The sequence below is a fragment of the Jaculus jaculus genome, chromosome 17, assembly GCF_020740685.1.
Source record: "Jaculus jaculus isolate mJacJac1 chromosome 17, mJacJac1.mat.Y.cur, whole genome shotgun sequence".
NCBI lineage: Eukaryota > Metazoa > Chordata > Mammalia > Rodentia > Dipodidae > Jaculus > Jaculus jaculus.
Window position 1 is genome coordinate 33,119,604 of NC_059118.1, and position 60,948 is coordinate 33,180,551.

Below are 60,948 nucleotides of genomic sequence, written 5' to 3' on the forward strand. Positions count from 1 at the left end.
GAAGCCTAAGGACCCTGGTTCGAGGCTCGGTTCCCCAGGTCCCACGTTAGCCAGATGCACAAGGGGGCACACGCGTCTGGAGTTCATTTGCAGAGGCTGGAAGCCCTGGCGCGCCCATTCTCTCTCTCTTCCTCTATCTGTCTTTCTCTCTGTGTCTGTCGCTCTCAAATAAATAAATAAAAAATTAAAAAAATTATTTGAGAAAGAGTGGAAGGGAGAGAGAAAGAGAATGGGTGCACTAGGGCCTTTAGCTACTGAAACAAGTTGCAGACACATGTACCCCCTTTGTGCATCTGGCTTACGTGGGTACTGGGGTAGTGAACCTGGGTCCTTGGACTTCACAGTCAAGTGCCTTAAGTGCTAAGTTCTCTCTCTTGCCCTCATATACTTTTTTTCTTCAACCTCCACCTTGACTTCCATCAGCTCTAGTCATTATTTTTATATTGTCAAAGCTCATAACATTTATATTTTGTTCTATGGCTGGTGCTCCAGTTGACCAATTAGTATATACTAATTTTATTATGTAAAGCTTATTAACCCAGGGAAAAAGTCTACCAATTAGAATAGGAAAGACCAGTTTCTATCAGAACCTAAGCCACCAGAACAAGGATACTTCAAGCATCAGGGTCAAATAATTATGTTTTTAGATGCTTCATTAGTTACTCCAAGCAACTCAGTTGCTGTATATTGGGAACATAGTTTTCTACTATTACTGCTCTCCTTTTCTCCTTAATGAAAGAAGCATATACCTCAACGCTTGCCTAAATTTAACCATATCTTAATCTTCTCTGGCATAAGCCCACTTTCTGCTTGAAGAGCCTCTTCTCTGCTGGAAACCAGCTGCTCCCTGGCCTGTTATTCAGCTGTCAGGCGAGGTCTGCCCTCATTGGACTCTTGGGTCCCGAGTTTTCCCCATTCTTGGATCTCTCTTTTTACTGGTCCACCCTTAATTGATTTCCAGAATGATCTGTGAGAAGTGGACGTCTGAGTTCTGGTGTGTGTACCCTCACAGCAGGGTACAGTGCTGCCTGAGGTGGTATTCCGAGCCTTAAATCTCTGACAGCGCTCTATTGTCCCCTAGCCCTGAGAGCTGGTGATGGGAAGACTGATGTCAATCAGGCTTTTACTTATTCTATTGTGGTTGGTTGGTTGTTCTCCGGAAGCTTTTTTTTTTTTTTTTTTTTTTTTTGGCTTTTTGTGGTAGGGTCTCACTGTGGTCCAGGCTGACCTGGAATTAACTCTGTAGTCTCGGGGTGGCCTTGAACTCACGGTGATCCTCCTACCTCTGCCTCTCGAGTGCTGGGATTAAAGGCATGCGCCACCACGCCCGGCTCCGGAAGCTTTTAAAATCTTCTCTTCAGGGCCGGGCGTGGTGGCGCACAGCTTTAATCCCAACACTTGGGAGGCAGAAGTAGGAGAATCGCGGTGAGTTCAAGGCCTCCCTGAGACTACATAGTGTCAGTAGGAATGAGACCCTATCTCAAAAAAAAAAACCCACTTCTCTTCAGTGTGGAGAAATGGCGTAGTGGTTAAAGCACTTGCCTGCAAAGCTAATGGACCCAGGTTTGATTCCCCAGAACCCATGTAAGCCAGATGTACAAGGGGGTGCATGCGTCTCCTTCTGCTTCTCCTTTCATACCCACCTTCAGTCTCGAAACACCTGTCCATTCCCTAACGCTAGGAAATTTTCTTGTGTAATTTTTATCCTGCATTTTCCTTTTCTAAAAATTATTTTATTTGACAGAGACCGAAAAAGTGGCAGAGAGAGAAAGAGAATGGGCACACCAGGGCCTCTAGCCACTGCAAATGAACTCTAGACACATGTGCCACTTTTTGCAACTGGCTTATGTGGGTACTGAGGAATCAAACCTGTGTCCTTAGGCTTCACAGGCAAGCACCTTAACAGCTAAGCCATCTCTTCAGCCCTGCATTTTCCTCCCTCTCCCCACAATAATAGCCATTTTTATTTGTAAAAATACAGATATAAATGTAGCCTTTTAGTTTTTCCAGGCTTTTTTTTTTCCTAATAAAAACTAAAAGGAGCTGGACATGGTGGCTCATACCTTTAGTCCTAGCACAGGGAGGCAAAGGTAGAGGGATAGTGTGAGTTTGAGGCCAGCCTAAGATTACATAGTGAATATACATAGAGAGAGGGGGGCAGACACAGAGAGAAATTATGGTATGCCAGGGCCTCCTGCCACTGCAAACAAATTCCAGACACATATGCCGCTTTGTGCGTCTGGCTTTATGTGAACACTGGAGAGTCGAACCCAGTTTGTCAGGCTTTGCAATCAAGTACTTGTAACTGCTGAGCAATCTCTCCAACTTGTTTTTTTTGATGTTGTTGTTTATTTTTATTTACATTATTTGAGAGCAACAGACAGAGAGAGAAAGAGGGAGAGAGAGAGAAAGAGAGAATGGGCGCATCAGGGCCTCCAGCCACTGCAAACGAACTCCAGACGTGTGCGCCCCCTTGTGCATCTGGCTTACATGGGTCCTGGGAATTGAATCTCAAACCAGGGTCCTTAGGCTTCACAGGCAAGCACTTAACCACTAAGCCATTTCTCCAGCCCCCCAACTCTGTTTTTTTTTTCCAAGGTAGGGTCTCTCATTCTAGTCCAGGCTGACCTAAAATTCATTCTGTAGCCCCAGGCTGGCCTCAAACTCCTGGCAATCCTACCACCTCTGCCTCCTGAATACTGGGATTAAAAGCCTATGCCACACCTGGCTTAAAAGGAGCTTTAAAAACATTTTCATTTATTTATTTGCATGTGTGAGGTAGAGGGTAACACACTGGGGCTTCTTGCCACTGCAAACAACCAGACACATGCACCAATTTTTGCATCTGGCTTTATAGGTGCTGGATCAACAGGATTTGCAAGCAAAGGCCTATAACTGCTGAGACATTTCTCCAGCCCACCCAGAGGAATTTTTATATTAAAAAAAATATATATGGCCAGGTGTGGTGGTGCATGCCTTTAATCCCAGCACTTGGGAGGCAGAGGTAGGAGGATCACTGTGAGTTCAAAGCCACTCTGAGTCTACAGAGTGAATTCCAGACCAGCCTGGGCTACAACAAGACCCTACTTCAAAAAACAATATATGAAATATTTATTTGCAAGGAGAGAAAAAGGAAGAATAGACACAGCAGGGCCTCTCATCACTGCAAATGAACTCCAGATGCATGTGCCCCCTTATGCATCTAGCTTTACGTGGACACTGGGGAATTGGACCCAGGTCATTAGACTTTGCAGGCAAGCACCTTCACTGCTGAGCATCTCTCCAACCTTAAATAAAAATATACTTATTTATTAGTGCATGGACAGTGTGAGAGATTGTGTGTGTGTGTGTGTGTGTGTGTGTGTGTGTGCAGAGGTATGCCAGGGCCTCTTGCTGCTACAAACAAATACCAGATACTTCTATAATAGACTTTTTGCATCTGACATACATGGATGGTTTGGGACTTGAACCTGGGCTGACAAGCTTTGCAAGCAAGTGCCTTTAACCATTAAGTCAAAGAAAAACATTATTTTATGTTTCCAGAATCATTTGCTTTTTATGAGGTTAGTTTTTTCCTTTTTTGAGGCAGAGTCACCTGTAGCCCAGGCTAACCTCACTATGTAGCTACATAGTAGGTACTATATACCTCACTATGTAGCTGAGGATGATTTTGAATTTCTTTCTCTTCCTCCTCCTCCTTCTTCTTTTTAAGTTTTTTTTCAAGGTAGGGTCTCACTCTAGCCAAGGCTGACCTGGAATTTCCTATGTAGTCTCAGGGTAGCCTTGAACTCATATCAATCCTCCTACCTCTGCCTCCAGAGTGTTGGGAAGGTATGCACCACCATGCCTGGTAGGGAGACAGAGAATGGACACACCAGGGCCTCTAGCCACTGCAAATAAACTCCAGATGCATGTGCCTCTTTGTATATCTGGCTTTATGTGGGTACTGGGGAATTGAACCCAGGTGTGGTATCTCCTATAAACTAGGTGTTCTGAATGATAGGTTCCCAGCTGATGGAGATTTGGGATTTAACTTAGTCTCTTGGAGGGAGTGAATTGTTTGGAGTGGGCTTATGAGTATTATAGCCAATTTCCCCTTAACAGTATTTGGCACACTCTCCTATTGCTGTTGTCCACCTGATGGTGGCCAGGAGGTGATGTCCACCCTCTGCTCATGTCGTCGTTTCCCCCTGCCATGATGCAGCTTCAACTCAAGTCTGTAAGCCAAAATAAACCCTTTCCCACAAGCTGCTCTTGGTCAGGAGATTTCTGCCAGCAATGCAAACCTGACTGCAACAGTAAAGTTGGTACCTAGGAGTGCTATAATTACTGCTAGAAAACTAACTGTGTGGCTTTGGCCTTTTGGAACTGATTTATAAGTGGAGTATGGGTGAATTTGAAACCGTGGCCTAAGAGATGCCTTGTACTGCTGTAAGTACAGCTTGATGGACTGTTCTGGTCAGAGTTGAAAGACCTGAATGTGATAAGAACTAAGGACTGTGAGGTCTGGCTTATGAGGGTGAAAAGAGCTTTGCCTGGACTGGGCTAGAAGCAGTTTGTGTGCAAAGCTTGCTGTCGTGCCTCTGTCCTGAGAACTTGTTTAAGGTTGCATTCCATAGAGATGGACTTGTGTGAGCAAAGGTATATGGCAAAGAAATAAAATCTTTGGGCCACAAATGCTGCCTGCTCTGCTGCAATTGTGTGATTACAACCACTGAGATTGGGCCAGCTGACCTGCATTGGGACAATAGAAAGAATGCAGTCTTTTGGAGGGGTCTGAATGCTGGAGGAATGTCCTGTTCTTCAAAGTTTGCTTTATTCTCCCCTGGATAAACAAATTAGCATCCCACCTGGTATTATGAAGTATAAGAAATGCATAAAAGAGAAGGTCATTGAATTTGCAACACAGTCTTGTGTTTTGGAAATGGCCTTAGGCAGTGTGAAGCAAGTTTGCTGGATGCCTGTAGGGAGACCTGATGGAGCCATGAGGATGGACCGTGGGTTGCAGTGGAGACCCAGTGGAGATGTTGAGACCACAAGATGGCTGCTAAGGATTGCTGCCAGTTCCAGATGAAGTTTTCTAGGGCTGTGAGTCGCCTAGTTGGAGGGGCAAAATTGTAACTCCAGAGACTTGCTGCTGTTTAGAATTATCTGACTTGGAGATTTGTCACTGACTGGTGTTGTTGGACTTGGAGCTACAGAGTTTGATGTTTGCCCTTGTTGTTTTAAATCTTGTATTGGTTGAATATTTCTTTGCTATGCCCAATGCCATCTTTTATAGTATGAATGTTTATTCTGTGCCCTTATGGATTTTGGGGGGATTATTTTGATATTATGGCTCAGTTAAAAGATCTTGGACTATGGGAATATTTGAACATCATCAGGATTGATAAAAACTATGGGGACGTTTAAAATTAGACTGTAAAATTGCATTTTACATCATGGATGGTTATCAGTTTATGGGGGCCAGAGGCAGAATGTGGTGGTTTGATTCAGGTGTTTCCCATAAGCTTAGGTGTTCTGAATGCTAGGTTCCCAGCTGATAGAGATTTGGGGATTTGTGCCTCTTGGATGGAGTGTATTGTTGGGGGTGGGCTTATGGGCATTTTAGTCAGTTTCCTCTTGCAACACTAGGTCATTAAGCTTTGCAAGCAATTGCCTTAAGCTCTGAACCATCTCTCCAGCCCCCTGAATTTTTTTTTTGTTTGTTTGTTTTGTTTTTGTTTTTTCGAGGTAGGGTCTCTCTCTAGCCCAGGCTGACCTGGAATTCACTCTGTAGTCTCAGGGTGGCCTTGAACTCAAGGCAATCCTCCTACCTCTGCCTTCCCAAGTGCTAGGATTAAAGGCATGCGCCACCATACCCAGCCTGAATTTGTTTTTTAACAAATATTTTTATTTATTTGCAAGGAGGGAAAGAGAGAGAATAAGAGAGAGAGAAGGAGCTGGGTGTGGTGGCGCATGCCTTTAATCCCAGCACTCAAGAGGCAGAGATAGGTGTATCATCATGAGTTCTAGGCCACAGTGAGACTACATAGTGAATTTCAGGTCAGCCTGGGCTAGAGTGAGACACTACCTCGAAAACCCAAAGGAAAAAGAGAGAGCGAGAGAGAGGAATGAACACACTAGTGCATCTTGCCACTGCTGTTCACTGCTGCATTCACCAGGCCAGCTGGTCCATGAGCTTCCCAGAAAATCTCCTGTTAGAAGCCCGCCACAGCTTCCAGTTTTAACAGGGGGTCAGCATATCTGCATTTGGGTTGTTGGGCTTGCATGGCAAGTGCTTTATCCTTTGAGTCTTCTCCTCAGCCCTCCCCTTTTTAGTTATTAAGTTTATGCCTTCATCTGGTCATTTTTCAACTAAGTGTATCAGAAAAATGGCTTATTGTGGTGATTCGAATCAGACGTGCCCTATAGACTCATGTATTTGAATGTCTGGACCCTACCTGGTGGCAGTTTGGGAGGCAGAGCCTTCCTGGAGGAAGTGTGCTGTGGGGGGCAGGCTTAAGAGTGTTACATACAGCTCCTCATTGCTGGAGCTCAGCTCACTCTTTCTGCCAGAGGCTGACAAGAAGTAATGTCCAGCCTCTGCTCTATCATTTACCTGCCATGCTAAAACTTTCCCTCAAGACTTATAAGGTAAGATAAACCCTTTCTTCCCATCACCTGTCTTTGGTCAGGTGTTTTGTCCCAGCCACCAGAAGGTAATTAAACTAGGAAATTGGACAGATGGCTTAGTGGTTAAGGCACTTGCCTGAGAAGTCTAAGAATGCATGTTCTAATCTCTGGTCTCACATAGCCAGATGTACAAGGAGGCAATTGTGCAATGTTGCACATGCACACAAGGGGGTACACACATCTGGAGTTGGTTCACCGTGGCTAGAAGACCCTGGTGTACCCGTCTCTGTTTCTTTTTGCCTCTTTCTGTCTCTGTCTCTCAAAAAATAAAATAATAATAGCCAGGCATGGTGGCACACACCTTTAATCCCAGTATTTAGGAAGCAGAGGTTGGAGGATTGGCCATGAGTTCGAGGCCACTCTGAGACTCCAGAGTGAATTCCAGGTCCGCCTGTGCTACAGTGAGACCCTACCTCAAAAAAAAAAAAATAATAATAATAAAAGAAAATTGGTGAGGAAAGGCTAAGTGTAGTGGCACATGCCTTTAATCCCAGCACTAGGGACAGAAGTAGGAGGACAGCCTTAAGTTCAAGGCCAGCCTGGGGCTACATAGCAAATCTTAGGGTAAGAGTGAGGTCCCATCTTAAAAAGACAAAAAGAAAATTTGTACTGAGTGGGGTCAATGCTGCTAGAAACCTGACCATGTGGCTTTTAGTCTTTTGGACCTGATTTGTGGCAAGACTATAGAGGGATTCCAAATGCTGAACTAAAAGACTCCTTGTAGTAGTTTAAGCAGAGCTTCGTGGACCATTCTTGTCAGAGTGTGAAAGACCTTTAAATTTAGAAAGAACTGTGGTTTGTGGAGGTGTTGCTTATGAGGGAAAAAAAAAAAAAATACTTTGTCAGGACTGAGCTAGAAGCAGTTTGTGTGAGAGGCTGGGTGTGCTCTTCCTGTGTTCTGAGAACCCGAGCAAAGTTAAATTTAAGAGTAATAGACAGGTGTGTTTGATGGGGAAAGCAACAGAGGATATGGCATAGAAAGAAATGAAAGTTTTGGGCCAGAGACTATAGCCTGCTTCAGCTGCAAGTGGGAGTTTGCCACCACTGACATTGGGCCAGCTGTTCTGCATTGGGACAATAGGAGGAGTAACTATTCTCTCCCTCTCTCTCTCTCTCTCTCTCTCTCTCTCTCTCTCTCTTTTTTTTTAAGGTAGGGTCTCACTCTAGCCCAGGCTGACCTGGAATTCACTATGTAGTCTCAGGCTGGCCTTGAGCTCATGGCAATCCTCCTACCTCTGCCTCCTGAGTACTGGGATTAAAGGCATGCACCACCATGGCCAGCTTCTCTCTCTTTTTAAAAAAAATAAATTAATTTTAAAACTTTTTATTGATTCTCTTTTGAAAGAAGAGGGGCTGATGTTTTCCTGTTCTCCAAAGTTGGCTTTATTCCCCCTCTGAATTAAAAATTTTGGCAGACTTGCTTGTTATGGGAAACTCAGTCACACAGAGATAAGAGTGGAAAATCAGAAACTTTATTCATGTTGACATCTATGAAGAGAAATAACTTCCAAAGCTTGAGTACCGAGCTATGATGGTTCAGAGTTTTGTCTTTGTTTATTCCTCAGAGGTTTTATAGACTGTATGGCAGGCAGTTTGATACCATCTTGAGTTCTTTATACTATTGGTGGGTTACAGGTTTCTAAGGTTACATGATTTTGGGGCATAAGCAAGTAATTCCTTAGCAATAAGTCAGTGATAAGAAAGTACAAAAGTAGAACAAAAAGCTGTTTGTTTGGAGCTGGGTGTGGTAGCACACGCCTTTAATCCCAGCACTCGGGAGGCAGAGGTAGGAAGATCACCATGAGTTCGAGAGCACCCTGAGACTCCATAGTGAATTCCAGGTCAGCCTGGACCAGAGTGATATCATACTTAGGAAAAAAGAAAAAGGAAAAGAAAAGAAAAAGCTGTCTGTTCGGGGGTGTTTGTGTTCATGGCTGCACTAGCCAAATAGCAAACAAACAGTGCAGTTGCATAGTTAGGGAGGAAACTCAGGGTCATATTCTGTCCCTGGTAAAGGGTTGTACAATAGAAACCTGTTTTAGTGTATCATCTTGGTCTGGCTTCTTTGTTAAATTTCTTTCTTTCTTTTTTTTTTTTTTTTTTTTTTTTTGGTTTTTCGAGGTAGGTTCTCACTTTAGCCCAGGCTGACCTGGAATTCACTATGGTGTCTCAGGGTGGCCTCGAACTCACGGCGATCCTCCTACCTCTGCCTCCCAAGTGCTCGGATTAAAGGCATGCGCCACCACGCCCGGCTTGTTAAATTTCTTTTACCACACACTCACCTGGTATTGGATTTGAAAGTATGACAAGGAAAGACAGGGTCACTGGATTTGTCATGTGGTTATTTGGAGCTGGCTCCTAGGCAATGTGGAGCAAGATCATAGTCCTTGAATAGCAGCCATGAGGAAAACATGACATGGAGCAGTGAAAATGAACCATGGGTTGCAGTGGAGACCACAGAAGTTTGGAGATGCCAAGTCTATGGGATGGGTGCCAGAGAAAACGGCATGATCTGGCTCAGGCGGATCTGCCTAGAAAGTAAGCATCTCAGCTGGAGGGGCACTGTTTGGACCCAAGAGTTTGTCACAAGTCCCAGGGCTGGACATGCAGGTGAATTATTTGATGGATTGTCCTACTTGTTTGCAGTCTTGCATTAGTCTAATCTTTCCTTGCTGTGCTTGGTGCCTTCTTTTGCAACAGAAATGTTTACTATGTATCATTATATGTATTTAACTTGCGTTTTGATTTTATAGGCTTATAGTTAAGAGACTGTCTTGAGTCTCACTTGAAACTTTGAACTGTCAAACTGTGTTGTGATTAGTGAAGACTATGGGTACTTAAAAAAAATTATTTATTTGCAAACCAAGAGAGATAGAGAGAAGACAGACAGACAGGATGGGTGCACCAGGGCCTCCAGCCACTGAAAATGAACTCTAGATGTATGTGACACTTTGTAAGTGGATGGCTTTATGTAGGTACTGTGGAATCAAACCTGGGTTGTTAGGCCTCACAGCAAGTGCCTTGACCACTCAGCCATCTCTCCAGGCCCCCTGCTTTTTTATTTATTTGCAAGCAGACAGAGATAAGGAAAAGAGAGACAGATAGAATGGGCACACCAGGGCCTCCAGCCACTACAAATGAACTCCAGATGCACGTGCCACTTTGTACATCTGGCTTTATTTGGGTACTGGGGAATTGAACCAGAGTCTTCAGGCTTTGCAGGTAAGTGTTTTAACTATTGAGCCGCCTCTTCATCCCAAGACTATAGGACTAAATGTATTTTGCATCATGCGATGGTTGTGAGTCTATGGGAGCCAGGGACTGAATATGGTGGTTTGAATCATATGTGCCAGATAGACTCAGAGTTTTAAATGCTTGATCCCCAACTGAAGGCAATTTGGGAGGTACAGTCTTGCTGGAGGGGTATGTTGCTAGGGCAGGTATAGGGGTGCTATGTCCAGCTCCCCCTTGCCAGAGCTTAGCTCATTCTTACTGCTTTCTACAAACTGCTGTGGCAAGATGTGATATCCACCTCTGCCCTACCATCCTTTCTCTGCCATGGTGGCATTTCCTCTTAAGACTGAAAGCTGACATAAGTCCTTTCCTCCATCACCTGCTTTTGGTTCTGTGTTTTGTCCCAGCAATGAGAAAGTAACTGCAACCCCTATCCTTTGCCTCACTATTGTTTTCAGAAGTGGGATCAGTCCCAGAGCCCGATGTCTCCAGTTTTTTAAAATATTTTATTTTTATGTATTTATTTGAGAGACAGAGAGAGAGAGATTGGGCACACCAGGGCCTCCAGCCACTGCAAACAAACTCCAGATTCATGTACCCCCTTGTGCATCTGGCTTACATGGATCCTAGGAAAATGAACCTGGATCCTTTGGCTTTGCAGGCAAGTGCCTTAACCCCTAAGCCATCTCTCCAGCTCTTGGTTTAGGTTTTCTTGAGGTAGGGTCTCCGACTAGTGCAGGCTGACCTGGAATTCACTACGTAGTCTCTGACTGGCCTTGAACACACAGTGATCCTCCTAACTCTGCCTCACAAATTCTGGGATTAAAGGCATGCACCACCATGCCTAGCTCAATATTTAATAAATACCTTATTATGGAAAATTACAATCATATATAAGGTAGTGAACCTTTTAGTGAACCCCATATACCCATCACCCAGAGTCAATAAATTAACATTCTGCCATTCTTGTTTTTTATCTCTGCTTACTCCTATAAAAGTAATAACCAAATTATTAAGTAAGTTATTTTACATTGTATTAGTCATTTGATTTATTTATTAAATTATGTTAGATCATATCATAAACTTAAAAAAATATTTTTATTTATTTGAGAGGGAGAGAGAGAATGAGAGAATGGGCATGCCAGGGCCTCCAGCCACTGCAAATTAACTCCAGATGCATGTGCCACTTTGCGGATCTGTCTTACGTGGGTCCTGGGGAATTGAACAGGGATCCTTTGGCTTTGCAGGCAAGTGTCTTAACTGCTAAGCCACCTCTCCAGCCCCATATCATAAACTTTTAAAAATGTCTTAGCATATTTTTATTATTTATGAAAGGGAGAAAAAGGGCATTACAAAGCCTCCTGCCTCTCCATACTAACTCCAGATGCATGAGCAACTTTGTGTCTGGCTTTACATTGGTACTGTGGAAGCAAACATGGACTAACATTAGGCTTTGAACTTGCAGCAGTCCTCCTGCCTCTGTGTTGAAGTTACCTCCTGTAGCTGGCACAAAGCAACAGGCCAAAAGCAGCTGGTGCAAGGAAGGTTTATTTTGGTTTACAGACTGAAGGGTCAGCCCCATAATGGCAGGGGAAATGTGGCATGAGCAGAGGCTGGGCATCACCTCCTGGCCAACATTAGGTCGACAACAGCAGCAGCAGAGTGTGTCTAATACCAGCAAAGCAAAGCGGACTTAAACACCCATAAGCCCACTCCCAACAACATACTTTCTCCAGGAGGTTCCAATTCCCTAGCTGGGGACCTAGCATTGAGAACACAGGAGTCTGTGGGGGACTCCTAATTCAAAGCACCATGGTCTGATTCCCGAGTGGTGAGATTATAGGACTGTGCTATTGTCTCTCTAATGAATTGTTTTTGTAGAACACAGTGGTTATATTGTCTTGATTGAAACAAAATCCCCTAAGATGGGTATTTTATGAAGAAAATCGGTTTGTTTAGCTCACAGTTTGGATGTTCAAGAGCATGGCATAGGCATTTCCTTGGTTCTTGTGATGGTATTCTTGCCACATCACAGCATGGTGGAGGAAGGAACTAAGCCACATTCTAAAAGGGTTAAGTCAAGGGGTACCCTTACGTTATAACAATCTGCTCTTATTAGAACTTGGTCCTGGGTTGGAAAGATGGCATAGTGGTTAAGGCACTTACCTGCGAAGCTAAGGACCCAGGTTTGACTCCCAGAACCCACATGAGCCAGACGCACATGGTAGTACATGGTGTTTGTTCACAGTGGCTACAGACCCATTCTCATTCTCTCTGTCTCCAATAAATAAATAAATAAATAAAATATTAAAAAAAAAAGAACTTGGTCCAGTGAGAACTACACCAATGCCTTCTAAGAGACATGGCTGTGTAAGCTAATTACCTTCCCCCTTCCCTGTGCCTCGTGTGCTTATAATGCAGCTTATGGAATGAAAGTGTTCAGTTTGTCTTATGGTTTGAGAAGTATCATCACGGTGGGGAAGACATGGCAGGAGCAGAGTGGGAAGCCAGTGTCCCAGTGCACCACTAAAAGCAGACCGTGAACTGCATTGGGAGCTGGGCTATAACACCTCAACGTTCCTTGTGACACAGTGACATACTTCCTCCAGCAAGACTCCACCTCCAAAGGGTTCTATAACCTTCCCAAAGTGTCACCAATGGGGGATTAAGTATTCAAACATGGGAGCCTATGGGGGGCACTTTACGTTTAAACCACAACATGACTCTTCTTCTCCTTGTCCTCTTCCTCCTCCTCCATTTTCCTTTTCAGTGCTAGAGATTGAATTCAGGGCAACGACATGCTAGGAAAGCGTTCTATGCTGAGTTGTACCCTTAGCCTTAGGCCCCATTTTAAGAACCAAGTTTGCAGCACATGGACCTTTGAAGACGCACTCAAAGCATGTCCAAACCATAGCAGTGTTGGTAGTACTTAAAAACGTAACAACAGGAAGAGGGTTCAGCCACGTGGAGGAATGCCTGCCTAGCCTACAGCGTACAAGGCCCGTGGTTCCAGCCCAGTACCAAATAACTGACATTTTCAAAGCACATACTGTGATTGATTACACCTTATTTATTTGAGAGGGGGGAGGGAAAGCGGGAGAGGCAGAAAAAGAAAGAGACTGAGAATGAGTGCACCATGGCCTCCAGCCACTGCAAATGACCTCCAGACGCATGCTCTACCTTATGCATCTGGCTTATGTGGGTCCTTTGGCTTTGTAGGCAAGTATCTCAACTGCTAAACCATCTCTCCAGCCCCACATTTTTTTAAAAAAATAAAACTTTTAACTATTTATTTGAGAGAGGGAGGGAGAGAGGGAGAATAGGCCCACCAGGGCCTTTAGCCATTGCAAACAAACTCCAGACGCATGCACCACCATGTGCAGCTGGCTCACATGGGTCCTGGGGAATCATACATGGGTCCTTTGGCTTTGCAGGTAAGTGCCTTAACCGCTAAGCCCTCTTTCCAGCCCTCACTTTTTTTGTTGTTTATTTTTATTTATTTGATAGCAACAGACAGAGGGAGAAAGGCAGAGAGAGAGAGACAGAGACAGAGAGAGAATGGGCCCGCTAGGGCCTCAGCCAATGCAAACGAACTCCAGACGCATGCGCGCCCTTGTGCATCTGGCTAACATGGGTCCTGGGGAACTGAGCCTCGAACCGGGGTCCTTAGGCTTCACAGGCAAGTGCCTTAACCACTGAGCCATCTCCCCAGCCCTCACATTTCTTTGTTTTAAAGATGGCGTCTATAGTTCGGGCTGGCTTGGGCTTTACTATGTAGGCTATGTTAGTCTCAAACATAACAATCCTCCTGCTTCCATCTTCCAAGTGTGATCACAGCTGTGAGCCACTACTTCAGGCTGTTCATGACTTTTTTTAAAAAATTTATTTATTTATTTATTATTTATTTGAGAGCGACAAACAGAGAAAGAGGCAGATAGAGAATGGGCGCGCCAGGGCCTCCAACCACTACAAACGAACTCCAGACGCATGTGCCCCCTTGTGCATCTGGCTAATGTGGGTCCTGGGGAATTGAGCCTCGAACCGGGGTCCTTAGGCTTCACTGGCAAGCGCTTAACCGCTAAGCCACCTCTCCAGCCCTGATCATGAATTTTTTGTTGCTATTGTTTTTTGAGGTGGGTTCTCACTCTAGCCCAGGCTGACCTGGAATTCACTATGTAGTCTCAGGGTGGCCTCAACCTCATGGCAATCATCCTACCTCTGTCTCCAGAGTGCTGGTATTAAAGGCATGTACCACCATGCTCAGTTTTAAAAGATATTTTATTTACTTGGAAGATATTTGAGAGAGAGCTGCAAATGAACTCCAGATGCAACTGCACCTTGTGCACCTGGGTTTACCTGGGTACTGGGGAATGGAACCTGGGTCCACTGGCTTTGCAGGCAAGAGCCTTAACTGCTAAGCCATCTCTCCAGCCCTGTTTGCTCATTTTTGAGACAGGCCCTTTCGTTGTTTTGAGACAGGGTCTTTTTCTATAACCCAGCGTGGGCTTGGACTCACTATGGAGCCCAGACTGACCTTGAGCTTGCAATCCTCTTGCTTCTACCTCCCGAGGGCTGGGACTATAGGCTTTACTCCTATGTTATAAAAACACTGGTTAATTTGATTAATAAATTCAACAAATAAATGCCCTTCAAACTACAAGGAAACAGAGATGTTATTTAAGGATTATTAAAAAGTACCCAGCATTGCAATCAGTTGTGTAGAACATAGCAGTGGTTTGTGGAAAGCAGTATATATTTGTGACTGTTTCTCAGGTACAGTAAAATCCTAACATAATATTGCTTTTTTTTTTTTTCTTTTTGGTTTTTCAAGGTAGGGTTTCACCCTAGCCTAGAATGACCTAGAATTCACTATGGAGTCTCAGGAAGGCCCTGAAATCATGGAGATCTTCCTACCTCTGACTCTTGGGTGTCTGGGATGAAAGGTGTTCGCCACCACACTTGGCTCCAACATAATATTTCTAAGAATATGTTTTTCAAAACATTATTTATTTGCACGCACACACACACACACACACACACACACACGTGGACATGGCAGGGCCCCTTCTACTGCAAACAAACTCCAGATACGTGTGTCACTTTTGCATCTGGCTTTACATGGTTACTGGGGAATTAAACCTGGACTGGCAGGCTTTGCCAGCATTGCTTGCTAGCAAGCCCCTTTAACCACTGGGCCATCTCAGCCTGTAAAAATATTTTAAATTTTAAATTTTTTAAAAAATTTATTTTAAAGAGAGAGAAAAAAAAAAAGAGACAGATAGAGATAATGGGCACGGCAGGGCCTTTAGCTGCTCCAAATGAATTCCAGACACATGTGCCACCTTGTGCATCTGGCTTACATGGGTCTTGGTGAATCAAACCTGGGTCCTTTGGCTTTGCAGGTAAGTACCTTAACTACTAAGCCATCTCTCCAGCCCTTGTTTCTTTTATGTATTTATTTTGGTGAGGTCTCAAACTTGCTGTGTAGTTAAGGCAGACCTTGAAACCCTGATTCTCTTGCCTCTACTTTTGAGGTTATAGGTTTCTGCTGCATGTCTGGCTCAGGAAATCAATATTTATTCTCTCAGGAATAAATGGCCTTCAGTAGTTCCATATCAATTTCACATCTATTACAAACCCACTTATAAATATAATATTGCCATAAGAACCCCTTTTGTGAGTATACTTCTAAATTTCAGGAATGAAACTAAAGTTCAATGACAGAACCAAACCATCTTGTTTATTCCCACAGAAAGAAGGAAATGGATTTTGCCACTCATCCCTTGACCAGGTGTCTACTTATGACTCACTTGGCTTGGTGAAACTTGATCAAGTTAGTCCTCCATGTGCTGTGGAGGTGCTGTGGGCTGGAGAAGAGGTGTGCATGGAAATCCACATGCTGCCCTTTGATAGCTTTTCTTAAAAAAATATTTATTCAGGGCTGGAGAGATGGCTTAGCAGTTAAGGCGCATGCCTGCAAAGCCTAAGGACCCAGGTTCAATTGTCCAGGTCCCATGTAAGTCAGATGCACATGGTGGCGCATGCATCTGGAGTTCATTTGCAGCGGCTAGAGGCCCTGGTGCACCCATTCTCTCTCTGTCTCGAATAGATAAATAAAAATAGCTCAAAAAACATTTATTCATTTGCAAGGAGAGAGGGGGATGAGAATGGGCATGCCAGAGCCTCCTGTCACTGCAAGTAAGTTCCAGATGCACATGCCACTTTGTGCATCTGGCTTGACATGGGTATTGGGGAACTGAACCTGGGCCACCATGCTTTGCAAGCAAGTGCCTTTAGCTCCTGAGTCATCCCTCCAGCCCCCACTTGATAGCTTTTTAACCACAGATGACTCACTTTCTTTAAAGATCAGTTTTCTCATTAACAAAATTAGGGAAACAACTCCAGATTAGGATTTTTAAAAATTTATTCATTTATTTGCAAGCAGAGAGCTAGAGAGAAGAGAAACAGACACAGAGAATGGGTGCACCAGGGCCTCCAGCCACTGCAAATGAACTCTGGATGCATGGCTACTTTCTGGATGTGGCTCTATGTGGGTACTGAGGAATCAAACCCAGGTCATTAGACTTTGCAGGCAAGGGCTTTCATCACTGAGCCATCTCTCCTGCCTGGAAAGAATGGTTGTGACAGGGTCTCTAGCCATTGCAAATGAACTCCAGATACATGCACCATCTTGTGCATCTGGCTTATGTGAGTACTGGGGACTTGAACCTACATTCTTGGGCTTCATAGGCAAGCACCTTAACTGCTAAGCCATCTCTCCATCCCGTTTTTCTCCTTTGTTATCTGTCTTAACCTATTTTTTTCTCAATTTTTATTAACATTTTCCATGATTATAAAAAATATCCCATGGTAATACCCTCCCTCCCCCAGGATTTCTTTAAACATATCTTTTTATTTATTTGCACAGAGAGGGAGACAGACAGTACGGGGGGGGGGGGGGTAAGGGAAGGAGGGAGCAAGTGAGAGAAGGGGTACACCAGGATCTCCAACAGCTGCAAACAAACTCCAGATGCATGCGCCACACCGTGCATCTGGCTCTACATGGGCACTGAGGAGTTGAACCAGGGTCATTAGACTCTGCAGGCAAGAGTCTTAACTACTGAGCTATCTTGCTAACCCCCAGATTAGGATTTCTGTGAAGATTAGGAAATAAATTACACTAAGCAACTACTAGCGGACATAGATCTTAGTTATGTCTAAGTGATCTGGGGCTCATATGTATCTTCTATAGGTAGGCTATTAACTGATCAAATAGGAACACAGGATAGGGCTGGGGAAATAGCTTAGCAGTCAAGGCGTTTGCCTGCCAAGCCTAAGGATCCTGGTTCAATTCCCCAGGACCCACATAAGCCAGATGCACAGGGGCACATGTGTCTGGAGTTTGTTTGCAGTGGCTAAAGGCCCTGGTGTACCCATTCTCACTGCCTCTTCCTCACTTTCTCTTTCAAATAAATAAAGATAGGAAATATTAAAAAAATAAAAATTCTGCTGTGAGTTTAAGGCCATCCTGAGACTGCATAGTGAATTCCAGGTCAGCCTGGGTTAGATAGAGTGAGACCCTACCTCAAAAAAAACAACAAAAAACAAAAAAAAAGAAAAAAATTAAATAAAACAAATAGAGGACAGTCAGTTAAATTTGAATTTCAGACAGACAAAACTCAGTAGTATAGGGTAAGTACATTTCAAATATTGCATTGAAGATATATATCTTCAGTTTTTTTTCTATCATCTCAGTTTTACCACAGCAAAGCATCTTCTCCTTTAAAAGAGAAACAGGTTTAGTCAAATAAACTTACAGAAATACAAATGTAATTAAGTTTAGTTTCTGCGGCTGGGGAGATGGCTTAGCAGTTAAGGCGCTTGCCTGCAAAGCCTAAGGACCCAGGTTCAATTCCCCAGAACCCACGTAAGCCAGATGCACAGAATGGTGCATGAGTGGAGCTCGTTGACAGTGGCTGGATGCACAGGTGCACCCATTCTCTGTATGGGGGGGGGGAGGGAGAGAGGGAGAGAGAGGGAGAAAGGGAGAAAGAAAGAAAGAGAATGGGCACGCCAGGGCCTCCAGGCACCGCAAAGGAAGTCCAGACGCTTGCGCCCCCTTGTGCATCTGGCTCACGTGGGTCCTGGGGAATCAAGCCTCAAACCGGGGTCCTTAGGCTTCACTGGCAAGTGCTTAACTGCTAAACCATCTTTTCAGCCCTTGTTTGTTTTTGTTTTTCGAGATAGGGTCTCGCTCTAGCCCAGGCTGAGCTGGAACTTACTATGTAGTCACAGGCTGCTGGCGAACTCACAGCGATCTTCCTAGCTCTGCCTCCTGAGTGCTAGGATTAAAGACATGCGCCACCATGCCTGGCTGAATTTAGTATTTTATCTGCTCATATTTGCTATGTCAATAACACCCAATATGCTCAGTGTTTTCTCTTCCAGGTAATGCTCAATAATCACAAAGCAGAGAAACAAATAGCTCTCATATTGTTGGAGTATACTGTAACACTTTCTCCAAATTCAAATCTGTTGGCTCTGCTTAGCGTACTGAATGAAACTAGTCATAAGTTTTGAAACTGTTTACTGAATTATATTTGTATCTGAACCCTAATTTGGAAAACCACAAAGCACTAAGTATAAAAGTCATATTAATGGCTACTAAAAACATGTAAACTAAAAACCCCAGGCAGCCGCCAAAATCTTTGAAACAGGATTTCACAATGTTCTTGTTTCCTATGTTTTCTTTGTGTGGCAGGTTCTTATTTCTCAAAGAGTTCTTGTTATTAGCACATACGCAATCAAATCAGTAAAGCAGACGCATTTCATATTTCATTCCAAACAGACTTCATTTCTCATCTTACCTAAACTAAAAGGCTTGTAATTAATTCTAGCAGTATTTCAGCTTTCCCCTAGGGTGTAGTTTTTTTTTTTTTTTGAGATAAAAATAGTAAACTATTTCCACTCCTTACTTCTGCCTCAACCTTTCCTATGATCTAAAGAAATGCAGTCTAGTTTCTTTGCATGATATTTCACTATTTCTAACACCAGGTCCTTGTCAAACACATGTCAAAATGCTATTGAAGCTTTGGGGTCGATTCTTAATAATATAATAAAAACGATAACTGCAATGGCAGCCAGGCATGGTAATGCATCCCTGTAATCCCACAGCACCCGGAGAGTAAGGCATTCGCTTCTGCAACGTAGCGGGTGCCAGGCTACCAAGGGCTGCCTAACAAGACCCTGTCTTTAAAAGAAAGAAAAAAAGGAGAGGGAGGGAGGCAAGGAGGGAAGGAAGGAAGGATGGATAGGAGGAAGGAAGGAACCAACGAACGAACAGGATTTTGGAAGTCTTTCCCCAAAGAGATCATCACAAATTCAGCTTTTCAAAATGAAGACCACATTAAAACAGTGTGTGTTGCATTTCTTCCTGCCTGATGTTTACTTAACAAAGGCACTGCTGCATTGTCTTTTCCAAAAATCTCACCTTCTGCTCAAACTCCTATCTTAGTTATTAATTTTTCCTTAATCCTGTCTGCAGAGTGCGAGCGCTGTGCTCTTCAGCTCCATCTCCTGCAGCAAAGGCTGAGTGCAGAATCGACTCCGCCCCGGCGCAGCGTCCGCTACAGAGGCGAAGCGTGGGCCGGCATCCGCACCCGGCGAAGCCCTGAGTCACCGGAGCCAGCGACTGCGGGGGGCGGGCCGAGCCCGGCGGTCTTGGAGGGCCGTAGGGAAGCCTTCGCGTAGATTTCAGACAGATCCCCCAGTCTGGAGAAAAAAGAGCCTGGACTCCCGTATTTCAACTGAACTTCCCACCGACCCCAGCCCTGGCAGGAGCCCTGAACACACTGTCCGGTGGGCACGTTAACCCTCCCGAGGGCCTCCGGCAGCTATCCTTAGAAACGTCATAAAGCCCGGGGCACCGCGCGGGGACCCGCTCTGGAGGGGAAGTGCCCCGCGCCGGGAGGGGACTCGTCCCGGCCGCAGGCTGCCCCAGAGCCCGGGCTCCGCGAGCGAGCGAGCGCCCGGGAGGGCCAGCCGTCCAGTGGAGGAGGACGCGGACGCCCGGCTCTCGCGCGGCATCACGGTGCGTGTCACTGCGGCCTCCGCGCTCCCAACGGCGCCACGCACGGACCCGCTCCCGCGCGCGGCAGGGCGGTGGCCCGCAGCGCCACTCCCCCGGGCGCGGGCCGTGGGCGGGGCCGGGGCCGGCCTGGGGGCGGGGCGGGGCGCGCTGAGCCCCGGGGCTGAGCCCAGCTGGGGTGGGAGGCAGCGGCCGGCCGCGGCGCGGGCGAGCGGCGTGGGGATTGGCTGCGGCGAGCGGAGACGTCAGGCTCCCGCGGCCCCAGCGGCCGCCCGGCGCGGCGCGGCGCAGTCGGCTCGAGTGGTCCGCTAACGAGGAGGTGTCGTCGGCCGGGCCACCCTCCGTCGCCGGGCTGCGCCGCCGTCGCCGGGACGCGCTGCCGAGCTCCTCGCCGCCTCCATCCCCGCGGCCTCCGCTCCCCTCTCCGTCCGCACACGCACCATGACGAAGAATGAGAAAAAGTCCTTCAACCAGACCTTGGCCGAGTGGAAGCTCTTCCTCTACAACCCGACCACCGGACAGTTCCTGGGGCGCACGGCCAAGAGCTGGGGTGAGCGGGCGGCGTCGGGTGGGAAGCGAGCGCGCGCGCCGCCGCGGGGCCGGCCTCGGCCCCATTCATTCCCCGCGGGGCCCGGCGGCGGCGGCGGGCGGGCCGTGAGGTGCCGTGCCGCTGCGGCTCGCTCCCCGGCCGGAGCGGGGCGCACGTGCTGCCGGCTTCCCGCCGCGAGCCGCGCCGGAAGCCGGGACCCCAGCGGGCCGATGCCGGGGCGCGCGGGGCCGAGCGCGAGGCCTCCTTTCGGCACGGGGCGCGCCCCGGCGCGGGGCGGCTCGGGGAAGCGGGAGCGGCCCCTCGCCTGCGGAGAGGAAATTTCCACTGCCGCTGTCTTGTGACTCGCGGGTGGACGAGCGCGGCTTGGTGTGTGTGGGCTGCCCGGAGCTGATCACAGAAGCACATTGTACTTGAAAATGCACTTGGACTCCGGCAGGGAAAGGCCCGTACCGAGGGGTTTCCTCCTCTTTTTAGATCACAGGCGCGTTTTTCTGCCTTTCAAAATTGGTTCTTTTTTTGGGGGGTGGGGAGTCAGTCTTGTGTAAACAACACACTCTTCCTGTGTCTTCAAAACGTGAGTGATGGGTGAATGTTAACAGTTTTCCCCTGCGCGAGCTCTTTGTTTTAAAAGAAATTTTTAACTCATCTTTAAATTAAGTGCCCTTCTTTTTTGTCTGAAAAATTAACGAGTGGGGATGGACAAGTGCTTTGTGTTTTTTTTCGCATTTATACATAAAACGCTTTTCAAAAAGAATTCAGGAAGGCAAAATGAGTTTGTTAGTGGATTTTGGCAGACCTCCACCCCCCTTTTTTTCTTCTGAGTGAGAATAGGTTTCTGGAGTTGAGAACCATTGGGAGAGAAGCATGAGAGAGTAAATGAGCTATGGCTCAGAAAATAAGCTTGCTGCTCACCGAAGTGAGCTCCTCCAGGGTGGAAAAGTTACTTGATGTCCTATCACAAGCTGGAGGGAGGCCTTAGAGGTTGTTATTTTTTTTTCCTCCACTCAACTTCCACTTCAGAGATGAGGGAAATGAGACCGAGAGGTTGTGATTTTGCCTTTGTAAAATTACATATCCCACAGAGCCAAGAAAAGAACCCAGTTCTCCTTTAATCCCAGTCCAGTGGCAGTATTATTTTACAGATGCCTTCTCTAACTGCACTGTAATCATGCACAATTTTTATTTAAATTGCTATCTTCTCTTGGGAGTCCACTAGTAGGATGAAGAAATTAGTCTCCCATCCAGAGTCAAATAGAAAAGAATGATGAGTACTTAAGTTCAATCACTTCTTCCTCGAGTGTACCTTAAAAAAAATGTTTATTTATTAGAGAAGGAGGGAGGCAGAAAGAGAGAATATGGGTGCACCACGGCTTTTAGCCACCACAGATGAATTCCAGAGGCATGCTCCATTTTGTGAGTCTGGCTTTATGTGGGTACTGGGGAATAGAACCTGGGCTGGTAGGCTTTGCAAGAAAGGGCCTTTAACCACTGAGCAATCTTTCCAGCCCTGTTTTTTTAATTTCCAAGCAAAAATAATGAGAGAAAAAAATGAACGGGTGCACACCAGGGCCTCCAGCCCTGCACATTCCAGACGCATGCTCCACTTTGTTCATATGGCTTTACGAGGGTACTGGGGAACTGCGTTAGGCTTTGCAGTGCCTTAACTGCTGAGCCATCTCTCTAACCCCTGGAGTGTTCTTTTTAACTGAAGAAGTTTGAGTGGTGAGAGATTAAGTTTTTGTTTGTGTTTTATTGTTTTTCGAGGTAGGGTCTTGCCATGGCCTAGGCTGACCTGGAATTCACTATGTAGTCTCAGGCTGGCCTCCTACCTCTGCCTAGAGTGCTACGATTAAAGGTGAGCAATAATGGGCATGCTAGGGCCTCTAACCACTGCAGGCACACTCCAGACAGGTGTCACTTTTGTGCATCTGGCTTTACGTGGGTACTGGGGAGTTGAACTCAGGTCATTAGGCTTTGCAGGCAAGTGCCTTAACTGATAAGCCATCTCTGCAGCCTGTATTTTTATAGATGGCCTTTGCCCTTTCTCCCTTCTTCTATGGATTCTCATTTTTATCACTAACTTAACTTTGTTAAGATGACTTCTTCCTACAAATATACATACAGAAAATACTGTTGTTTTTTTTTAATACAGTTTGTTTGTTTGAGAGACAGAGAGAAAGAGGCAGATAGAAAGAGAATGGGCATGCCAGGGCCTTCAGCTGCTGCAAATGAACTCTAAGACACTTGCAACCACCTTGTATATCTGATGTACATAGATCCTGGGCTATTGAACCTGTTTTTGGCCCGACCCCTGCTTCCCCCCCCAGGCTGACATGCAACTCACTATGGAGTCTCAGGGTGGCCTTAAACTCATGGTGATCCTCCTACCTTTGCCTCCCAGGTGCTGGGATAAAAGGCATGCGCCACCATGCCTGACTTAGGTTTTGTTTATTAAGTCAGCATCTCAAACAAGTCTAGGCTGATCTTGAACTCAACATGTAGTCCAGGCTGGTCTCGAACTTTTGGCAGCCCTGCTTACTTAGTGCTGAGAGTATGTGCATGAGACCACCATACCACCTCAGATAGTGCTTAGTAGTGATTTTAGGATAGAGATTTTTATTGGGAAGTTGCATTTAAATAGATAACATGAGGGTGGAGAGATGGCTTAGTGGGTAAGGTGCTTGCCTGTGAAGCCTAAGGACCCAGGTTTGATTCCCCAGTACCCATGTAAGCCAGATGCATGAGGTGTCTGCATGCATCTGGAGTTTGTTTCAGTGGCCAGAGAGAGGCCCTGGTGCGCCCATTCTCTCTCTCCCTTTCTCTCAAATAAATAAATAAAATCAATAGATAACATGTAAAAATGATCTCAGTAGTATAAGGGCTGTCGTAGTACATACAAGTTAAGCTGGGGTTACTTTTGGAATAATTAAAGCCAGACCTTTTCTTCAGAATGACTGTTAACCCTTACAAACAAATATTTGTGTTTATTGTAGTGATTGTAAGCCAGTGAAGAATTGCATGAGTATGTGAAAATTCTTAATTCTGTCCCAACACAAAAACACCACTGTAAGGAAATGTGGACAAGATGTGAGAAAAGGTTGAAATCCACCCTCAGCCTGCCAGGCTGTGTAAGTGGACCGTGTCTGGGCCTGCCTAAGATGGTAGGAAAGGCCAGTGTGGAAATCTGTGTGGGGAGTGCTGTTTGCCCTCAGTACTTTCACTAATTCTCATCAGGGCCTTGTTTGCGCTACCTACCTGATTGTATCATTTAATATTCTGTCATATGACTTTCTTCATTGTGTATTTTAAGTTCATTTATTTATTTGAGAGTCAGAGAGAGAATTTGCACACCAGGGCCTTTAGCTACTGCAAACAAACTCCAGATGCATGTGCCACCTTGTGCAGCTGGCTAACGTGGGTCCTGGGGAATCGAACTTGGGTCCTTTGGTTTTGCAGGCAAATGCCTTAACCACTAAGCCATCCTCCCAGACCGTTTTTTTTTTTTTTTTTTTGGTACTGATTGGTGGCCATTCACATGTCTTCCTGCCTTAAAAATTTCTTGTCAATTTCTACTCCTACTAGCAAAGCTTTCATGGTGTCCTTACCTTCATCAATACTGAAGCTCTTGGTACCTTTGTGATTTCTTTTTAAAGACTCTTATTTTATGATAATAATATATTTTTTTAAATTTTATTTGCGTGTGTGTGTGTGTATGGATGAATGGATGATGCACACCAGGGTCTCTTTCTGCGGCAAATGAACACCCATCTGGCTGAGGAATTGAACCATATGCTGGGAGGTTTTACATGCAAGTGTCTTTAACCATTGAGTCATCTCCCTAGCCCCACTATAATTTATTTTATTTTATTTTGTTTTTTTGGATTTTCGAGGTAGGGTCTCACTCTGGTCCAGGCTGACGTGGAATTAACTGTTATCTCAGGATGACCTAGAACTCATGACAGTCCTCCTACCTCTGCCTCCCAAGTGCTGGGATTAAAGGTGTGCCACCACACCTGGCTAAAAAATATTTTATTTATTTATCTATTTATTTATTTATTTATTTATGGGGGGGTTGGAGAATGGGTACACCAGAGCCTCTAGCTACTGCAAAGGAACTCCAGACGCATGCGGCCACTATGTGGGTTCTGTGGGTTCTGAGGAATCAAAGCTGGGTCCTCCTTAGGCTTTGCAGGCAAGCATCTTAACCACTAAGGTTTATTTATTTCCAAGGAGAGAAAGAATATGAATGGGCATACCAGGGCTTCTCAAATGAACTCCAGATGCGTGCACCACTTTGTGCATCTTGCTTTACGTGGGTACTAGGGAGTTGAACCTGGGTGGTTCAGCTTTGCAGGCAAGAGCCTTAACTGCTGAGGCATCTCTCCAGCCCTTTTCCAGGGTTTTCTAAAGGTGCTTATTTTACAGTTTTTCTGGTTTTATTTATTTTTGAGGTATGATCTGGTTTTACTTTTTATTGTCTATAGAGTGTTCCTTTTGTTTTGTTTTTCGAGGTAGGGTCTCACTCTAGCTCAGGCTGACCTAAAATTCACTCTGTATTCTCAGGGTGGCCTTGAACCCACAGTGATCCTCCTACCTCTGCCTCCCGAGTGCTGGGATTAAAGGCGTGTGCCACCATGCCCGGCTTTCGTTTTGTATTTTTGAGATATGGTCTTGCTGTAGCCCAGCGGGCCTTGGAATTCACTCTGTGGCCTCTAATGCACAGTGATCCTCCTACCTCTGCTTCCCAAGCGCTGGGATTAAAGGGTGCATCACCATTCCTGAACTGTTCCATTTTGATTTCAGGGCTTCAGGTGTATGAGATGCACTAAAAACCTTCCCACTGTGCAAGTGTGGTGATGTAAGCCTTTAAACCTATAATCCTAGCACTTGGGAGGCAGAGGTAGGAGGATCACTGATTGGAGGCCAGTCTGTGACTACATAGTGAATTCCAGGTCAGCCTGGGCTAGAGTGATACCCTATCTCAGAACTACGAATAGGATAGGATCCTTGGCCTACAGATTCTTAGGCTAGAGCTTTTTTCTAAAAAAAAGAAAATACGTATTTATTTATTTTTGGCAACTATAACAAGATAACATTTAAAGACATCTTTTGGAGATCATTATCTTTTATTTATTTATTTGAGAGCGAGAAAAAAAAAGCATATGTATAGATATATCTAGAGAGAGAATGGACTCATTGGGACCTCTTGCCCTGCAAACAAACTCCAGACGCATGAGCCACCTTGTGCATCTGGCTTACGTGGGTCCTGGGGAATCAAACCTAGGTTCTTGGGCTTTGTAGGCAAGCACCTTAACTGCTAAGCTGTTTCTGTAGCCCAAGATCATTATACTTACTAAGGTTGTCTGTCAGTAATTACCTTTTTTTTGGGGGGGGGGGGTTTCAAGTTGAGAGTCTCATTAGTCCAGGCTGAGCCTCGGGGTGGCAATAATTACTTTTAGATTAATATTAGCTTACAACTTGACTTTCTGATTTCTAAGCATAGTCCTGATTCTGGCCTATAGCTAGTAGCTCACCTCCATTTGTTCATGTGCCTTTTTTTAAAAAGAAATCTTATTTTTATTTATTTATTTATTGAGAGAGAAAGAGGCACAGAGAGAATGGATGTGCCAGGGCCTCCAGCTGTTGCAAACAAACTCCAGGTGTATGTGCCACCTTGTGCATCTGGCTTATGTGGGCCCTGGGGAATCAAATTTGGGTCCTTTGGCTTTGCAGACAAGTGCTTTAACCGCCAAACCATTTCTCCAGCTCTCATGTGCCTTTTCTTTTATTGTGGGTCAATAAAATGCCATTTTGTCAGTCACATGCTTCCATTCTAGGTCATTCTTTAGTAATTGCTCTGTTTGGGAGGTCAGACTCTATCCAGTGTTGTCTGACTATAGGGGAGAAGGCAAATGTACTTATTTTCTGAGGATCACATGGTTGTATAAGTATGATGTTAATGAAGCATTATAAAAATGTGTACCATTTTAAAAGCAACAGGACTTGGGCTGGAGAGATGGCTTAGCAGTTAAGCGCTTGCCTGTGAAGCCTAAGGACCCGGGTTCAAGGCTCGGTTCCCCAGGTCCCACGTTAGCCAGATGCACAAGGAGGCGCACGCGTCTGGAGTTCGTTTGCAGAGGCTGGAAGCCCTGGCTCACCCATTCTCTCTCTCTCCCTCTGTCTGTCTTTCTCTCTGTGTCTGTCGCTCTCAAATAAATAAATAAATAAATAAATAAAAAAGCAACAGGACTTGCCTGACCTGGTATGTAGGTTATAAATGCAGGCCCATGTGGTGACTACAGAGCAGGGTGTGTACTGAGCCATCACTGGGCAGGAGTGAGGTGGCATTTCCCGGAACTGTCCAGGAAGTACACTTGTAGCGGAAGTGAGGTACAGACTGCAAGCGCTGTTGTAAACAGGGTAGTTGTGCTGTGTGCTTGGTCAGAACTACCTTGCACCAGCCCCAGATTCTTTTTTTTTTTTCTGAAATGGAAATTGAATGAAATTTGAATTTATATCAGAGTTAAACTAATTGTACTTTCTTTTCTTTTCTCTTTGAGGTGTAAGGTCTCACTTTAGCTCAGGTGACCTTGAGCTCACTCTGTTCCCCCGGGCTGGCCTTGAACTACAGTGATTATACCTTAACCCCACTCCCACAGGGCTCCCTACCTCCTCGCCTTCCACATGACGGGAGCGCTCTACGTTTTTCTCTTTCCCTTAGTTTAATAAAGTTTCTTTGAGTCTTCAAAAATGTTTTGTTTACTTGAGAGAGGGTGAGGGTGGGTATGCCAGGGCCCCCTGCCACTGCACAGAAACTCAAGGTACATGTGCCACCTTGTGCACCTGGCTTTACATAGATAGTTGGAAATTGAGCTTGGATGGGCAGGCTTTACAAGCAACTGTCCTTTGTGCTGAACCATCCGTTCAGCCTATCCTTTAATCTTTAACCACTTACTATAGCCACAGTTAATATTTTAACAATCTTTTTTCTACAGATAAATAAAAAATTTAGACATACATGAAGCTTAATAAGTAGCTGGGGGTAGAGAAATGGCGTAGTGGTTAAGGCACTTGCCTGCAAAGCCTAGGGACCCAGTTTCAATTCTCTAGTACCTACGTAAGCCAGATTCATCAGTTGGCACATGTGTCTGGAGGTCGTTGCAGTGGCTAGAGACCCTGGCACACCCATATTTTTAAAAAATACAAAGCTAGATAGATAGCTGGTTTTATCATTCATATTTACAAAGAATAGTTTTTTTTTCTTAGAGCTTAATGTACTTGGGTCTTCCTTATTTTTTAAAAAAAGTTATTTATTTGGAAGAGAGGGAGAGTGAGAGAACAGTGTGCCAGGGCCTCTGGCCACCTTGTGCTGCCAGTTTATTAGACTATGAGTTGCATGTTTTTCCCTCCAGTGCTAGGGATCCGGCCCAGAGTCTTGTGTATTCTAGATAAGCATTCCGTCACTGAGATACAACCCTAGCCCTACAGTAAGCTTTTACAGGTTTTGTTCATCTTTGCCTCTCTGATACTTAGCCTTCCCTGGAACTTAGTAGGGACATAATAAAAGTTGGTTGAATAAATGAGCCGTAATTGGAAATGTTCCCATGTAGTCTAATGTGGTAGTGTTTTTAATGACCTCAATGTTTGATGGAGTGGGTGCCCCGTAGTATTATTCTCCTGATGTTTGAACATCCTCTCCCCTCTTTTTTTCTGCAGTAGTGATGTGTTTTCATAGTAAAGTATGGAAAGAAACTTTCAGCTGTGGTTGTAGCTCGGTGGTTGAGACTTGAAGCTCTGGTTCATCTCTAGTACTAAGGGTAAGAGAAGGGGGTATTTGGAGATTATTTCTCTTAACTTTAAAACAAAATTATGGGAGGGGATGGAGAATTGGTGTTCCAAGGCCTCCAGCTACTACAATCGACCCCAGACACATACGCTACCTTGTGCACATGTGTGACCTTGTGTGTTTGTATCACCTCGTTGTGTGTCTGGTTTTCGTGGGATCTGGAAAGTCCAACACGGGTCCTTAGGCTTCACAAGCAAGCTAGGCCATCTCTCCAGGCTTCTTGTTGTTTTTGAGACAAGGTCTCATGTAGCCCAGGCTGACCTCAAATTTACTTAGCCGAGGAAGACCTAGAACTTATGTTCCTCCTGCTTCCAACTCACAAGTGCTGGGATTACAGGTATGAGCAACCACACCCAATCTTCCACCTAACTTCAAGGGAGCCTGAGCTGACTTTGTGACATGTCTGGTTGTGTATCTGATAAGAGAGAGAGAACCACGGTTGTGAACCTGGTTTCTTGCTTCCTTCTCAGCTCCTACTCCTTTCAGGAAACTTCAGAAAGTCTCCTCTTACCGGTCTCATTTGATGGGGGTTTGTTTAATGGATAGGGTTCTTCTCCCCCACAGAGTGAGAGTGTGATACGAATAATTTGGAAAGAAGATTAGTTTAGCAATCTCCAACATTCTTGTTTAAATTTCACTGAGTCATCACTGGAACTATTAGCTCTTGAACTCAGGATCTCACACATGATAGACTCCTGCTGAACCACTGATAAACAATTCCAGCTTATATTTTATTTATTTATTTATCTGTTGGTTTTTCAAAGTAGTCTCGCTGTAGCCCAAGCTGACCTGGAATTCACTATGTCTTCTCAGGGTGGCCTCAAACTCACAGTGATCCTCCTACCTCTGCCTCTCCAGTGCTGGAATTAAATGTGTGCATCACCATCCCTGGCAGCTTATAATATTTTTTAAAATATTTATTTATTTGAGAGAGGGGGAATAGAGAAAGAGACAGGTAGAGAGAGAATGGGCCATACCAGGGCTGTCAGCCACTGCAGATGAACTCCATATACAAATTATTCTAAGTTTAAGTGAATTGGCTTTTCAACTTCTCTGTTGCTTTAAAAAAAAGTGCACGACAATAGCACAGTACTAGAGTATACGTAGTATCTATAAGGCATACCCTGGATTTAGCATTCAGTGCTAAAAGAAAAAACAAGGGTGATTTTTGGCTGTGGGGACCCTTAACTACTGATAACGTGAGATCCAAGCAGCCAGCTGCAGTCACTGTTCTCCAGATCAGTGTAGATAATTTCCAAGGCTTCCCCCTTGACTGCTGCCACTTCCCCCGCCCCAAACTATCTTTGGATCACACTGCTTTCAGGAAGCTTAAATTCCATATAGCTTGGTGTTGTAGACTTAAGTCTTAGAGCTATATTTCCAACCTTGACTTAATCCCTCTCCATCACACACTCCAAATAGTAGTCAAATCTGGTGCCTTTGGTCTGAAATGGCCAACTTGAAGGAATTCTCTGCACGTGATGTCTCCCCTATTTCACACACGTGCTTTGAATGTCAGAGCTGCCATGAACCTGGTGTGTTCTGATACATGGAAATACTTATTTCCTATAACACTTAAACTAAACTTTTGTGTCTAGATTGTAGTATGTGTGCACACATTGCTTCTAATTGGATGTTCTCAGGAAACAGGATTTATACCTGCATTTTTTATCAGTCTGGCATATAGCAAGCACTTACAGTAATCAGTTTTGGTCTGTGAATTATCTAGACCCTGGCTTGGGTTAAGGTCGAGAGTATTGGTTTTGCTCCATACTGCAAGTTTTTTAGCCCCCCTCTGGAGATCATTTTACAAGAAAGCAGTTTCATCAGATTACTCGGATTACTGTGCCACTCATTTCAAAGTTCATTGATAGAGCATCTTAGTAACTGAACCTGTGGGCATGTCTATTACCTGATGTGCCTTCAAAGTCCACTAATACACTGAGATATTTATTACCAGACCTGAGGCACAGAACATTCATGTACATTCTAGTTCCACAAGTGTAACTAAGCTCAGACCACACACTGACGGTCTCCTGGTCTTAGTTTCCTCTGCAAAGCAGAAGGGTGTGTGTTTCAGAAGTCACTTTGGCCGGGCATGGTAGCTCACACCTTTAATCCCAGAGCTCAGGAGGCAGAGGTAGGAGGAACGCCATGAGTTTTAGGCCACCCTGAGACTACATAGTGAGTTCCAGATTAGCCTGGGCCAGAGTGAGGCCCAACTGGAAAAACCAAAAAGAAAAAAAAATAAAAGTCATTTTGGAATCGGAAACGAAGCCTGTGTAATGCTTTGGAATAAGAAGATCAAAGTTTCGAGAGCAGAAAAGAATTGAAGGTTTTGCTAGTGCAACAGGCTACCTGTTGCAGCTTCTTAACTACTGTTCAAAGCGGCAGTAGACAGTCTGGACCAGTTCGCCTTCCAGGTTTACAAAATGAGCGGCAGCAGATTCTCACTTTAGTCTGTCAGTAGTCATGAAGGCTAATTTAGTAAATCTTGAACTGGGCCATATGGCACATCCCAGCATTTGGGGGAGGCGGAGGCAGAAGGATCAGAAGTTCAGGTCATCTTTGGCTACACAGTTTGAGTTCAAGCCCAGTATAGGCTATGTGAGACCCTGTCAAAAAAATAAAATTTAATACTTGGTATATCTATTGAGTAGAAGTCTGACATCTTATAAAAGCAAATACAAGGCTGGGAGGTGGTACACACCTTTAATCCCAGCACTTGGGAGGCAGAAATAGGAGGATTGCATGAGTTCAAGGCCACTCTGAGACTACATAGTGAATTCCAGGTCAGCCTGGGCCAGAGTGAGACCCTACCTCAAAATAAAACAAAAGCAAATACCCACTTTACCCCCCTGAGCCAGCAGTTCTCCTAGGTATTTACCCTAGAGAAATGAAAAAAAATAGGTCCATAAAACACTTGTACGAGAATGTACATACTAGATCTACTCATAATGCCTGCGAACTGGATGCAGCCCAGGTGTCTGTGAGCAGAATGGATAAACAAGCCGGTATGTCTGCGCACTGGAATACTACTCAACAGGAACTAGAAACGAATTATGGACACACAAAACATGGATGAATCTCAGTTTCTGGGGAAAGGAAGCTTTACTGAAGAGAGTACCTACTGTGTGCCATCATTTATGTGAAGTTCCAGAGCGGGCACTGAGCTTGTGCTGTGGCCAAGTCTAGGATGGCAGTGAGCATGGAGATTGGGAGCACGTAGGAGGGAAATTCTAGGTACAGTCATGTTCTGAATGGAATTTGAGTCATATGAACATATTTGTTCATTTGTTGGACTTTGTGTATTTCACTGAATATAACTTTTATTCCTGTTTTAGCTAACTACGCATGGCAGAGTGTTACTTGAACTGCATCCAGAAAACAAAAGAAATGAACTAAAATGCTAATTTAAGAATCTCGGAGGTTTTCTGTTAACATTTCATTCATTTTTTTTGTGCATTTGCAAATATGCTGAGGAAGAAATTGAGCACATGAGTATTTCTCTTATCAATCTAATTGTTTCCTAAAGCTTCAGTTTTCCGTCACTCCTTTTTTTTTTTCAGTGCATTTAGATAAGTGTGCTTATACATGACAGGAGTAATTTTCGTCTGTCCCTTTTCTGGGATGTGTGTATGTGGTGCATGCAGCATGCATGTGGAGGTTGGGGACAACTTCAAGTGTTGGTCCTCACCTTCCTCCTTGTTTGAGGCAGGACTGCATTTACCGGGCTAGCTGGCCTGTGAGCTTCCAGGACTTTTCTCCTGTCTCCACTTCCCTTCTTGCCGTAGGCATGTGGAGAGTACAGATGCTGGCACTCCAGCATCTGTTTTATTTATTTATTTATTTATTTTTTATTTATTTATTTGAGAGAGAATGAGAATGGGTGCACCAGGGCCTCTAGCCACTGCAAACGAATTCCAGAAGCGTGCACCCCCTTGTGCATCTGGCTTATGTGGGTCCTGGAGAGTCGAACTGGGATCCTTTGGCTTTGCAGGCAAACTCATTAACCCCTTAACTGCTAAGCTGTCTCTCCAGTGCCCCCCCCCCCCCCCCCCCCCCCCCGCTTTTTAATGTGGGTTGTGGAGATGTAAAATCAGGCGCTCATGCTTGTGTGGCAAGTGCTTTGACTTCTAAGCCATCTCTCCAGCTCTTTTCTACTTTTTTGTTTGTTGTTTTTCATGGCAGGGTCTCACTCTAGTTTAGGCTGGCCTCTCAACGATCCTCCTACCTCTGCTTCCCCAGTGCAGGGATTACAGGCATGCGCCACCACACCCGGCTCTTTTCTACTTTTATATGGATAGTGGGAGTTGGGAATATTTTTCCAATTTATGTCTTGGCTATGTTTTTGTGTCAGTATGCATAGTCTTGTCTCAGTTCTTTGAACTATTGCATAATATTCTGTGTATGGTGAATTTATATATATTTATATGTATACATACATATTTGAATATTGTTTCCAGTTTCCCTCTTAAATACAATAGGACATTTAAGATAATTGGAATAAACAAACAAGTTGAGCTGGGCATGGTGGCATACACACCCTTAGTCCCAGCACTCAGGAGGCAGAGGTAGGAGGATTGCCATGAGTTCAAGGCCACCCTGAGACTTCATAGTGAATTCCAGGTCAGCCTTGGCTAGCGTGAGATCCTGCCTCGAAAAACCAGAAAACAAACAAACAAAAAACCAAGTTGAATCTCCAGTTTATGGTATATGCTTAAAACCTGTGCTGATTTATACTCCTACCAAAATTAGAAAAAGTACCTATTTCTTTTTTTTTTTTTTTTTGAGCCACTCTATGCTAGACTGACCTGAAACTAACACTGTAGTTTATGCTGGCATGCTTTTTATCTCTTACCTCTTTCTCTTAAAAAAAAAAAAAAGTTATTTAAGGGAGATTGAAGGACTGAATGGGTGAATGAATATTCACTGCAGATGAGCACCGACATATGGACCATTTTGTGCATTTGGCTTTATGTGGGTACTGTGGATCTGCAATGGTTGGAGGTCCTGGTGTGTGTTTTCTAACTGCCTCTGAGTCTCTCTCTGTCTTTCAAATAAATAAAAATTAAAGACTTAAATAGATTTTATTAGATTAAGAGAAGAAAAGAGCAAAAAAAAAATATATATATATACACATATACACATACAGAGAGAGTTCCTGGTATATGGAAGGCAGGAGGGGCTGCTTACCAGAGCAGGAAGTTCAAGAGAGGTGAAAAGCCAGAAAGGGCTATTTTTTATTTTTATTGATTTGCAAGCAGAGAGATAGCAAGAATAGGTGCACCAGGGCCTCCAGCTGCTGCAATAAACTCCAGATACATTTGTCATGGTGCATTTGGCTTTATGTGGGTACTGGGGAATCAAACTTGGGTCATTAGGCTTTGTAGGCAAATGGTTTAGTCGCTGAGCCATCTCCATTTTTTTGGTTTTTTTGTTTTATTTTGTTTTGAGGTTGGGTCTTGCTGTAGCCAAGGCTGACCTGGAATTCACTATGTAGTCTGAGGGTGGTCTCGAACTCACTGCGATCCTCCTACCTCTGCCTCCCAAGTACTGAGATGAAAGGTTTGTGCCACCATGCCTGGCTCTCAGTTTTAATGTATATGCAAATGTCTTTATTTTCTTAGTTGATGACTATTTCATTACAGTCATCCCTCCCCATCTGGAATATATTATTTGAGTTTTGACTGATGATATATCTGATAGAACTTGTATTACTCCTAACTTAGATAACCTATTTTATCTTTCTAGAACTTTAATTTTTTGTTTTGTTGTTGTATTGTGTTTTCCAAGGTAAAGTCTCACTCTAGCTCAGGCTGACTTGGAATTCACTGTGTAGTGAATCAAATCACAGGTCTCAGAATGTGTTGAAGGTGTATCTCCAGGTGGCTTTTTTATGGGCAGGGGAGTCTTTTGAGACAAGGTTTCATTTGTAGTTCAGTTTGACCTTAAACTCAGAGTCATCTTGCCTCAGCTTTCTAGACACTGGCAACACAGGCATACTCTAGGTTTTGATGAAGATTAATAACTTTGCACTGGGACAGATAATGTGTACTGGTGTCTTATGATAGTGACCTTGGTCTCTATCCCAGGTTCCTGCTGTCAGAGCTTGTAAAAACCCTTGTACTTTTCTGAGTCATAGCTGAGTCATAGAAGTGTCTCTCTCTCTCTCTCTTTTTTTAAAATTCTGATGGTTTTATTAACAAGTATATAATACATATGTTTCATGCTGTATATAGTATATGAGGACTGTACAGTACAAATTTATATTCACAGTTTGATCTGACAAAATGTCATTATTGGATTCCCATTGTACTGCAGAGTAGAAACAGAAAGTACATTAAGCATTCACATCTTTAGTAAGAAAGATTACCAAAATGTTTCAGTATCTGCAAGTATACTAACGCATACTAAAAACCGTTACTTATTCCGTGTTATTAGCTTATAAAATATATTACACTTTATTAAAAATTTCTGCATAGCTTATACAAGTACTATAAATGTAATAATCCTGGTATACTTTCAGGTGTGGTTTAAGGGATGATAAGCAGCCGGGTGTGGTGGCGCACACCTTTAAGAGAGAGAGATAATAAGCAGAACAATTATTTTGACTCTAACCCTAAGTACATAATAGGGGAAAAAGTGCCAACATTTGTAAAATATGTTGTAGCCCAGTGCATGTGAAGTGGCTTTGTAAATGTATTACTTTAGTGAATTTGCAGTCATTTAGAAGTGGTTAACCTTGACCAAGAAGACAACAGGTAATTCAGATGATTTCAGGTGTTTGTTTTACCAGTAAGGAAAGTCATGGCAGGTCCCTAGATAGCTTCGGAATGGGAGCGAGATCCCAGAAAGACCCCAAAACCCCAATGGCTTTGGGATTTTGATCTAGCCTGGTCTCAAAGGAGGGAAGAAAGGAGAGCTGGAAATTGAGTCCCCTCATGCAGCTTATGATGATTCACTCGAGTATAATTACATGATTCCCTGGGAGCATCTGACCACTAGCTTACGTGGGACTGCCAAGGTGCAAACAGAGGTCCTGGATATGTGTCCTGGCTCCATGAAGATAGGACACAAAAGCTGTCTGTATCTTTAGATCCTTGCCTGTATGTTTCCTGTATAATTAAGCTAGAATTCTAGATAGAGCTCTCCTGAGTACTACTGGAGTTTTCTGGTGAACAACAGAAGTTAAGGGGGCAAACTACCTCTTAAAAGGGGAGCAGAAACCCAGGCTCTCAGCATTCTTCCAGAGGACTGAGTCTTGTGCTCAGTATGGTCAGAGTCAGGATTGAATTTTCCTCACAGGGCTGAATCTGGAAAGACAGGGTCTGTTACTCCTTTTCTCAATAGGCTGAAATAGTGGCAGGATGGAGCTCATTGCTCTTCCTTAGAGAAACAGGATGAACCTTAGCTAGATTTTTTTTCTCAATTTTTATTAACATTTTCCATGATTATAAAAAATATCCTATAGTAATACCCTCCCCCCCAACTTTCCCCTTTGAAATTCCATTCTCCACCATATCCCTTCCCCATCTCAATCAATCTCTCTTTTATTTTGATGTCATCTTCCTCCTCTTATGATGGTCTTGTGTAGGTAGTGTCAAGCACTGTGAGGTCATGGATATCCAGGCCATTTTATGTCTGGAGGGAACACATCGTAAGGAGTCCTACCCTTCCTTTGGCTCTTACATTCTTTCCGCCACCTCTTCCATGTTAGACCCTGAGCCTTGGAAGTTGTGATTGAGATGTTAGTCAGTACTCCAGTCACTTCTTTCCAGCACTATGATACCTTCTGAGATGGCTAACTTTTTTATATACATACATACAGATAATTGACAACATGTGTGTGTGTGTGTGTGTGTGTGTGTGTGTGTGTGTGTGTAATTGACAACTTATATACTTACAGATAATAAACCATGATATTTCCCTCCCATCCCCCACTTTCCACTTCACAGCTCTGCTCTCCATCATATCCCCTCCCTCTCTCCACTAGTCTCTTTTAATTTGATGTCATCATCTTTTTCACCTATTATGAGGGTCTTGTGTAGGTATTGCTAGGCACTGTGAGGTCTTGGATATTGGGGTCTATTTCTGTTCAGACAGTTGTATGTAAGGAGTGGTACCCTTCCTTTGGCTCTTATATTCTTTCTGCCACCTCTTCCATAATGGACCCTGAGTCTTGCAGGGTGTGAGATGTTTCAGTGCTGGGCACTCTTCCATCTCTTCTTCTCAGCACTGTTGCCTTTTGGGTCATCCCAGTGGTCACTGCCATCTGAAAAGAGAAGTTTCTCTAACCAAAAGTGAGAGTAGCATCAATATGTGCATATAAACATTAAGTGTAGTGCTTTCAGGGAAATTTGGTGAGAATAATATATGCATTTATCCAGACAAGAGCAGGCTTTATGCACCTAAGGCTCATGACCTCCCCTGCCATAGGTTTGTGTAGGTTTTCGGTACCAGACATGTATTCCCTCCCATAAAGTGGGCTTCTAACCCAATTAAAGAGCAGTTGGTTTCCCCAGAGCAGACGTGCCAGTGTTGCACTTGTTCAGTCATTTGGCCTGTCAGCCTTGGCCAGATTTTTTTTGCTCAGTTTCTTCTTGTATGGAGTCCACATGAACCAGACCTCATGTAAGATGTGTGCATATATATTTTCTTTTTCCTTTCCTCTCTTTTTTTTTTCCTTTGCTTTTCTTTTTGTTTTTTGAAGCATGGTCTCAAACTACCCCAGGCTGATCTGGAACTCAGTCTGTATCCCAGGCTGACCTTGAATTCATGGCAGTCCTTGTACCTCAGGCTCTTAGGAGCCATCATACTTGGTACGTGAGACATTTTTGAGAATAGATGCCTTAGTTTGCTATAAAAACCCTAGTTGCATTTTTCAGTCCAAAAATTTTACTAGCTTTTATTGGCCTTTTTTCTTCCCACAGGAGGTTTTTTAAAAAATATTTTTTGATGTTGTGTACATACATGTTACATTTTGATCATAAGCACCTAACCCTCCCCTATTCACCCCCCAGTTTCACTGCACCCCTTCTTAGAGTGGTGGGCTGGAACTTGGGACCTGTAAACTTAAATAGCCCTTCTTCCCTTAAACTGATTTTTGTCAGATATTTTGTCTCAGCTAGAAATATTTAGAAGGCATTTTGACAGCACATCCATTTACCAAAGTAACAATAACAGTTCTCCTTCTTGGGGTCTCACACTAGTCCAGGCTGACCTGACCTGGAATTCACTATGGAGTGACAGGGTGGCCTCGAACTCATGTCGATCCTCCTACCTCTGCTGGGACTAAAGGTGTGCGCCACCACACCCGGCAATGAGCTTTTGATCTGCTTTTTCAGTGCCAAGTATGAATTCTGTCTGGAATGATCCTCAGATCCAGCCAGTGTTTGCTCCTCCCTTGGCGGTCGTGCCACTGTTGCACATCTGCTAGTGGACCAGTGACGGAGAATGCAGAGCTCACCACTGGTGATACTGATGTTCTCTGAGGATTTTTGTTTTTATGTTATCAAGTCTGTTGATCTTGATTTTTTTTTCTGTAGTATAAATAATTATCTAGCTACTATAGCTAACTTCCTTTTTCAGATAGAATGGAGCTTCAAAGGGAGGCATTCCAGGATTTGAGCGGGATTGACAAGGTCTGTGTTTACAACCACACTGCCTCCTGCGGGATCATTGGGTAACTCCTGTCCCACCTCTCATCAGAAGTGAGAGTTGGAAGATTTGAAAATTAGGCTCCTCAAAAACAAAAATGGAAGCCTGGCCTGGTGGCACTAGCTTGTAATCCTGGCTACTTAGATGACTGAAAAGGAAGGATTCCAAGTTCAAGACCTCGCTTGGTTACAGAGTGAGTTTATGGCAGCCTCAGAAGCTTAGATCCTGTTTCATAATTTAAATTATGTATAGGAATGAACTGGAAATACAGCCCTGGGTTCTATTCTCAGTACAGTAGGAAAAGAGCTAGAGGAGAGATGATGGGCATGGGAGGAGGGGCAGGAAGTTTTATTGTCAAAACTGCTTCTGCTGTGCGCTTAGGTCTTGGAGAGGAAATCAGGGAGTCGCATTGCAGTGCTTCTACTGTAAGAATAACTCAGTAGAAAAGGGTTGATGATCACTTTTTTGTTGTTATTATTATTATTATCCTTCCCCCCCCGCCCCGGTCACTCTGACCCAGACAGACTAACCTGGAATTCACTCTGTAGTCTTAGGGTGGCCTTGAACTCACTGCGTTCCTTCTACCTCTTCCTCCCAAGTGCTGTGATTAAAGGCATGCGCCACCATGCCCGACTCTGATAATTATTTCCAGTAAACTTTCTGGGGGTGGAGGTCTTGCTCTGCAGCCCTGGCTGGCCTGAAACTCATGTAGTCCAGGCCAGCTTTGAACTTGGGGGCAGTCTTCCTCCCGAAGTCTCCTGAGTGCTGGAATTGATTACAGGTGTCAGTCACTCCTGGCTGTGGGATTTCTTCACAGTTTAAGTCCATATTAGTGTCGTGTCTTTTTGTTGTTTTTGTTTGAGAGGGTGTCTTACTGTGTATTTCAGTCTGTTTACTTGGCAGTTCTGCCTCTGCCTCTCAGGTGCTTGGGTTTCAGGTTTGGACCACCAATTTGACTATGTTAGTATCTGCCTGTCGGTCTGTCTCTCTCTCTCTAGGATTTTTATTTATTTGGAAGCAGAAAGAGTTTAGCGGAGTGTGTATGGGCAGGTCAGGGCCTTTTGCCGCTGCAAATAAACTCCAGGTTTATGTGCCACTTGGTGCATCTGGCTTTACATGGGTTCTAGGGCCTGAACTTGGGCCAGCAGGCTTTGCATGCAAGCACTTTTAACTGCTGAGCCATCTCCCTAGCACTCTGTTAGTTTCTTTCGTTAGATTATGATTTAAAAACACATGTGAAGGGTTTTAAGCTGGAAGACATTGATAATATGATTTTGAGTGCTGTGTATTGTGGGCTACTTGCACCAGGTGGCACGAAGAGCACAGTGAACAGGCTTGTGTGCAGTGTCCGTTACTACTTTGCTCCTAGGTAGAGCCGTCACTGAGTTTAGCCCATCACCAGACTTCATCTGAATCAGCGACTTACTGCTAGTTAGTCATGAGGTAAGAGCAACAATCTACAGTGCTGGGATTTTATTTTTTGTGTATGTGTGTGTTTATGATATGTGTGGGGTGTGTGGGTATGTGCACATGTATGCAGGTGGATGAGACTCATGCACACATGTACAGAAGCCAGGCGAGGGTGTTGGGTGTCTTATTTTGGTTCAAGACAGTCTTTCACTGACCTGGAGCTTCCTGGGTTTTGATTAGAATGGCTGACAAATGAGCCTCAGCAATCTTTGTGTCTTTTGTGTTTGCATTGCCATGCCCAGGTCTTTTTACAAGGCTGCTAGCAGGGGATTGATCTTAGGTTCTCATGCTTGTGCAGCAAGTGCTCCTGCTGCCTGAGCCATCTCCCCCGGCTCTCCAGCATCCATTCTTATTTTCTGGTACTTTCTCCTTATGAGGGCATCACTCTCCTTGTGAATGGTCTTTCGCATATGGTATCTATAAGAGAGATGAGCTTTAAATTTTAATTATTAGATTGGATCTTATCAATGACTACCAAAACTAACTTGTACTTGTATCTGGTGGCCACTAATATATAGCATCAGATTTGAGATATTACATTAATATACTATATTAATGTAGGTCTTTATGTGAAGTTTTAACGCCTTTTTCCATTGTGTAATGGTTCTTGAGAAAGTAGATTGAATATACTTTGTTTGTGTCTATAAATTTCATTGATATTATTTTTCCTGGAAATATAAAAATTTTGAAAATGATGAGACTATTTTGAGATGATTTTAAAGCAATTTTGTTCAAATGAAATGTCTTCATTTTAGTGTGTACTGCATTAGTCAACAAACGATGCTATGGCATCAGTTGTAAGAAAAAATGTTACTAAAGCACAGCCATGTTACATTGATGTATTTGTCAAATCAGTGTCCTTTACAAAGAATTTTAATCCCTATTTCCTATACCTCCTCGCCTAGGTCTGAAAGAATCATTTTCCATTTGCGCATTAAAGTAGCAGTGGGCTTTCTGTTTCTTTTCTTCTGTAGCAAATGGGTCACTCTGGTGAGATTGGTCTTCCTTTTCTCTTTCTGCAGCAGGATCGCAGTGGGTGGTGGGGAAGTGATGCTGCCTGAAGGTGCCACCTGCCCTCCTTCTGTCCTCTCGCTCTGTATCGCCTGGTAATTGGGGGGTGGGGATGAGATGTCAGTCTAAATTGAAACAAAATTGCTTTAACTATTTCTCTTTTACTTGAAAATAGGGAATGGTTTCCTGGCCTATAATTGAGAAATAAAAGTTATCTAGCTTTGGCATAATCTGTTTTGGGATCATAATGTCCTGTGAGAGTCAGAAGGAAATTGTGTTTACTTCTCAAGGGGTCTGGAGGGAATGAATAAATACATTTTAAAAATCTACTGCACAAATTTAGAAGCCCTTTGAATTTACTTCTTGCAGCAGGAGTGGATATCTTCTGCTAGGAACGGCCTCAGGCAAACAAAAGTAAATTATTAAGACTGCCGCGAGGTCAACCCTGGAGTGTTAAATATTTTCAAGCATTACGATGTCTAGGGATTGATAAGCTTTGATCACTTAAAAAAATATTTCAATACAAAAAGTGACTATATTCTGACAGTCTTGGTGATAGTCACTTCTGATGTTAAAACTTTGAATATAGATGCTGAGAAAAATTACTGATTTTTAGGTGTTCCCAAAACAAATCACGGGCATGGGACAGACCTAAGAATTCAGACTGGAAATGGGAAGGGAGGAGGACCCGAGTGCCGCAGTGTGCGCCCGCCTCGGCTTGCTGTGTGCTGGGCACAGGGTGTTCGCTCCCCTGCGCCGAGTGCCGCTCGCTTCCGGGCTTGCTATCTTCACACCGTCATGAGCCCTGCCACTTGGCCAGTGTCTTCTAAACCTTATTGAGAACCATCTTTGTGATTTTGCTCTCTCTGAACATTTTCTGGTTAGTCTTTACATCAGTTCATTCTTTAAAATTTATACTTACATAAATAATCCATAAAATAAAAGTTTAATGTGATATTTTATATATATACATATTTTGTTTTTTGAGGTGGGGTCTCACACTAGTCCAGGCTGACCTGGAATTCACTATTTAGTCTCAGGGTGGCCTTGAACTCACAGTGATCCTCCTACCTCTGCCTCCCAAATGCTGGGATTAAAGGCGTGCGCCATCACACCTGGCTTTTTTTTTTTAACTTAACACTTAAAGAACACGTAAGTATGTTGGAGGCTGTCCCACCAAAAATAATGTTTTCTTCTTTTCAAGAACATGACATTCATTTTGTGAAACACCCCGTGTGCTAGAATTTAAAGCTCTGACTTTGAACCAGAGTACAAGTAGTGGAAACTCTTTTTATCTTGGAAGTATGAAAGGAGAGGAGGGCTCATGAGATGAGTGTGCTGCCTGCCGAACACCTTGCTTGGGCAAACTAATCCTCAGTATGAGGATATTTGGCTGTGTGCATGACAAAGCTTGGGCATCACAGCTGTGCCACGAACCGTTGTGGGTTTGCTTTTTGACTTGGCCTGATATGTACACAAGTGCATCTCCACATTTGATGATTTAAATTTCTTTTGCAGGTTTGATCTTGCTCTTCTACCTAGTTTTCTATGGGTTCTTGGCTGCACTCTTCACATTCACAATGTGGGCTATGCTTCAGACTCTGAATGATGAGGTTCCAAAATATCGTGACCAGATTCCCAGTCCAGGTAATTGTGATGCAGTTTTCATGGCTTTTAACAGAATTGGGTTATAATTTATCTTAACAGATCTTTACCACAAACATCATAATGAACAGTGGATGGATAGACCTTGGGTTGGGTATTGTGATTTTTTTTTTGTTGTTGTTGTTGAATATTTGTATGTTTTAAAGATCTTAATTTACTGGTGCATTTTGAATCCTTTGTCAGAATGAAGCAAAAATGCATGTTGAAATTTTAGCGAAGTGTAAGCTTTGATAGTATAGTTATGGGTTTGAATTGTTTCATGAAAATTTTAATGTAGTTTTACTTTGCCTTAGTAATTTACATACAAAGTATGTATGTACAGACCCTTAGTCTATAAAATGTATGCTTTATGATTTTAATTGATTACTGTGAAAGTAATAAGTATTATTAAATTGTGGTGTGATTAGAAATAGTCTTTGTATGTTTAATTCTTTTAAAAAATCTCCATTGGGCTGGAGAGATGGCTTAGTGGTTAAGCACTTGCCTATGAAGCCTAAGGATCCCTATTTGAGGCTCGATTCCCCAGGATCCACGTTAGCCAGATGCACAAGGGAGCGCACGTGTCTGGAGTTCCTTTGCAGTGGCCGGAGGCCCTGGCGCATCCATTCTCTCTCTCCCTCTCTCTCTCTCTCTCTCTCTCTCTCTCTCTCTCTCTGCCTCTGCCTCTGCCTCTGCCTCTGCCTCTTTCTCTGTCTGTTGCTCTCAAATAAGTAAGTAAATAAAAATTTTAAAAAAATCTCTATTATGTCAGAATATACTTTAGTACAGTAAAAACTATATTTTCTTCTTCATATTTTTAATAAATTTATTTATTTGCATTGGGGGGAGAGAGAATGAATATGAGAATAGCTATGCCAGGGCCTTTGGCCACTGCAAACAATCTGCAGATGAACGTACCACTTTATGTATCTGGTTTAATGTGGGTACTAGGGAACCTGGGTCTTCAGACATTGCAGGCAAGTGCCTTAACCACTGAGCCTTCTCTCCAACCTAAACAACATTTTCTTTAACTATCTTTATTCTTTTGAAACAGTCTTCAGATGCCAGCTCTGGCTTAACTAGTTGGAAATGGCTCTTGTTTTCAAGGTGCTGGCAATATTTATTTACTTGTTTGATTGGCTAGTAGTACTGGAAATAGAGCCCATGGCTTCTTCAAATGCTAGACAAGGGCTCTACCACTGAGTTGTGCCCCTAGCCCCATCCTGGTAATTTTTAGAGAAGAAAACAGTACACAGAATTCCAGTGTACATAATTTCCCAAATGTAAACAAGTTCTAGAGATGGTGATAAGAGCAGGAAGGTTCTACCTGGAGTGGGATTTGGATACATGGAAGAGTGGATGGCCAGTAGACTGGGAAGGTGGGAAGATTCTTTCTAGAGCAGTGGTTTTTCAACCATTTTTTTAAAAAAAATTTTATTAACAACTTCCATGATTATAAAAAATATTCCATGGTAATACCCTCCCTCCCCCCACTTACCCCTTTGAAACTCCACTCTCCATCATATCCCCTCCCCATCTCAATCAGTCTCTTACTTTTGACATTTTTTTTTTTTATGAGAGGGAGAGAAATGACACGCTCAGACCTCTAGCCACTGCAGTCGAGATCCAGATGTGTGCACCACCTTGTGTCCATGCACGACCTTGTGCATGTGTCATTTTGTGCATCTGGCTTATGTGGGATCTAGGTAGTTAAATATGGGGCTTTGCAGGGCAAGAACCTTAAAAGCTAAGCCATCTGTCCAGCCCATCAGCCACTTTTGATACATCTTCCAGGAGCTACTTGGCAATGGGCTGGAAAAACTTGTAATTGATAGGATTGAAGAGGTGCTGTTGCCAGCAGAAGCTGGGATACTGCTTTACCTTCCGCAGTGCACAGGCCGCCTCCTCCCAACAAAAAGATACCTCGTCCACCTTGTTAGGTGGTGGCTGAGAAACCTGTGTCTATATGTTGCTCATTGCATGGACTTGTGAGCCATATTTACCAACTCAATTGCACCAGTTTCCCCAACCACCTTTTCTTAGATGAATGGTTCTAATGGTTTCCTTTCTTTATTGCTAGTATTGCATTTGTTTTGTCCCCTGTCTAGATTAATTCAAAGATAAATTTTCTTGCCATCTAAGAATCATTGATCACTTCACAAACTCTGTTTGTAATTGTATGAAGTATATAAGCAGTAAAATAAATCAAGTTTTAAACTGAATTCTATAAAATTGTCAAGTGTATTATAGTAGTTACTATGTAACTAAGTAAATGTTTATGCACACACATACATGTGTATGTAGTACAATGCTGTTAGATATTAAGTTTTTTTAAGTCTTTATTTATTGAGAGCAAGAGTGAGAGAGAGAAGAGAGAAAGATAAGGGGAGTGCCAGGCCTCTAGCCAGTTCAGATGGGCTCATGTTGCGACCTTGTACATGTGGCTTATGTGGCTACTGGGGAATAGAACTTAGGTCCTTAAGCTTCACAGGCAAGCTCCTTAACCACAAAGCCATCTCTCCAGTCCTTGTTTTATATTAAAGTTGGAAGCCTGATTATTCCTTACAGATAAGTATATTTGTAATTGCTTAACTTCTTTGTTCTGACTGACCATCAACACCATTTTTTAAAAAAATAGGAAATTATTGTTTGTACTCCAACCCAAGTTCAGCATATGAAGAACATGTTTTTTTGTTTTTTTTTTGGTTTGTTTGTTTTTCGAGGTAGGGTCTCATTCTAGCCCAAGCTGACCTGGAATTCACTATGCGGTCTCAGGCTAGCCTTGAACTCACAGTGATCCTGCTATCTCTGCCTCCCTAGTGCTGGGATTAAAGGTGTGTGCCACCACGTAGGCAAAGAACATGTTTGTTTGTTTGTTTGTTTGTTTGTTTATTGGTTTGTCGAGGTAGTGTCTCACTCTAGCTGAGGATGACCTGGAATTAACTATGTAGTCTCACGGTGGCCTCAAACTCACAGTGATCCTCTTATCTCTGCCTCCTGAGTGCTGGGATTAAAGGTGTGTGCCACCACGCCCAGCTAAAGATTAACATGTTTTAATGATAGAACATTGTTTATTAGTGAAAGAATATTTTCCATAGAAGTTAAAATGGATAGGCCCCTTTAATTGAAATAAGTAAACTGTCTTTGAAATTTTTCTATACAGTTGTATTTTGAATGACAATGTGCTTACACTTGAGGCTGAGCCACAGCTGAGCTGGGGCAGTGTATCCTTAGCCCTGGGGTTATTTGCAGAGCTCCAGACCAATGAGAAACCCTGTTTTCCAAAAAAGGTGAATGACATTCCTGGGGATGATACCTGAGGTTGTCCTCTGACCTTCACATGCATGCAAGCACATGCAGAAGTGCTAAATGGCTGGAGGGATGGCTTAGCTGTTGAGGCACTTGTCTGTGAAGCCTAAGGACCCAGGTTCAATTGCCCAGTACTCATGCAAATCAAATGCATGAGATGGCACATGTGTCTGGAGTTCGTTTGCAGTGGCCGGAGGCCCTGGCATGCCCATTCTCTCTCTGCCTCCCCTCCCTCCCCCTGCAAGTAAATAAAACACAAAAAAAGTTTTTAAAACAGTGCTTAAGATTGGCATGCCTCAGTTTTTCTCTGTGTATTAATGGGAGTATATAAAACCTAAAAGTCAAATGGCATGATTTAAAGTAAGGACTAGTGATGATAAGAAACTGAAAATGATGAAATTCAGGTGTCATTTCTAATTGGTATTTGTATTATAGTTTTGAAGATTTGAATTCTCTATAGGAGAGAAGAATCTGATATGGTTAATAGTCCTTCTTTTAAAAACTTTCCTTTTCTTTTCTTTTAGGACTGATGGTTTTTCCAAAACCACGGACTGCACTGGAATATACATTTAGTGAGTCTGACCTAAATTCCTATCTAAGGTACATTGAAGACCTTCATTACTTTTTGCAGCGTAAGTATGCCTTTTTAGAGGAAGGGAAAGGTTTCATTATTGTAGAACCTTAGGAACAAATTTTGATGACTTTTAGAAACACTGTTCTTAGAGTATATGTTGCAGTCAGGTTCGCAGGGCTGGTAGAAATCACCCAACCAAGAACAGCTTGTGGGGAAAAAGAGGTTTATTTTGGCTTATAGGCTCGAGGGGGAAACTCCATGATGGCAGGGAAAATGATGGCATGAGCAAAGGGTGGAAATCATCCCCTGCCCAATATAAAGTTACATATTATAGTCATTTTTTCCTCTGCCTTGATTATCTGTGTCTTTTTATTTTAGGCTTTCCTCACATGTATGGAAGGCTTTGAGGTTACTCTGTTTTTTGGGTTTTGACCAAGGCAGGGTCTCACTTTATCCTAGGCTGACCTGGAACTCTTAGTCTCAGGCTGGCTTCCAACTCAGGGAAATCTTATTACTTCAGCCTCCCCAGTGCTGGAATTAAAGGTGTGTATTGCCATACTTGGCCACTTACAACATTTTTGTAGTCTAAGTCAGCATAATAATGGTGATCATAAATGGGGCTGGAGAGATGGCTTAGCGGTTAGGCCCATGAAGCCTAAGGACCCCGGTTCGAGGCCCATGTTAGCCAGATGCACAAGGGGGCGCACGCATCTGGAGTTCGTTTGCAGTGGCTAGAAGCCCTGGCACGCCCATTCTCTCCCTCCCTCCCTCCCCCCCTTCTCTCTCTCTCTCTCTTTCTCTCTCTCTCTGCCGCCTCCTCTCTGTTGCTCTCAAATAAATAAAAATAAACAATAAAAAAAATTTTTTAAGTGATCACAAATGGACTCACTGGTATCAGTAAGACATACGTATGCAGCAAATGTCCTTAGAGATTTGGTGTTTGTTTTTTTTTTGTTTTTGTTTTTTTCGAGGTAGGGTCTCACTCTAGCCCAGGCTGACCCGGAATTCACTATGTCGTCTCAGGGTGGCCTCGTCTCAGGGTGGCCTCGTCTCAGGGTGGCCTCGTCTCAGGGTGATCCTCCTACCTCTGCCTCTGTGCTGGGACTAAAGGCGTGCACCACCACACCCAGCTCCTTTGTTTGTTTTTTTCAAAAAAAATGAGGGAGGGGCTGGAGACATGGCTTAACAGTTAAGATGCTTGCCTGCAAAGGACCTATGTTCGACTCTTGATCTGATGTAAGCCATGTGTACAAGGTAGTGCATGCGTCTGGAGTTTAATTACAGTGGCTAGAGATCCTGGCATGCCAACCCCCCCACACCCCAATCTCGCATTTAAAAAAAGGCCAGTCTCTTGGGTTTGCCTCAAAAAAAAAAAAAAAAGTTTTTTGTGGGGTAGGGTTTGAGGTAGGGTGGCTTTGAACTCATGGCAGTCCTCCTACCTCTGCTTCCCAAGTGCTGGGATCAAAGGTGTGCACCATCACACCTGGCTTTTTTTTTTTTTCTTAATGTATTTGAGAGAGAGGAGGGAGGGAAAGAGTCAGATAGAGAGAATGGGTGCACCATGGCCTTTAGCCACTGCAGATGAACTGTAGAAGCATGTGCCATCTTGTGCATCTGGCTTACATGGGTCCTGGGGAATCGAAACTGGGTCCTTTTCACTTTGCAGCCAAGTGCCTTAACCTCTAAGCTATCCCTTCAGCCCTATTTTTAAACTTTTTATGGACACCTTTCATACATGTAGACAGTATACATGGTCATAATCCCCTCCCACTTCTGTCTCTGAAATAAATAAAATATTTTGAAAGAAAGCCATTATTTATATACTTCAGAAAGAGAATATGAATGAGAATGAGCATGCCAAAGGACTCTTGAAACTGCAAGCTCCAGATATATGTGCCACTTTGTGTTATCTGGCTTTACGTGGGTACTGGAGAATCAAGCCCAGGCTAGTGGGTTTGCAGGCAAACATTTTAACTGCTGAGCCATCTCCTCAGCATTTTAGAACTTTTTTTTTAAAAAAGTTTTTTTTATTTGCAAGCAGAGAGAATGAGCACACCAGGGCCTCTAGCCATTACAAACTCCAGACTCATGTGCCACCTTGTGCATCTGACTCAAATGGGTCCTGAGAAATCAAACCTGGGTCCTTCGGCTTTGCAGGCGGTTGCCTTAACTACTAAGCCATCTCTTTACCCCACGTAATATAACGTTTTAAAATATGAAACCAGGGCTGGAGAGATGGCTTAGCAGTTAAGCGCTTGCCTGTGAAGCCTAAGGACCCCGGTTCGAGGCTCGGTTCCCCAGGTCCCACGTTAGCCAGATGCACAAGGGGGCGCACGCGTCTGGAGTTTGTTTGCAGAGGCTGGAAGCCCTGGTGCGCCCATTCTCTCTCTCTCCCTCTACCTGTCTTTCTCTCTGTGTCTGTCACTCTCAGATAAATAAATAAAAAAATGAACAAAAATAAAATAAAATAAAATATGAAACCAAAACTTCTGACAATTTTTTTTCTCTAAAGTAAAAAAAAAAGTACACTTTTAAAAGAAGTTTCTTTAGATTTTTGTTTTCTATTTTGGTTGAATTTATGTTAGCTGGCCTTTTTATGGTATCTGGTAAATTCATACACCAACATTTGAGGTGCTTTTGTAGTGTACCCTTGTGTTTTTCACTAGACTGTGCTCACAGAGGGGCCGGAGGCTTGTTCTTTCACGCCTCTGGACGCCTGGCTCCGCTGGCTCTCCCTCTGCTCTGCAGTCTCACCTTTCTGTGCAGTTGAGGTCTGCCCAGCCACCCCGTCTTTCTCTACACACCTGCTCTGAGCCAGTGCTTTCTTACATGTGCTGCTTCAATCATTTTGTTTAGTTTTCTAGATCATTTTATTTCCCATTCTGAGCAGATCCTCACATTACAAACATACATAGCAAAAATCCTTATGGAACATGAGTATTGTTCACCTGGTTTAAGACCTTGTAATGGATTATTGTTCTTTTGGCAACCCTTCCCCCACCTGCCAAATCCTTGGACAGTTTGCAAAACTATATGGTCCTGCTTCTAGTTTCTTTGATAAAAATGCTTTTTTCTTACTGATCTCCTTAACTCATACATGCCTTATGTTCTTAGTAGTTTATGGGCTGTCATAGCGCTATATATTTTCATACTCCTGCACCATTTCATACTTAAAGTCCGTTTTCCCCACTGGAGTGTATGATGCAGACAGTAGTAATGCCTTTTTACATCCTCACTATTGTGTCTTTCAGGTCGGGCACATACAGAGCTTTAAGAGAGGGCTGTAGCTGGGCTGTGTCACCTAATTGTAGCAAGAGACTGTCCTGTGATCCAATAACTGTTGCAGTAGACTGCACAGCAGTAGAAAGCTGTTACCAATTTAAAAAGCAAGCTTAATCTCCTTTCCTGGATGCTTCTGACAGTTCATATTGCTGCTTCCCCTTGAAAGGACTATGTGTTTCTGGTAGTATTTGGCATCTTTTCTTAGTTGATTTAGCACACGTATGTTTCCTTTCTAGCATATTCTTTAGAAGAACAGAAGAATCTCACAAACTGTCCTGATGGAGCACTATTTGAACAGAAGGGTCCAGTTTATGTTGCATGTCAGTTTCCTGTTTTCTTGCTTCAAGAATGTAGTGGTATGAATGATCCTGAATTTGGCTATTCCAAAGGACAACCTTGTATTCTTGTGAAAATGAACAGAGTACGTACACATCTCACCTCTGTTGTTTGTTTCTACTGCCCTATTAAGAAGCTCACGACTGCTTTTAGCTCTTTGTTGAAGCAATGCCTCCCTCATTGTCACCTCACTGGAATAGCTTGCTTCAAAAAGTAGCAGTAATTCTTACTGCTTTGGGAAAAAAAAAAAAAAAAAAAAAACTAATACAGGAAAACGGTTCACAGACTAATAAGTTTAGTAGCAAAGCATAATTTTATATATATGATACTAAGTATTAGAAATATAAATCACATATAAATGAGCTTAATGGGATGTTACACTTAAAGCCAGAGTAGCAGTATTTTGTGATTTTATAAAAGCCTGAATTGAAGCAGGCTGTGGTGGCGCATGCCTTTAATCCCAGCACTCAGGAAGCAGAGGTAGGAGGATCACCATGAGTCCAAGGCCACCCTGATACTACATAGGGAATTCCAGGTCAGCCTGGGCTAGAGTGAGACCCTACCTTGAAAAAACAAAAACAAAACAAAAAAAGTACAGTGATTAGCACAGTAAGAAGCCTGTGTTCTCCGTGTGACAGTAATGAAGCAGTGTTGCTGCGAAGGCACTGCCCTTGCATAAGGAAGTAGCACCAGCCCTGTTGTTGGCACACGCCTCTAATCCCTACACTCAGGAAGCAAGGGTAGGATTGTTGTGAGTTTGAGGCCAGCCTGGGACTATAAGAGTGAATTCCAGGTCAGCCTGTGCTAGGAGACCCTACCTTGAGTCTCCCCCACCCACCCTTCCAAAAACAAAAAGTAACACCATCCTTGTGATCATCTTATTCAGGAAGAGGCAGTTTTTTGAACAGGTATAGGATCTATCAAGACCATGAATTCATATATAACTGAAGTCACCATTAGTAAGCAAATTATTACCATCCCCAATAAAAATAACATGGGATAGTCATTGATTTCTGTACTCCCAGTGCTCAGGAAGCTAAGGTAAGGAAACATTGTGACGCTGAGAACATCTTCTGGGCAAGAATGAGTTCCAGGTCAGCCTGAACTAGTGAGACCCTACCTCCCTCCCACCCCCCCAAAAAAGGAAGAGTGTAAATCTGAATTTGGCACTATTAAACAAGGAGCTTCCTTATGGGGAGAGCTAGGTGAGACCCTGAAGTTCCCATGCCGCACCCCTGTGGAGTCTTTTGATGGTTTGTTGCGAGACCTTACACAGTGATGATTACAAGATCTTCTGAAACATTAGCAGACATCAATAAATGATGAGTGGGATTAACTAAGATTTAAAGCTAGCAAAGCATGCTAAAGTAGCATGAAACTGGATGGTCTGGGTTGTAAAATGAGTTGTTTTAACAGAGATATCTTGGGCAATATAAATAAATTACATTCAAGGGTTGGCTTGTTGGTTTCAGTGTAGCAAAGTACATGTGGCTGTGTTTCATGTCAGTTCTTTGACTGACTAGTAAGATTATTATAGTTCCATTCCTGGCCTCCAGCAACAGAAGAGGAGGTACTGTTGCATATGTATGTGACATCTGACTCAATGTTTCTTAACTCTAGATAATCGGATTAAAGCCTGAAGGAAATCCAATGATAGATTGTTCGTCAAAGGTTAGTATTTAGAAAGCTCTGAAGCTTTTGTGTTTCTTAAGATACTTTAAAAATATAAGTTTAGTCACTGTTTTTCTTCCCTGTCATATTTATTCTTAGAATAAAATACTACCAAGTTTTTCAGAACTATCCTGTCTTTCCTAATGGTAACTCAAAAAGACAGTTTCCGTGTGTTTGGTCTTGGACACATCACTTTATGTTCACATACGCCATATTTCATCATTTCTTAAGATTTATGGTTTTTCAGCTTACTAATGAAGTTGGTATTATAATTATAGGTATCTTAATACTGTCTTGTGATTTTTTTCTTTCTTAATTTACAAATTGATATGCTAATGATAAGTACCATCTAAGAATTAATGAAATATGGTATATCTTCTTTAGAATTAGAGGTATTACTTTTCTCCCAAACCCTTCTTATTTTTCCCAGAGTACTGTGCAGTTTTCATTTCATAACTTCTTTTGTTTTCTTTTCATGCTGCAAATGCAACTAAGACAAATATATAAAAGATGGGTAAGAGTTCGGAGGAGAAATTATAAAGTTTGTAAATTTAATTTTATTATTATGTTTAATATTAGCATTCAACTCCAGAATGCTTTACCGAAAATGTTGCATTGAAAACACTTTTAAAGTTGTTGGTGGGGGTCATAATTTCCTTTAATCACGGATTCATTCTTTTTCTTCTTTTTTTTTTATTTTTCCCTTTTGGTTTTCTGAGGGATAGTATCACTGTAGTCCAGGATACCTGGAATTCATTATGTAGTCTCAGGGTGGCTTCAACCTCATGGCAATTTTCTACCTCTGCCTCCTACGTGCTGGGATTAAAGGCGTGCACCACTGTGCTTGGCTACAGATGAATTTCTTATTTGCTTGTGATGCTGGCTTAATCATGTATCAGACACTTTCCTATTCCCATAGTTTCTGATTCTAGGACTTGCGTAGGATCCAAAATTTGCATATCTAGCTTGTCTAGGAACCACATTTTGAGAGCTGCTGCTTTTGAATGGTTTTTTAAAAATTTTTTTGTTTTTGGCTTTTTAAATTTTTGAGTGTTCACTATTTGGAGTAGAATAAAAACCAGAAAGTTTGTAGCTTGTCATTTACATGTGTGACCATGGGAAAATCACTTTTATCGCTTGTGCTGTAGCCATAATCACTTCTGCAAGAAACTTAGAGAACCTTAGCAACACATGTGTGTAATTCCAGTGTTCAGGAGGCTGGGACAGGAGAATCAAGTTTGAAGCCAGCCTGGGCCATATAGCAAGACCTTTGTGTGTGTGTGTGTGTGTGTGTGTGTGTGTGTGTGTGTGTGTGTCTTTCTCTCTCTCTCTCAAAAGGGGAGGCAGGAACAGATCTTCACTTACCTGCATTCCACATGGAAGGATTCTTGTGGAAATCTAGTGAGCACATCCTGTCAGCTCTTAGGACAAAGGAGTGCTACTGCTGCCTGTAAGACACTTGGAAGAAGGGTCTTGCCAGTACTTTTCCTGATTTACTCACACTTTAAAAACATTAAGGCCCTGTATGTGGCACTTCAACAGGGTCTTGCTTTTTCTGTCTCTGACTTCAGCTGGGAACAGTTCTTCACTTATTTTTAAAATATTTTTATTTAGTTATTTGCAAGCAGAGAGAGACAGACAGAGAATGGACACTCCAGGGCCTCCAGCTACTGCACTACTTTGTGCATCTGGCTTTACATGGGTACTGAAGAGTCAAACTCAGGACATTAGCCTTCACAGGCAAGCACCTTAACTACTGAGCCATCTCCATCCCTTACTTACACATCTTTGTTTGTTTGTTTTGTTTTTTCGAGGTAGGGTCTCACTCTAGCTCAGGCTGACCTAGAATTCACTATGTAGTCTCAGGGTGGCCTCGAACTCATGGTGATCCTCCTACCTCTGCCTCCCAAATGCTGGGATTAAAGGCTTACTTACACATCTTTAATAGTCTGTTTCAGACAAAGTCTCACTCTTTAGCCCAGATTGGCCTCAGACTCAAGGCAAGCTTCCTGCCTTAGCCTCCCATATGCTGGGATTACAGATGTGAGCTACCATGCCTGGCTTTGCATATCTTTCTAGTAGAACATTCCTGAGGCTTGGGTGCTAGGTTTCAGCCAGGTAGAAGTGTTGATTTCGTGATTTGTAACTATTACATGGGAGCTTTTGCCTTTCCATAGGAATAGGCTCTATTGATGAGTTAAGGTTTTACTTTTCTAAACCTTTGAGTTATTGGAAATAAGTCCATGTAGCTATATACCATGATAACAGAATAGCTGCTTAGAATTATTGGTTTGTATGCTGGTCATTTGCAGGGGTTAATTGCTGAAAGAAGCAAAATACATTTAATTTTTAAAGTTCATCTTGATGTTAGTAGAACTTTTTTGGTTTTTTTGAGGTAGGGTCTTACTCTAGCCAGGCTGACTCAGGGTAGCCTCAAACTCATGGTGCCTGCCGAGTGCTGGGATAAAAGGCGTGTGGCCCTGCGCCCAGCTCGTGACAGTGGCTTTCTATAGTTTATTAACATTTTCTATAGTTTCTCATAGGATGCCATTGATGTACTTTGAAAACTGTGTGTAAAGCACTCATCAGTGTGACTTTTTCCCTCCAGTGTAAGATGTGAACAGTAGCCTTTGCTTTCTGTGCTAGGACTTGAGTTCAGTAAGCAAACTCAACCACACAGGGAGGCCCGTCTCAAAATCAACAGTTGGCAAAACAGTAACAACAACAAACCAGCAGCACAGAACGAGTCCTTTTTCGGGTAGCAGAGCCATCCCTCTGCCGTGTGCCCCCTGCTTGTACTTTGTGTTATCCTTCCCATTGTACATACCTGAAATACGTGGTGGTCATGAAAGAGAGCAAAACTGCTGCTTACATAGCCAAGTTCTGATAAACGTATGTGCTTTCATACGGAGAAATGAAATGTTAGTTTGGCTGTAGCTCAGTGCTTAGCCCTGCGTTGCATCTATAGCACCACAAAAAAAGGAAAGAAAGAAAGAAAATAAATACTCAGGTGTAGGCTGGAGAGATGGCTTAGCAGCTAAGCGCTTGCCCGTGAAACCTAAGGACCCCAGTGTGAGGCTCGGTTTGAGGCTTGATTCCCCAGGACCCACGTTAGCCAGATGCACAAGGAGGCGCATGCGTTTGGAGTTCCGCTTGCAGTGGCTGGAAGCCCTAGCACGCCCATTCTCTCTCTCTCTCTCTCTCTCTCTTCCCCCTCACTCTTTGTCTGTCGCTCTCAAATAAATAAATGAAAAAAAATATTCAGACATAAAGTTTAAGTGTTTAGTAGCGTTTATTCATTTGTAGGTGATTGGTTGGCTGCAGTGCCCAGGGCTTTGCTTGTTAGGCAAGTACCTACCACCAGAGCTACACCCCCAGGGTCTGTTAGCTCTTTAGATGCATAGAATAACAGACTCCTGTGCTCAGTAATTTACATGTTTAGAGTTTAAAGTTTCTTGCTGTTCATCATGCTGTCACCTCCATTAGTTGTTAGGGCTCTCTGATCAGTAACTTTTGGACCTGCTACCTCTATGACTGAGTGCTTTCTGGCTTGACAGCAGTAGCCATAACTTTCCAGTCTGGAAGAGCAATGTTTTCACTCATCTCCAGAAAGGCATCAATTTGGATTTAACTGGTGCATCGGGCCACACTTACTGGTTAGTGGCCAAAGACCTGACATTTGATAAATGGAGGGCAGAAGAGATTTACAGGTGGCATATGAGTGGAAATTAAGGCCTCTCCCGAAAAGTATAGCATATATTATGAAATGGAAGAACTGGGCCGGACCTGGTGGTGCACCCCTTTAATCCCAGCACTCGGGAGGCAGAGGTAGGAGGATCACTGAGAGTTCGAGGCCACCCTGAGGCTACAGAGTGAATTCCAGGTCAGCCTGGGCTAGAGTAAGACCCTACCTCGAACCCCCCCCCCAAAAAAAAATGGAAGAACTGGGGTAGTTTGTCAAAGGTTTAATTATGGAATATCTCTCATGCAACTGAAAACTGGGTGGTACACACCTTTAATTCCAGCACTTGGGAGGCTGAGGTTGGAGGATTGTTATGAGTTCAAGGCCACCCTGAGAATACATAGGGAATTCCAGGTCAGCCTGGGTTAGAGTGAGACCCTACCTTGAAAAACAAAAACTAAGAAAGATGAGCCAACTGAGCATGGTATAGAATGCTTGTAATCTCAGAGTTTGGAGGCTGAGGAAGGAGGATCACTATAACTTCAAGGCAAGCCTGGGCCACATAGTGGGTGGAAAAAAAGACGAGTCACACTTAAAAAATACTCCTGTAATTCAGTTGGAGCAGCGTTCCAGTACCTCCAAACTGACCATAATTAATCTGCTGTAATTGTGATGCATTTCTGTGATCTAAAAATGGTTTCTTTTCCTTTCATCTTTAGGATCAAAGCATAGCAAATGTATCAACTTATCCTAATAATGGAATTATAGATTTAAAGTATTTTCCATATTATGGGAAAAAACTACACGTAAGTATTTGCAGTACTTATTGAAATATCCCCTCTGGGATAGGTCTACACATGCACTATGTAATTTATCACCCATTATTTTCAAAATCCAATTTTTTTTCTTTTGTTATAAAAGTAGCAGGCACTTTTAAAGGAAAGTAGGAAAGTCCTAGAGAAATAAAAAAGCTCATTACTCAGATATAACAGTACTGTGTGATGCTCCCCCTTTTAAATGTATTTTATTTATTTGAGAGCACGCGTGCGAGAGAGAGTGGGTCTGCTAAAGCCTCCAGCTGCTGCACATGAACTCTATATGCACGTGCCACCTTGTGCATCTGGTTTACATGGGTCCTGGGGAATCAAACCTGGGTCTTTTTTTGTTTGTTTTTGCCATACTTGGAACTAAATCAGCAGGGTCTTTCACATGGTAGCTTCTCGCCAGTGCTATTACCCCAATTGTCCAGGTTTTTTCTCTCTCTTTGAGGAAGGGTCTTGCTCTAGCTCAGGCTGACCTGGAATTCACTCTGTAGCCTCAGGGTGGCCTTGAACTCACAGCATTCCTACCTCTGCTGCCCAAGTGGTGGGATTAAAGGTGTGTGCCACCATGTCCTGCTAAATATATATATCTTTTATTTATTTGAAAGAGAGAAGGAGGGAGAGAGATAGAGAATAGATGCACCAGGGCTTCCAGCCCCTACAAACAAACTCCATATGCATATGCCACTTGATGCATCTGGCTTATGTGGGTCCTTTGGCTTTGTAGGCAAGTATCTCAACTGCTAAGCCATCTCTCCAGCCCCTTTTCCCCCTTCTTTGGAAACATGCATATGAGTCATATTATAGTTATAAAACTTTTTCTTTTGAAGCTATCACAGACTTGAAGTGGCTAGAACAGTAGTTTTCTCAGTCCTTCACCCGATTTTTCTAAATGCTGATAGACTGCATCAGTTGACCTGGCACTCCATCTTTTTGAGCATATGCTTTTTACCCCTAAACTATTGGCACTAAGTTAGGCATGTGCCTATCAACAACCTTGCTGAAGTAGTATCTTTAGCAAAAGAAAAGTCTCCCTGGCCCCATGCCGTGCTGTTTCGTCTTCGGCCTATAATCTGGACCAGCCCTCGCCCTGCTTTATGCTCTTGTACTCCTCAGAAGTGAGCACAGGTCTTGTGGGATTACTTTATTCCTTAGTTTGAATTTGTGTATTTTTTTGTGATTAAATGTAGTTTGTTCCTTTGAGCAGGAATAAAGGAAATATGTTGTTTTCAGAGGCTGTACAATAAGGGACATGGTGTTGATAGCACCATTAATGGTGATGCTAGCTGTAACCATTTAAGATGGTGTGAACCATGTTTCTACAGTGTGAAATTACACCTACTTAAAAAATATTTTTTAGGAGCCGGGCGTGGTGGTGCACGCCTTTAATCCCAGCACTTGGGAGGCAGAGGTAGGTGGATCGCCATGAGTTCGAGGCCACCCTGAGACTCCACAGTGAATTCCAGGTCAGCCTGGACTAGAGTGAGACCCTACCTCAAAACAAACAAAAAAAATAATTATTTATGAATGAGAGGGAGAAAGAAGCAGAGAGAGAATGGGCATGTCAGGGCCACTAGCCACCATAAACAAATTTCAGATGCATGTTCCACCTTGTGCATCCAGCTTTACATGGGTCCTGGGGAATTGAACCTGGGTCCTTAGGCCTTGCAGACAAATACCTTAGCCACTGGGCCATCTCTCCAGCCCAGATTATACTGTCTTTTTGCATGTATATAGTCTGTATGTTATGTGTGTGTATAGATGCACATGCCCCCATGTGTATGCATAGAGGCCAGTGGAGAATGCCAGGTGTCCCTCCTGTCTTGATACAGATTCTGTCACTGGTTTCAGAGCTTGACATTTCATAATCCCAAGGATTCCTAATCTGTGCTCCTTACAGGACTGGGGTTGTAGGTTTGTGTGGCCATGCCCAGGTTTTTGCATAGTTTCTGGGGAATTGGACTCTTTGGAAATCTCAGGCCTGCCCCTCCCTCCATCTCTCCCCCCTCCCCCGAATTGGCATGCCAGGGCCTCCAAACACATGCCTCTCCTTGTGCATCTGTCTGCATGTGATCTGAAGAGTCAAACATGGGTCTTAAGATTTCACAGGTAAGTGCCTTGACCTCTGAGCCATCTCTTCAGCTCATCTCAGGCCCTCTTGTATGCAAGTGAGGCTCTCTTACCCACTGAGCCATCTCTGTAGTGCCACACTGTTATGTTTTTGGGGGGAGGGGTCATTCCCAATAAGTACCATGTAGGGAGAATATATACTTTGAAAGTTTGAATCACCCCCTTCTCCAGAGCCTTAGCATGACCAGTTATTAGTAGGATTGTTCCATATATTGTTACGGTGACCATAAGTAATGCCATTTGAAGTCCTTTCTTAGAGTATAAAAAAAAAATACAGGCCTTATTAAGGTCAGTATGGCAGGTCTTAGAAATACTTCTTAAACATAGTAATGAGTGACTGACACTGTCTTAAGCTTATATGGAACACCAGAAATATTTTGAGTAAGCTGGGCGTGGTGGCTCCCGCCTTTAATCCCAGCACTTGGGAGGCACAGGTAGGAGGATCACCAAGAGTACAAGGCCACCATGAGACTCCATAATGAATTCCAGGTCAGCCTGAGCTAGAGTGAGACCCTACCTCAGAAAACTGGAAAAAAAAAATGTCATGAGCTGGGCATGGTGGCACATGCCTTTAGTCCCAGCACTCAGGAGACTGAGATAGGAAGACAGCTGTGAGTTCAACGCTAGCCTCGGCTACAGAGTGAGTTCAAGGTCTTTTTATCAGTGTATAATCAGACTAGAAAATAAACACCCACATGGGAGGGGGGTAAAAACCTTCTGTAAATAACTCATGAATGAAACAGATTCAAACCAGGATTACAGAGTATCTAGACAATAGTAAGGAAATGATATAGTTAAAGGATGCATTTAAAACAATGCTTAGAGCAGTGAAAGATATGACAGCACAAAGTAATAGGCCTGGTTAACAAATTTTTAATAGTTTTGCAAACTATGTCGGACATGATGGGATATGCCTCTGTAACCCCAGCACTTGGGAGTGTGAAACAGGAGCTTGCAAGTTTGAAGTCAGCCTGGGCCCCATTTCAAAACCTTGTCTCAAAACAAACCCCCCCCCCACACACACACACATTCCTAACAAACTGAAGTGTAAGTGAAGTGACTGTAATTAACATAAGTGCCTTTGCTTGCCAGGTCGGGTATCGACAACCCTTAGTTGCTGTCCAGGTCATGTTTGGAACTAACAGTACCAAGAGAGAAGTAACAGTTGAGTGCAAAATTGAAGGAACAAGCAACCTGAAAAACCAGGATGATCGTGACAAGTTTTTAGGACGAGTTGTGTTCAAAATCACAGTGCGTGCCTAGTCCGAGTGGGATGTCTCCACAGAATAAATGTTGTATTGTCTGTCTGCATTTGTGTCAGCTGGACCTGCCATTCTAGGAGGAAGTGGTGTGGTACACGACACTGGGCGACATCGTAACGTGCTTCCAGATCAGTGTCCAGTGTCCTCTGAAGTAACTGCCTGTTGCCTCTGCTGCCCTTTGAACCATTGGACAGTTGCCAGATAGGGACCAGTGAACACCCGATTCTAACACGAGAATGGGGGGGTCTCGTCCTGTTTATGTGGTGTAATCGCCAAGTGTCTTAAGCTTCATGTGCTGTGTTGTGTAAATATTTTATGGATTTAACACTGGTAACTGTCATATTTTGATGCCAACAAAGTCAAAAGGATAAGATGGTACCTTGCCAACATCAAGTGACTATAGCTGCAAGAAATGTGTGTGGAGTTCTATGTGAGGAAGGAAAAACAATAAGAAAATAAAAGTGGATCTGAAAGTAGTATCTTGGATTTTTGTTTTTTTGTAAAATTATTTTTTACACGCTGGGTTAACCCATGGATCCTTTGATTAAGAGCACAAACTTTTTGTTGTAAAACATGTAAAAAAAATGGTTTTTAGTGCTGGAACTAAGTCTCTTCAATTAGTGTATTTTAGACTAGATGAAACATCATTTTTAGATTAGCCAAGATGGATATGCATCACATTTTTTATGAAATTAAATTCATAAGATTAAATTGTATAAGTTTGTGAAATATCTTGTTACTGCTTTAATTTAGCAGAATATGGACTCTAATAAAAGATATAAATTGTGAAATATAAAAACTTGAAACTTAATCAAAGCTTGAAACCAAATACTGGAGTCTTATTTCACATTATTTGGCTAGTGTCCTGGAATATTTCTTCCTTTAGTCCTAGCTGTGTTCTGGGTGAGTTTCAGTTTAAGCTACTTTCTCCTCTCAATGAAGATAGATGTCTTTCCCATTAGATCTATGGAGATTTTTTTTTCCTACAAAAAACTATTTTTTTTTCTTTTTCAGAAGGCAAAGCAAGCCGGGCGTGGTGGTGCACGTGTCAGTCCCAGCACATGGGAGGCAGAGGTAGAAGGATCACTGTGAGTTTAGAGGCCACCTTGAGACCACATAGTGAATTCCAGGTCAGCCTGGGCTAGAGTGAGACCCTACCTCAAAACAACAACAAAAAGGCAAAGCACTATTGTGAGATTTTTTGTTTCTATGGTGCTGCAAGCCAGGCTTGGTGGGGGACAACAGCCCAGCTGGCTCAGAAATGGCAGTTTGGAAAAAGCATGAGGACATGGCCTGGCCTGGCCAAATGGCCTGGAGGGATGGGACGCCTGAGCTTTGGTGGTGGGCACTTTGCCCCAGCTGTGTTCCTTGCTGATACTGAGATTGTAGTAACGCCAGTTTCTGAGTCTGCGTGGTGCCTAAAGACAGTGATCCTTGCAGTTTTATAAGATTTATTTCAGGGGAGACAGTGGGTGTACCAGGGCCTCCTGCCACTGCTAACAAACTCCAGACACATGTACCACTTTGTGCATCTCACTTTATATGGATACTAGGGAGCTGAATCTGGGCTAGCAGGTATTACAATTAAGTTGTTCCCCCCCCAACCCCCGCTTTGGTTTTTCAAGGTAGGGTTTCACTCTAGCCCAAGCTGACTTGGGCTAGAGTGAGACCCTGCCACAAAAAAAGAGGGGCTTGGGTGAGGTG

General features: G+C 43.4%; 1 protein-coding gene across 2 annotated transcripts; it reads left to right on the forward strand.

Annotated features, from left to right (window-relative positions):
- Positions 1-20,331: 20,331 nt before the first annotated feature.
- Atp1b3 (ATPase Na+/K+ transporting subunit beta 3) lies at positions 20,332-59,720 on the forward strand. 2 transcript variants are annotated; one of them, XM_045137060.1, is made up of 7 exons: positions 20,332-20,546; positions 42,052-42,180; positions 46,011-46,118; positions 49,579-49,763; positions 51,299-51,349; positions 55,751-55,837; positions 59,075-59,720. In XM_045137060.1, exons 1-7 carry the CDS (start codon positions 20,438-20,440, stop codon positions 59,243-59,245), a joined length of 840 nt encoding a protein of 279 aa, XP_044992995.1. In that variant the 5' UTR covers positions 20,332-20,437; the 3' UTR covers positions 59,246-59,720. The 2 variants fall into 2 exon arrangements, with proteins under 2 accessions (XP_044992995.1, XP_044992996.1); XM_045137061.1 differs by lacking the exon at positions 20,332-20,546 and adding an exon at positions 40,485-40,512.
- Positions 59,721-60,948: the final 1,228 nt, after the last annotated feature.

Coding starts and splice junctions, on each gene's coding strand:
- Atp1b3 (XM_045137060.1), top strand. CDS start 20,438: ATGACGAAGAATGAGAAAAAGTCCTTCAACCAGACCTTGGCCGAGTGG. Junction 20,547..42,051: donor GCGCACGGCCAAGAGCTGGG/GTGAGCGGGCGG, acceptor TTTCTTTTGCAG/GTTTGATCTTGCTCTTCTAC. Junction 42,181..46,010: donor TGACCAGATTCCCAGTCCAG/GTAATTGTGATG, acceptor CTTTTCTTTTAG/GACTGATGGTTTTTCCAAAA.